This window comes from Lampetra planeri, chromosome 47 (assembly GCF_965212315.1).
Source record: "Lampetra planeri chromosome 47, kcLamPlan1.2.h2, whole genome shotgun sequence".
In the NCBI taxonomy this organism is placed as follows: Eukaryota; Metazoa; Chordata; class Hyperoartia; order Petromyzontiformes; family Petromyzontidae; genus Lampetra; species Lampetra planeri.
In genome coordinates this window covers 9,181,405-9,244,752 of record NC_136153.1, presented here as the reverse complement: position 1 = coordinate 9,244,752, position 63,348 = coordinate 9,181,405, and the positions used below count along the sequence as shown (strand labels likewise).

The 63,348-nt window shown below is 52.2% G+C and overlaps 4 protein-coding genes across 9 annotated transcripts; all 4 read right to left on the bottom strand.

Annotated features, from left to right (window-relative positions):
* Nucleotides 1-5,432: 5,432 nt before the first annotated feature.
* Nucleotides 5,433-7,916, bottom strand: LOC144733426 (BTB/POZ domain-containing protein KCTD21-like). Its single transcript, XM_078615336.1, has one exon. It carries the CDS (start codon nucleotides 7,541-7,543, stop codon nucleotides 6,521-6,523), a length of 1,023 nt encoding a protein of 340 aa, XP_078471462.1. The 5' UTR covers nucleotides 7,544-7,916; the 3' UTR covers nucleotides 5,433-6,520.
* Nucleotides 7,917-10,370: 2,454 nt separating this feature from the next.
* On the bottom strand, nucleotides 10,371-17,142 carry LOC144733427 (trypsin-3-like). Its single transcript, XM_078615337.1, has 5 exons — nucleotides 17,021-17,142; nucleotides 15,509-15,668; nucleotides 13,317-13,458; nucleotides 12,688-12,954; nucleotides 10,371-10,758 (listed from the first exon to the last, which is right to left on the bottom strand). Exons 1-5 carry the CDS (start codon nucleotides 17,061-17,063, stop codon nucleotides 10,609-10,611), a joined length of 762 nt encoding a protein of 253 aa, XP_078471463.1. The 5' UTR covers nucleotides 17,064-17,142; the 3' UTR covers nucleotides 10,371-10,608.
* Nucleotides 17,143-20,802: 3,660 nt separating this feature from the next.
* GPN2 (GPN-loop GTPase 2) lies at nucleotides 20,803-31,369 on the bottom strand. Its single transcript, XM_078615360.1, has 8 exons — nucleotides 31,354-31,369; nucleotides 29,644-30,025; nucleotides 27,932-28,109; nucleotides 26,467-26,535; nucleotides 25,399-25,555; nucleotides 23,938-24,098; nucleotides 23,312-23,442; nucleotides 20,803-21,981 (listed from the first exon to the last, which is right to left on the bottom strand). The coding sequence occupies exons 1-8, from the start codon at nucleotides 31,367-31,369 to the stop codon at nucleotides 21,909-21,911; spliced, it is 1,167 nt and encodes a 388-aa protein (XP_078471486.1). The 3' UTR covers nucleotides 20,803-21,908.
* A 1,126-nt stretch (nucleotides 31,370-32,495) lies between these two features.
* Nucleotides 32,496-62,988, bottom strand: MAP3K7 (mitogen-activated protein kinase kinase kinase 7). Of its 6 annotated transcripts, none has more exons than XM_078615332.1 (18): nucleotides 62,625-62,988; nucleotides 59,263-59,430; nucleotides 57,080-57,190; nucleotides 56,159-56,224; nucleotides 54,518-54,563; nucleotides 53,535-53,673; nucleotides 52,177-52,301; nucleotides 50,880-51,008; nucleotides 50,164-50,294; nucleotides 49,465-49,546; nucleotides 48,106-48,218; nucleotides 46,470-46,632; nucleotides 43,546-43,626; nucleotides 37,581-37,645; nucleotides 35,992-36,091; nucleotides 35,407-35,468; nucleotides 34,487-34,602; nucleotides 32,496-33,951 (listed from the first exon to the last, which is right to left on the bottom strand). In XM_078615332.1, exons 2-18 carry the CDS (start codon nucleotides 59,350-59,352, stop codon nucleotides 33,768-33,770), a joined length of 1,803 nt encoding a protein of 600 aa, XP_078471458.1. In that variant the 5' UTR covers nucleotides 59,353-59,430; nucleotides 62,625-62,988; the 3' UTR covers nucleotides 32,496-33,767. The 6 variants fall into 6 exon arrangements, with proteins under 6 accessions (XP_078471458.1, XP_078471456.1, XP_078471460.1 ...); XM_078615330.1 differs by having other exon boundaries at nucleotides 59,263-59,403; XM_078615334.1 differs by having other exon boundaries at nucleotides 43,546-43,623; nucleotides 59,263-59,403.
* Nucleotides 62,989-63,348: the final 360 nt, after the last annotated feature.

Sequence of the window (63,348 nt, the reverse complement as noted above, 5' to 3'; positions counted from 1 at the left end):
CGGTGACAATATGTTGTCTCCATCGCCTGGTGTGGAGGAACCGTGGGTTCGATCCCGACCCGGATGCCTTTCATGTCTCTCTCCGTGGTGGTGTGGATTTATCTCCGTGGTGGCCTCCAGTTTTTCCCCTCCACATTTAACATCAAAATCACGCGTTTCGAGCATTTCCGCACGTGATAAGCCACTTCGTTGAGCTGTTATTTCTGGGCAGCTCGCTTCTGCAAAGAAAAAGAGCTATTCAGTAGAGCTCAGTTGGCCTACTTACCTGGTAAATCGAAGTTTCGTTTAGTTTTCAAGTCGTTGCCACACGAGGCCGATTCCAACGACTGGGCCGGTCCTCTGGGACGGGTTCCATCTCCTGGCTGCCATTCCGTCATCGCCCTCGACGAACTTGCGGCCATCACCCTCGACCAACCTGCCCAAGCCACGCTCACTCCTTGTTCACGGTTGTGTTGCGGTGGAGCGGTGCCCCGTTGGTCTGCACGCGTCTCTCCAATCCGCCCCTCAACTCTCTCCTCTTTCCGGCGGCTCTCAAGTGCAGCTGTTGATCCACGCGCGCTTCTTTTGCGCACTTTTCAGACAGTGTCCAGTGGTCTCCGATTTCACCCCCCCGCCACCCTCGCACCTCCGATTAGCACGGTTGTCTACGTACGGTGCGAATTAAGTTCAACATACATACGTAGATGCACACAGAAACCTATTGACTCACAGAGACCCATCAACTCACGAAGAGACCCATAGACTCATACAGAGACCCATAGACTCACAGGGGCCCATAGACTCACACGAAGACCCATAGACTCACACAGACCCATAGACTCACACAGAGACCCAAAGACTCACACAGACCCATAGACTCACACAGAGACCCATAGACTCACAGGGACCCATAGACTCACAGGGGCCCATGGACTCACACAAAGACCCATAGACTCACACAGAGACCCATAGACTCACACAGAGACCCATAGACTCACACAGATACCCATAGACTCACACAGACCCATAGACTCACACAGGGGCCCATGGACTCACACAAAGACCCATGGACTCACACAAAGACCCATAGACTCACACAGAGACCCATAGACTCACACAGAGACCCATAGACTCACACAGACCCATAGACTCACACAGAGACCCATAGACTCACACAGGGGCCCATAGACTCACACAGAGACCCATAGACTCAAAGAGACCCATAGACTCACACAGAGACCTACACACTCACACAGAGACCTACACACTCACACAGAGACCCACAGACTCACACAGAGACCCACAGACTCACACAGAGACCCATAGACTCACACAGAGACCCATAGACTCACACGGAGACCCATAGTTTGTTGTATTTCCCCCGCTCCTCCGATTTGCAGGGTTGGCTACGTACGTTGGTAAAGACGTTCAACATACGCGACCCGGCAGTCAATAACTACGCGTTCCATCTGCAAGCTCGCAGCAGCAGCTTTGTGCGACGCTCGCGCGCGCCCACACACAGGAATATCCACATTGCAGGCGATGGCGTTGAGCAAGTGTTTGAGGTGTTTAGAAAAATGTGGTTAGTGAGCACTTGTCGTGGTCGCCATGAACATGAGCAGGTTGGTTAGAGGTCAGAATCACACCCCCCTGTCGTCTTTGTCTCCCCCCCTACCTCCCACAGCGATGTGCATGGTGCTGACGCCGACTAAGCCAACACGCGCATGTATACACAAAGACAAAGACCCCCCGTGTAGCCTTCAACAGACTGTCGGGGTAAGTGCTGTTAGCGAGTGAAGGCCAGCACGACACACGAGGGGTTCAAGTGGCCAGCACAACGCCCGGTCGTTTGTCTCCCTTGTGGGGATGTTTCCCATTTGAGGCTGAGTCGACCTAGGGGAGGGCCCAGGACCGGTTCAGATAATCGTCACTGGTGTGTTGGCCGTGAGCGGAAATCCAACTCGTACGGCCGGGTTCGTAGACAAACGCGCCACCACCCCGTCGATCTGTTCGCCTTGTGGCGTTCTCTGCCCTGACGCAGGCGAGACTCGGCTCTGAAGAAGGCCGTCTCTGGTGTCGACCAACCAGCTTCAAAGACAAAGCACTCATCTCACCCGAGCGGGTTTAGTTTGCAAGTTCACCACAAGAACGTGCGGTTAATGCAGACATGATTCCTTGCGATAGGTTTACATTTGGTGTTTGAACATCTTAACACCTCCTGTTTTATTGCTGTTCTTATTTTTTTATACTTTGGGACTGGCAAAAAAAAGGTCCCATGTCGCTACACTACCACTCCCCAAATACCCGGACCTTACACATTCACAGACACGCGTGCACACGTATTCAAATCCGTACACACCCAACACATACCGAAATACACACTCGCAAATATCAAAGGCGCTCACCAAACACACCCTGCACACCCTAAATATGTAAACACGCACACACACAGAAATAGACATCACCCAAAAAACACTTACACACAAATATGCAAACACACCCAAATACAAGGAGCCACCGCATAGCCTTTGCAGAATGCCGGGCAAGTGATGTTACGAAGCAACTATGAAAGTCAACGTGGCACACGAAGGTGCCGGTGGCTGGCGCTACGCGCGGCCACCCTCGTCTCCCGAGTGGTGGTGGTGTTCGCACTGCGCACCAGACACTCATTCAAGGCGGCCGAGTCGGCCGAAAGGAGGCCAGGAACTGGTTCAGGTAATTCTAGATTTGAAGCTTTCGTGACTGCAAGGATTCATACTCTTAGATTTTTTCGGTAAAGTCACGTAGGTAAAAAATAAAATAAATAATAAATAATAGAAAAACCTAAGAGTCTGGTTCAAGTAATCGCCACCAATGTTGGCCGTGAGCGGGAATCGAACTTGGGTGGCGGGGTTCGTAGCACAGCACGCTAACCACTGCGCCACCGCTCCTCCCCAATATACACACTCTTCCCTCCACACAAAGACACCCCCGTATTGCCTTCACAGACTGTTGGGACAAGTGCTGTTGGCGAGCACCGGTGGAGGCAGGCAGGCCCACGATGGGGGCAGGACCACGCCCGGCTGCCTTCATCTCTGCAGTGGCGAATATATTTTTGTGTTTTACCAGGTAAAGCCGACTGAGCTATAAGAGGTCTTTTTTTAAGAAGCGACCTGGCTACAAATGACAGCTGAGCGAAGTGGCTTATCACGTGGAAATGTATTGCAGCCAAAAACGCTAAACGCATGTTTCTAAATGTGGAGGGGAAAACCGGAGGACCCGGAGGCAAAAATCCACGTAAACACGGAGAGAGAGAGAGACACGCAAACTCCAAATATACAGCAGCAGGCGTCAGGTTCGGAATCGAACCCATGACCACCTGTACACCAGGCGAGGTAGTCAACATCTCCTAGCCACCGTGGCGCCCAGTGCCTGATGCGATGTTTACACATCCCACTAGGCACTGATTTTTGGGCGATTAGATTTATAACCATAATATACGCACAAAAAGACAAAGCTCCCCCGTATAGACTTAACAGGCTGTAGGGGCAAGTGCTGTTAGCGAGCAGCTATGAAGGCCGGAACGGTATACAAAGGGGGTGGGTGGCCAGCACCACGCACGACCGCCTTTGTCTTCCCAGTGGCGATGTTTACACACCGCACCAGGTAATCGTTTGAGGTTGAGTCGACCTAGAGGAGGCCCAGGACCGGTTCAGATAATCGTCACCGGTGTTGGCCGCGAGTGGGAATCGAACCCGCGTCGCCAGGTTCATTAGCGCAGCACGCTAACCGCTACACTACCGCTCCCCACTCGCACACAAAGCCTCTCACCCCCCCACCCACCAACACAGCCACGCGTCTTCACAAGCGACCCAGTGACCCACATCCAGTGAAGAAGGCATCCCCCTTCTACACACACACAACCTCTTAGAACACAAAACATCGACTCGGGGAGCTTAAGGCAGCGGTTCTTAATCTTTACTGCAGCCTGCACACATTTTGTTCTCAATCGTTAAAACATGTGCAATGTTAATAAATACATAGGGTTTGATGAAACAAAGTACGTGTCCCGTGCTGAATTTGTGTTTTCGATTATTGACCTTCTTTAAAAAAAACCTGTCCACGTCTCGCGATCCCCAGAAAGGGCATCTCGCACCACCAGGTGAAGAAGAACCACTGGGCGGCTTGGGGTGCTGCCGTGGCGCCTATCCCCACGCCAGTTCGCGCAGCTGTTGAGCTTTCGGGTACTGCCGAGGGGCCGGCACCGCCGCCTCCAAAATGTTTTTTTTATACGAGAGCCACCACCCTGCCACGGCTCGCTTTGTTTGGTCCACCGAGTTCGCGAACGGCGAGGGGCGCTGCGATCGGGCGATGAAATCGTACAACACAAGATCACTGATCGGAGATTTGCCCACGCGGATTCGTTGATCGAGATTAATTGAATCGAGTCCCACTTCAGTCGATTCAGGGTTAATCTTAATTTACGGGTTAATCAATTTACGGGTTAATCACTGTTGTCAATTCATGGCAATCGATCTATCGACCGAGTAATGATGCGACACGACCTTCATTTGATTGGCTAATATCAGCAAAGATCGATGATTCCGTCGGTCCGATTTCATCGTTAACGCAGCGCCCCCGGGGGCAGGCGGGCGGCCGTTCTTCCCTTCCCACCCTGCCCCTCGCTACGGCACCTACATGCAGTAAGTGACAGCAGCAATGTTGTTTTGCCAACTCGAGTTTTGTAGAGTTTGAAGTTGGTCCCTTGGGCTTCGGAATGACGTGATTTCCCTCTCGAAGGTGTGGCAAGTCCTCCCCCCACACTCAAACTAAAAACCACAAGTCTCTCCCCCCGTTTTTGCTTGAGATGCGGCATCATCCCAGACATGTGTGGAGTAGCCAATGTCACTCCATGTCAGGGTCTTTAGGCCAGGCGAGTCTGGATAAATAAACGACATCACGATGGCGGTGGTTATTGCAGGAACCCGCTTCTGCCGTGGAGTTAGGAATCAGCTTCACCGTTCTTCGCAATCCAGGAGCCGCCGGTTCGATTCCATCCGATCTCCCGGCGCGGCACTGGAGACAATGGGGATTCGCCTCTTGAATCCCTCTCAGCAATTGTCCGTCCGTTGGCAGGTTTCGTTTGTGGGGGCGGGGGGGGGGGTAAAGTGGAGGCAACTCCCACCTCTGCGAAGACGTAACTGGCCAATGTGGAAGAGTAGACCAAATACCAGCTGGAGGAGCTTCCGCGAGTAAGAAGTCCTTCTGCCAGCAGTCGTGAGAGCGAGTAAATTGCAGGGCTGCGCCCTGATCTATCCCATTATATTAAATGCTATGCTAGACCATGGCAACGATTGTCACAACACCCGCTTCGGGTCGTGGTGGTGATGCGCGTAAATGCCCAGCAGATGAGCGTGTGAATTACACCGCGTGTATAATCACAACTTAGCCACAAACACACACACACCCTCCGATTTAAATAGTAAATTATATTTCGTTTCAAAAAGAGCTGAACATAGCAGCCCGCTAATGGGTTTACAGAAGTTCACGCATAAACCTTAACATCCTGTACTACCACGTGTGGTACACATCCTGTAATACCACGTGTGGTACACATCGCGAAAAGAGAGATACATCTCTGTGGTTACAGTTCATCTACGAATCGATTAATAACCCGCGAGTGGACTGCTTGAGCCGAGCATGTGTATGTCGTCAAAGACGGACCTCCCCGTGTAACCTTTGACTGTCGGGGCAAATGCTGTTAACGAGCAGCACCTATGAAGGCCGGCACGGCACACGAGGGTGTGGGTGGGAAGCAGAACCACGCCCGGCCACCTTTGTCTCCCCAGTGGCGATGTTTACACACCGCAGCACAAGGTACTAATTTCTAGCCGAGTCGACCTAGGGGAGGCCCGGGACATGGCTCAAGGCAGTCGCACGCACGCATTCTATTAAACTATTAAAATCTATTTGTATGTTACCAGGTAAGGCCCACCGAGCTGTACAGCTGTTTTTCAGCAGCAACCTGCTCTCACACATTGATAGTTCAACCACGTGGCCTATTGCATGGAAATATGTAGCAGACACTCGAAACGCGTCATGTCGATTCCGAATGTGGCGAGGAAAACCCGGGGGACCCGGAGAAAAATCCACGCGACCACGGGGAGAGAGAGAGACACGCAAACTCCAAATATACAGCAGGCATCGTCAGGGTGGGGATCGAACCCACGACCTCCTGTTCCAGCCAGTAGCGGAACGAGCGTGGGGTGCCTTGGCCCCCTTGACGACCGCCATGAGATGGTTTCAACAACAGTGTAAAAGAACAACAACCTGTGTGATGATAATGTAATTAGGCAAGATAAGCCGCGACATATAATCGCCTAAGGTGCGACCGTGCGAGACAAATTAAATTTTGGAGCTCCACCTGACCGATTTCCGCGACCACGTGGATAGAGAGCGAGGAGCGAGGGAGCGAGGCAGAACACGCAAACTCGAAACGCACAACAACAACAGGCATCGCGCGTCAGGGTCGCGACTGAACTCACGACCACCTGCACACCCATCAGCAGTAGCGCACGAATCTGAGCGTGGTGCTGTTGAGGAGGTCCGCGGGCTCCGGGAAGGCGGCGTCCAGGCAGAAGCCGGCCCGCAGCGCCAGCTGCATCACCTCCTCGGTGAGGGCGCGGACGCTGTCCACGGGGCGCGGGGGGCCGCCGCCCGCCGTGCTGCGCAGCCTGGCGAGGCCCAGGCGCGAGAACTCCCGCGCGGGCAGCCCCCTCGTGTCCCCCGGGGACACCCACTGGAGGCGCATGTGGTAGCGCCGCGGGGGCGCGGAGCCGCGCTCCGACTTGACGGAGGAGGACGACGAGGACGTGGCGGTGGTGGACGACGTGGCGGCGGTGGCGTCGTCACTTCGCGACGCGGCCCCGTCGATCGTCACGCGTCGGCCACCGCCCTCGTCACCGTCGTCCTCGTCGTCCTCCTCCTCCTCGTCGTCGTCAGCACCGTCCTCCTCGTCGTCGTCGTCGCCGCCGGTGCCGACGCGAGCGCACACGCGCAGGTGGGCGCGCAGCACCTTGAAGAAGGTGGGCGCCGTGCAGAAGATGTTGGTGGTGAAGACCTCGAGGCTGCGCGCCACCAGCGTATAGACCTGCGGCGCCTCGCGCACCGTGTAGTGCACGCTGAGCGCGCGGCGCGCCGTGTCCACGTGCAGCAGCGCGTTGCCGCGGCCGGGCCCGAGGCCCCCCCCTCGGCCCCCCCCTCCCTCGGAGGCCCACGGCGACCCGGAGCGTCCGCGCAGCGCGTCCGCGAGAGGCCCGATCTGGTAGAAGTCCGCCTCGCGCCTCAGCAGCTCCGTCTCGCCGAAGCCGGCGGGCAGGTCGAGGCGTGAGGTGCGCAGGAAGTTGAGGACGTGACGGAAGATCTTCCCATCGCGGTCGATGAAGAAGCGGCCGTGCGCGTCCCGCGCCGTGGGCATCTTGCCGCTGAACATGGCGGCGAGCATGCTGTCGGGGAAGCGCGTCAGCGTGTCCAGGCTCGTGGTGTACACCGTGCCGCCCACGTTCAGCGTGACCGGCTCGGCCATGGCGTGGGCACGAGGGTCGCCCCAAGCGCCCTCCTCGTCTCCCGTGTCCGCCTCTTCCTCAGACGCCGCGAGGTACAGCGAAGGAGGCTTCCTCCTCCTCCACCACCAGCTGCTGCTGCTGCCGCCGCCGCCGCTCTCCTCCGCTCGACCTCCTCCGAGCGTCCTCCGCTCTTCTCTCGTCGACGCCGCCGCCGCCACTCGGCGATGTGGCGGCTCCGCATCGTCCCCGAGGCGGCCGGTTGGATCGAAGGCGCGGCCGGGCTGGTTCCCGACCGGCCCAGCGGCGACGGGCCCCAGCACGAGCGATCTCAGCGCGGCCGGACGGGGCCGGCTCCGCTCCGGACTCGCGCGGGGCGACCTCGCGGCGGCGGCGGCGGCGGCGGCGCGGGGTCACCCGAGGCCACGGGGTCACCCGAGGCCACGGGCGGACCTACTCGTGACGGCGCCCGACCCCCTCGGCCCGCCCCGTGTCCCGCCTTGGCGTGAGGCTCTCAGGCGCACCGAGCCTGGCACGAGACCCCCGGCGGTGAAGTCGCCGCCGCTTGGCAAGCGAATGGCGGCGTCTGTTGTTGTTGTTTGGTGACCGGCTGCGACCACCCGTGGTCTCTGTGTGTGTGTCTCGGTGTCTGTGTGTGTCTCGGTGTGTCTCGGTGTCTCTCAGTGTGTCTCTGTGTGCGTGTCGCTGTCTCTTTGTTGGTGTCTCTGAGTAGGGAGCGGGCCCCTTTATAGGCGGCCGGAGCGGCCGGGGCCTTCGGAGTCCCCCAGCCGCGCGATGACGTCCCCTGCAGCCCGGCTTGGGCGGCGCTTGTGGCACGAGACATGACGTCACGGCTCAGGGCGCAGACTGACGTCACCAGCAATCGCAGCCCGGCCTGTGCGGTGCTTGGGATACGAGAGACATGACGTCACGGCTCAGGGCGCAGAATGACGTCACGGCTCAGGGCGCAGAATGACGTCACAATCACCACTCGGAATTATTGTGACGTCGGAATGATCCTGAGCGGCGTGATAAAACATACTGTACATTATATATAATAGACGTTTCGGGTGAGGGGGCCTTATTCAGTAATGCGCTGTGAAGAAGGAGCATTGCCTGAAATGTCGCTTAAACTATCATCATCAGTCCTTGCAAGGCTTCGCGGTGGTGATGTGGTAACTCCCTCACCTGGCATGCATGGAAGTCGTGGGTTCGGTTCCGACCGTGGCGCCTGCTGTATTTTATATTTGTAATTTGCGTGTTCTCTCTCTCTCCATGCCCGCTGTATTTTATATTTGTAATTTGCGTGTTCTCTCTCTCCATGCCCGCTATATTTTATATTTGTAATTTGCGTGTTCTCTCTCTCTCCATGGGAGCGTGGATTTTTTCCGGTTTATCCCTCCACATTTGTGATCGATGCTGATATCACTTTCCACACGATACGCCACTTTGTTGAGCTATCATTTGTGGCCCGGTCACTTCTGAGAAAGAGCTGTATAGCTCAGTGGGTCTTACCTGGTAAAATTACAAAAATATTTCAAAAGTTGATCGTTAGGTTGTACGGTACTTCTATGGTCCCACATCTATTTCTCCACATTCACCAAGCCGCACTGACAGGCGTGGTGAAGTGCAGTCGAACAACCCCATCGCGACTGACGTGGCGAGGCCCTCATCCAGCAGTGGATCCACAGAAGGGCTGTGGTAGTGCGGGGCTCCTTCTAAGACGATTGGCCCAAACATCGCGAGACCCTCCTGACAAGAGGCCTTGAGACTCGGTGAGGCTGCTCGCTCTCTCTCCCGTGACGCCATTCGACCAGAACAGTTGGCCATTCTGAGCTGGGAGCCAGGGTCCACATTTTGCCAGATTTGGTAAACTTGACTCACAAATGATTAAATTTAAAGAACCCCAATTGCACCATCGACCTCCTCTACTCGAATGCTTATGGCCCCCTTGCAGGTCGGCGCCTCGTTCAAAATCTAAATATGTAGACTGGAGGAATCCGATGAGCTCTGCAGCTCTTTTTCGCAGATGTCGAGTCGGGGCACGGGCTCAGTCCGTTACAACAATTAAAGAATGCAGAAACACGATAGGGGTGCGAAGTATAGGACATGTAAACAAATCACAAATATATACAAATAAACACAACCTCTTTTTTTACCACATGAAGCCCACGGATATATATTTTTTTGTCAGAAGCGACCTGGCCACAAATGATAGCTCAGCAAAGTGGCTTATCATCACGTGGACATTTATAGCGAAGGGGGGGGGGGGGGGTCCCTAGGCTCCAACTACACCAGAGCGTCAGGAATGATTGCACTGCGGCGCTGTGGTGATGATGAGTGAGACTCATTGACATGCTAGTGGCTGCAAGTGCTACTCCGCGTGACAATACTCACGTACACAGCTGATGCAACCTTAAATAACAACCGTGAGAATCGCGTATCACGGGTTCTGTTCACTAAAAGCCTTGGGCCGTTGAGGCGTGCAGTGACCGTGTCATGGGGCTCTCACCCCGGGGTGGCTAGGAGATGTTGACTACCTCGCCTGCTATACAGGAGGTCGTGGGTTCGATCTCGACCCTGATGCCTGTAGATTTGGAGTGTTCATGTTCTTCCCGTGGTCGCGTGGATTTTTCTCGGGGTCCGGTTTGTGGCGACGTCACTTCTGAAAAAGAACTATAGAGCTCAGTGGTCCTTACCCGGTGAAATAAAAACACGTTTTTAGTTCTACTGGAGGAATACGAGGAGCTATAAAGCGATTTTTCACAGATATACAATCTTCACCTGTGCGACCAATGGCTCCCTTGCTGCTGCTGCTCACGCAGAAGAAACCAAACGGGCAACGAGGACGCCTCTCGATTTGACTTTATTGTTGAGACCCGCGCATTCTCACGGCGGCCACGCGTTCACAGTCACCGACGCACCTTCGTGTACACACGCGCGCGCTGTGCCTTGAGTCCACGCGTTAGACACGTGTCCAAGTGTCATTCGCGCGTGTGCCCCACGTGTTCAATCTGCTGTATACGCGTGCGTCCAGGTGGCTCCTCACGGAGGGTAGGAGTGGGCAGCGGAGGGAAGGAGATGGCCCTCAGTTGGCCGCCATGGTCTGGTCGATCCACGAGCGGAAGTTGGCGACGCGCGCGTACACGCCGGGCTTGTTGGGCTGCGCGCAGCCGTAGCCCCACGACACCACCCCGTGCAGCAGACCCCCGCACACCATGGGTCCCCCGGAGTCTCCCTGCACCGCGGGGGGGGGGTGGGGGGGGCACAGGCGAGAACGGGGTGAGCTGTTTGGAACACGCGCGTGCGAATAGGTGAGGCACGGGCGAGAATAGGAGAGACAGAAAGAGCATGCAGGTGAGATTGATGGAGCGTGCGGCTGCGCATCAGCGAGACAGGTAAGAATGGGTGAGACGCACAGATGAGAGGAGGTGAGTTGTAAGGAGCACACAGGTGAGAATAGGTGTGATGTCACAGTGAGAGCAGGTGAGGTGTATGGAGCACACAGGTGAGAAGAACAGGTGAGAATAGGTGAGAGCCAGATGACTGAATAATTGCCGTTGCGTTTCATCAGCCGTGGCTATGTCATCACCATCATCGCCATCATCATCATCACGATGAGTCTGCACGGAGGGAATGGGTGCGGCAAATTGCGCGAGGCGCTGCATTATCACGGCCATCAGTCAGGCAGCAGAAGGCTTCAATGACCACTCGGGATGGGCGCAACGACACATTCAGCTGTCGAGAAACCACTCCGGTGACGGTCATTCAGTCACGTAGCGATTCACTCGTTCGCTTAATTATTCACGGAGCAATTCACTCTTTCGCTGAATCTGTCACGTAGCGACTCACTCATTCGTTTAATGAGTCACGTAGCGACTCATTTGTTTAATCAGTCACGCAGCTACTTTCTGCTGCTGACGAGATTGTCGAAAGCGGTCCATGTGGTTTGCTTGTCTTAAATCAATGCTACTGAACTTACGCACGCCCAGAACACCGTGGCAAGCTGATGGGATGAGTGAAACATACTCATGGAGAGAAACGGTGACGTGAGGGAGACATGGCCTGCTTATAGAGTGCATCGTGTGTGGTCTCAGGCTTGTGGCCCACGTCACGAGAGGTAGCGGGGAGCGGTGGGTGTAGTGGTTAGCGCTACGCTGCGCTACGAACCCGGCGACCCGAGTTCGATTCGCGCTCACGGCCAACACCGGTGGCGATTATATAAAATCGGTTCTGGGCCTCCCCTAGGTCTCCTCAGCCCCAATCGAGTACCTGGTGTGGTGGATAAACATCGCCACTGGGGGGGGGGGGGAACAAAGGCATGCGGGCGTGCTGCTGGCCACATCACCTCCTCGTGCGCCGTGGCGCCCTTCATCGGTGCTACTCGCTCACAGCACTCGCCCGAACAGTCTGTCCAGGCTACACGGAGGGAGGGCGACTTCGTGTTCGTGTGTTGTGACGCAGGTGGAGAGGAGCGCGATGTGCGCCCCCTGGCGGACAGAGCGCGGCGATTCAATCAGAACCCGCGTGGACGTCGAGACCGCGGGCTCGGCAGGGCTCGGAGGAGGCGCACGCGGCTCTTGGCGTCTCGAGTTTCGAAAGCGATGTCTCTTGTTATTGTTATTTAGAGCCCAGGACTAGAATAACAGACACCTCATTCCAGACGTCAGGATCGCACCTCTTCCTGGGCTTCGATATGTCTCCTCCTCGAAGACGCTGGGTGGTGGAACCACAAACCGCGTCAGAACGTCACGCCTAGGCCCAAGATGCTCCACATCTTCGTCACGAATGGAACATTTAAAACACAAGGCCACACGAGTGCGATTGTGGCCATGCAACTCAGACTATGGGCCGCGCAGTTGGGGTGCCATCGTGGCGAGATGTTAACGATCTCTCTTGGCGTACAGAAGGGTTCGTGGGTTCGAAGCCAACCCTGACGCGTGTATATTTGGAGTCTGCATGTTCTCGCTCTCCATGGTCGCATGGATTTTTCTCCGGGTCCTGCGGTTTTTCCCTCCACATTTAGAATTGACGTCACGCGTTTAGAGTCTTCGGCTGCTATCAATGTTCCACGCGATGATTATAAGCCACCTCGCTGAGCTGGTGTCTGTGTGAGTGTGCGGTGATGACGGCATCTCCGAGCGTCGCTCCGACTGCGACTCCTCACCTGGCAAGAGTCCTTGCCGCCCGCCATGAATCCGGCGCACACCATGTTGGCGGTGATCTCACCGCCGTACGCCGAGCCGGCGTTGCACGTCGTGGTGGAGATGACGGGCACGTCCACGGCCATGAGCTTGTCCGGGTAGGAGCTCCCGGAGGCGCGAGTGTTGCCCCAGCCGGAGACGCGGCACGTGGTGCCGCTGCTCAACGATGCCCCCTGCGAGGGCAGCCCCACGGTGCCCACGTAGCTGTTGAGGCTGGCGGCGGTCTGGAGCTGCGGGTTCCAGAATGAGGAATGTTGATTTAGACTCGTGGAGGTGGAGGGAGGAGGAGGAAGGAATCCGATGAGCTGTGAAGCTCGTTTTTTCTCACAGACGTCCAGTTATGGGGCACGGGCGTCATTAAGTTACAATCAGCAAACAACACACAATGGAGAACATGGTAAGCAAGTCACTAAATATAAAAATTAACAATAAATAAATTATCCAAGTCCGGTTTATCAAGCTTGGGCAAGGCGGAAACACAACAACAACAACACTGTCCCAAATAAGAGCGAGTTAACCCCACACAGCGGTAGATCCCTGGATATCTGCATTGCACGGAGCCCTCACGTGACCCCCACGCGGGGCAGGTTACCTTGATGAGCAAGACGTCGTTGTTCATGGTGTTGGCGTTGTAGCTGGGGTGCGAGATGACCTTGCTGACCTTCAGCACCTGCTCGGTGCCCTGGTTGAGGGACAGGGAGTGCTCACCCAGCACCACGGTCATGGCAGAGGCCCTAGGGGGGGAATGAGCGAGTGAGATAGGGAGGGAGGGGGAGTGGGGGGGAGTGAGGGGGAGGGGGGGTGAGAGGGGGAGAGAGAGAGAGGGGGGGGGTGAGCGAGTGAGAGAGGGGGAGGGGGGGTGAGAGGGGGAGAGAGGGGGGGGAGTGAGGGGGAGGGGGGGGTGAGAGGGGGAGAGAGAGAGGGGGGGGAGTGAGGGAGGGGGGGGGTGAGAGGGGGGGAGAGAGAGAGGGGGGGGGTGAGCGAGTGAGAGAGGGGGAGGGGGGGTGAGAGGGGGAGAGAGGGGGGGGGAGTGAGGGGGAGGGGGGTGAGAGGGGGAGAGAGGGGGGGGGGGAGTGAGGGGGTGGGGAAGAGAGAGGGGGGGGGAGAGAAAGAGGGGGGAGAGAGTTGGAGAGGGGGGGTAAGAAAGAGAGGGGGGGAGTGAGCGGGGGGGGGGGGGGAAGAGGGAGGGGGAGAGGTAGAGGGGGAGGATGAAGAGAGGGGGGAGGGGGGGTGAGAGGTAAGGAGAGCAAAGCATGAAATATTTCATTTAAAAAAGGGGGGGGGGGGGCGGTTTACATAAAGCAAAGCATAAAAAACCCGAAATGATGAACGAAGCAAAGTGCAGACTGATCGTAAAAAAAAGAGAGAGTGAGAGGGGGGGATGGGTGGGGGAGTTTCTGGGTGAGACTCTCACGCTATATGTGGGGGAGGGGCTTTGTAAATGAATCAAATATGTCATAAATAAACATATTTGCAAATTATATTATTGGCTCGTTCGGTAAAGTCACGTAGATAGGTTCAAAGAAAATAAAAAACTACGACGTTTCGATCGCAACACAAGCGGCCGTTTTCAGGGTCACCGGGTTCATAGCGCAGCGCGCTAACCACTACGCTACCGCTCCCCACTAACAAAAAAGTAGTCAACAAATTAATAAAATGGCACCAAAATCAGAAAAAAAAATTATCACAACAAAGAAATGATTCCATAAGGTCTACGACACATCCTAGACCACAATCACAACTTCCCACAAGCCAGGAAAACTTCACAGGAGGGGTGGTGCGTATGAGTGCGGGCCACTCAGCGTATCTGTGTGTGTATGTATGTGTATGTCTGTGTGTATGTCTGTGTGTGTCTGTGTGTATGTCTGTGTGTGTCTGTGTGTATGTCTGTGTGTGTCTGTGTGTATGTCTGTGTGTGTTGTGTGTGTGTCTGTGTGTATATGTCTGTGTGTGTGTCTGTGTGTATGTCTGTGTGTGTGTGTCTGCGTGCGTGTCTGTGTGTGTCTGTGTGTGTATGTCTGTGTGTATGTCTGTGTGTGTCTTTGTGTCTGTGTGTGTGTCTGTGTATGTCTGTGTGTGTGTGTCTGTGTGTGTGTCTGTGTGTGTGTGTCTGTGTCTTTGTGTGTGTGTCTGTGTGTCTGTGTGTATCTGTGTGTGTATGTCTGTGTGTGTCTGTGTGTGTATGTCTGTGTGTGTCTGTGTGTGTGTCTGTGTATGTCTGCGTGTGTGTGTCTGTGTGTCTGTGTCTTTGTGTCTGTGTCTTTGTGTGTGTGTCTGTGTGTGTGTCTGTGTATGTCTGTGTGTGTGTGTCTGTGTGTGTGTGTCTGTGTGTGTCTGTGTGTGTGTGTGTCTGTGTCTTTGTGTGTGTCTGTGTGTGTCTGTGTATCTGTGTGTGTGTATCTGTGTGTGTGGTGTAGCGGTTCACGCGCTGCGCTACAAACCCGGCAACCCGAGTTCGAGTCCCGCTCACGATCAACATGACCAGTGACGATTATTTGAAGCGGTCCTGGGCCTCCCCTGGGTCGACTCAGCCTCAAATTAGTACCTGGTGCAGTGTGTAAACATCGCTACTGGGGAGACAAATGCGGCCGGACGTGGTGCTGGCCACCCACCCCCTCGTATGCCGTGCCGGCCTTCATAGGTGCTCGCTAATAGCACTTGTCCCTACAGTCTGTTAAGTCTACACGGGGAGACATTTGTGGAGTGGAGTGGGGAGCACTCAACGTGTGTGGAGTGGAGTGGGGGGGGGGCATTCAGAGTGTGTGTGGAGTGGGGGGCACTCACGCGATCTTGCAGTGCGCGGCAGACAGCACCCAGAGGCTGCTGAGGAGGGAGCCTCCACAGAAGTGGGAGCCGTACTGCTGAAGCGACACCTGGTACTTGATGGAGTTGGGACTCACCTCGAAGCCCCCCACGATGTGATCATCGCTCCTCGGCGCGGCGACTACAAGGAGGGTGGGGGGGAGGGGGCATGGTGGTTAATTAATCCACTGCTGGATGAGTCCCCACTCCCCTTTGCCGGAGACATTGCGTCTCTTTGGGAATTGGGAATGTGCCGCTATTGACTGGAATAGGAGGTCGTGGGTTCGATCCCCACCCTGACGATGCCTGCTGCTGCTGTATATTTGGAGTTTGCGTGTCTCTCTCTCTCCCCGTCGTCGCATGGATTTTCTCCGAGTCCTCCAGTTTTTCCCTCCACATTTAGAATCAACAACATCACGCGTTTTAGAGAATGTGGCTCCTGCTATGCATGTCCACGTGACCATAAGGCCACTTCGTCGAGCTATCGCTTGTGGCGGGCAGGTCGCTTCTGAAAAAAGAGCCACATAGCTCAGTGGGGCCTTACCTGGTTGAATATAAAAAAGAATGAACGGGTACATCTAGTGGGTTACCAGATGTGGTGAGATTTGACCCCGCGCATCACGTCGGCCAGTGTGCGACCACACGTGGGAGCATAGTGCAGTACAGGACTACACGATTGATTCTGCTGCACTGCCCACGGTTTCACAACGTAGCACCCACCCCAAGCTGCCTATAGCACCTGTGTGATTCACAATCAGAATATTGACTGCAGGAGGAATCCCATGGGCTATAAAGGTATTTTTTCACAGCTGTCCAGTAGGGGCACGGGATCAGAACGTGACAACAACAACAACAACAAATAATAATAATACACAAACACGATAGGAGCACAAATTATAGGCAAGGTAAAACATAATCGCTTGAAAATATATGCATAGAAACCAAGTTTGTATCTTACTAAGTCAGGCCCACTGAGACATTAGCTACTTTCTCAGAAGCGACCTGGCCACAATTCGTGGTGGCCACCCATCCCAAGCACATTGTCCAGGCTCGCGGCTGCTTAGCTTGCAAGATGTGGCGCGATCTGGCGCATTGTGGGGTGATTTAGTCAGAGGTGAATAGACTTCTCGAGCCTTGCTGTAAATTAATGAGTTAAAAACAAGTGGGCGAGTTTGAGTACCATTTGAATGAGTCCAAGAATGAATGAGCGAATGAGTTAGCTACATGATACGGCCCCTAAACGGATACATTCATGAGTCGATAGCTAAATAAATGAGTACCTGAATGGATGAGCGAATGAGTCGATAACTAAATGAATGAGTACCTGAATGGATGAGCGAATCAGTCGATAACTTAATGAATGAAGAAGACGCTTGAGCGAATTCATGACCACATGAGTGTGGACAAAGTTGAATAAATGAACGAACGAGTGCACGAATGAGCGAGTGAACGAATGGGCGAGTCGACCAGTCGCGGGTGGAACTCGGTACTCACGGGCGAGGGCGAGCAGGGAGGAGAGGACCAAGACCAGCTGCATGGCTGCGATGAGGGTGGCGCTCAGAGAGTGGAGACCACCTCGGACTAGCGGCGCTTATAACCATCCCGGAGACACCACGTGACCCACCAGAGTGACAGGCGAAGTGGGGTGATTTTGGGGGGGGGCGGGTGGGTGGTGGAGGGTTGGTGGTGGTGGGAGGGGGGTTGGTGGTGTCCACAGGTGATGGTGTTTCCACGCGGGGGGAGGGGGGGGTATCTGCGGGCGCGAGGTCGATGGTGACGTGATGGACGAGGTGAGTTGCCGCGTGGCCGTGAAGACATCGGTAAAAAAAGAGCTTTATCGCTCATCGGATTCCTCTGATTCGGACATCACCGCCATCATCATCATCATCATTGCCGCCACCATCATCATTACCGTGGGGCGCCACGGTGGTGAGATGTTAACTACCTCGCCTGGCATACATGAGGTTCGTGGGTTCAATCCCAACCCTGACGCCTGCTGTATATTTGGAGTTTGCATGTCTCTATCGCCGTGGTCGCGTGGATTTTTTTCCCGGGTCCTCCGGTTATTCCACACGACAAGTCACTTGGTTGAGCTCTCCTTCGTGGCCAGGTCGCTTCTGGAAAAGAGCTGCATAGCCCAGTGGGCCTTGCCTGGTCAAATGAAAAAAAAATAGTTTTCAAGCGACCGAGCGATACCTGAATAGGTCTCGTGCTGGTCTCCACCCTTCACCATTGACCAGCCGTGGTGAAGTTTGGTCAAATACTTCACGATTCGCACGGTGAGGCGAGGCCCTCATCCAGCAGTGGATTGCCACAATGGGGGTTACGTGGAGGTGTTTGCAGTCCTGGGCCTCCCCGAGGTCGACTCAGCCTCAAGTGAATACCGAATGTGGTGTGTAAAACATTGCTACTGGGGAGACAAAGGCGGCCGGGCGTGGTGCTGGCCACCCACCCCCCTCGTGAGCCGTTCGGGCCTTCACAGGTGCTTGCTAACAGCACTTGCCCCAACAGTCTGTTGAAGGCTATACGAGAGACCTTTGTCTTTTTTTGCGAGTAGCACACGTTCACAACCACGTGGAAGAGGAGGCCAAGTACCACGCTGAAGAGAGGTCTATCCGGAGCTCCCTCTCGTGGAAGCCTCATTCCGCCAGCAGTGGCGTGAGCGAGCAGTTACAACTATAAACATTTTTTTAAATTTCCCCACATAAGATCCCACTGAGCTCGAGTACATTGCTCTTTTCCCCAGAAGTAGCCTGGCCACGAATGATAGCTGAGCGAAGTGGCTTCTCGCGTGGAAGTTGATAGCGGTCAGATACTCGGGAGGACCCGGAGGAAAAAAACCGGAGAAACCGGAGAAAAATAATCCACGTGACCACGGGGAGAGAAAGAGACACGCAAACTCCAAAAGACAACAGGCGTCAGGGTCGGGATCGAACCCAGGTCCTCGTTCGTACCAGACGAGGTAGTTAATATATCGCGATCGTGGCAGTTGCAGGGCCGCGCCTGGACAAGGGCGTGGGTGTAGACGTGCGTGACCTCGTATTGATTGTCATCGGGGGCCCCGAATTGTGAACTGTCATGGATCGCCCCCCTCCACCTCTCCCCTCGCCCCCCCTCGCCACCTTCCCCCAACCGTGAGCGCGGACAGGTGCGGGCAGGTCCGCGGGGTATCGCGCACCTGCATCTCGCCACAAACAACCCCGGGGGGCGCGCGGGGAACTCTCTCACGGCCTCACGGAGCTCGCGCGCGGGCCACGCATCGATCTCCGGCCACCGTGGCCCCGCCGAGGGTGCCCTGCTGTATACCAGGCGAGGTGGTTAACATCTCGCAGCCACTGCGGTGTACGTGCGCGTTCGCGACCAATATCATGATTCATCATCGTGAGTTGATGTTGGCCGACACCGTGCGGTGTTTTCAACTAGGAACCCTCCACCACCCCACGGAGCCAAACGCTCAGCCCTCACGTGAGAGCCGAGCTGTTGTTAACAGCTGATGATGCTGGGTGTAATCTCAAGCGAAACGTCGGACGAAGCAAATCGGCACCGTCGTCCACGTTGTCTTCACACGTGAAAAATAGCTTTATAGCTCATCAGAATCATCAGATTCCTCCAGTATAAATATTCAGGTTGTAGTTGAAACTGTACGTGGTACCTACGCAGCTATCGAACCCATTTGATCTTCGTATCGACTTCTGCCGCAGTGCACGGCACTTCGATCAATCGGTCGCTGGATGAAGAACTCCCCATGCCGTGTAGATCGTGGGGGTTGTTTGACCATACTTCACCACCCTGGTCAATGCTGCTTGGTGAATGTGGAGAAAACAGATGTGGGACCATAGAAGTATCGTACAACCTAACCATCAACTTAAAAAAAAAGTTTTTTTTATTTTACCAGGTAAGACCCACTGAGCGAAATAGCTCTTTTTTCATAAGCGACCTGGCCACAAATGATAGCTCAACAAAGTGGCTAATCACGTGGAGAGTGATAGGGGTGATCGGGATGATCGGAGTGGTGGGGGTGGTGGCCCGGCCCGCCCTAAACCGCTTCGGACGTCGCTCGCCGTGGCTGGGAATCGAACTCGGCCAGCCCCACAGCTTGTGGTGGCACTCAGAGCCGCTGCGTCACAGCTACCCCCCACCCACACCTATATATCTTGTAACTTGATTTGTTTTTGCCAGGTCAGGCCCACTGAGCGATGTAGCTGTTTTACGACCTGGCCCACAGAACGAAGTGCCGAATCGCGTCGACATTTGTAGTCGCAGCCAAACACTCGAGACGCGTGGCGACGTCGATTCTAAATGTGGAGGGAACCACCGGAGGACCCGGAGAAAAATCCACAAGACCACGGGGAGAGAGACACACAAACTCCAAATATACAGGCATCAGGGTCGGGATCGAACCCGCTGTATACCACTATAATCATGACGACCACCATCATCTCTATCGTTACAACCACCATCATCACTCACACACACCTGATTCTGAAAGACCCAACGCAGAAGATTCCCTCGGGTTTGATCTTCCACGAAGCTCACGGTCCACCTTAAAACGCATCCACTGCACAAACCGTGGCAGCAGATGCGCATAGCTGATGCACAAATGGAAAATTCAAAACTCTCGAGTAGCGGTGTGCGACTGTGGTCATCCAGAACAGAAGGCACAACGTGGAACGACGTGAGTCCTAACTAAAACAGAATAGACAACACAGCGATACACTCCGCTGCTCCTGACGCGGTTGTCTGGCTTGACCAGCTGAATGTGGAATTGCAGTCGTTGCTCTGCATCTACATCAGCAGCCATACAACAGAAGACGACCATCGCTACCATCATTATCATTGTTGCCACCGCCATCATCACTATCATAGTTACCATCATCATGATCACCATTAGCAGTGTTCATTATCATCACGTGACGGCTAATAACGAGGCCACCGCAGTCGGTAGTGAGCGCACTCCCCACGTGTTTAAATGGGGGCATCCCCCCCACCACCCCCTATCCCCCCCACATCCCCCCTATCCCCCCCCACATCCACTATCCCCCCCCCCACATCCCCTATCCCCCCCCACCACCCCCTATCCCCCCCCCCACCACCCCCTATCCCCCCCCCACCACCCCCCTATCCCCCCCCCACCACCCCCTATCCCCCCCCACCACCCCCTATCCCCTCCCGCCACCCCACCTCCGACGCTACGGGGCTGATTTTCAAAACGCGAGAATCAGCATCTGCACAGAGCATCGAGTTCCACAGCCATCCCACACAAACACGGACGGGAGTTGCAGTCTGACAAGGCACGGATTTATTATCTCGAATGGCTGTGTGTGTGGCTGATGATTGGATGATAGGGCAAGTGGATGAGTGGGTGAGTGAATCAATGGGTGGGTGAGTGGGCGAGGAGGGTTCATCTACCTGCCCTGAGGTTCCCAGGGTCGTCCTCTTGTTGAGGAAGCAGCTGCCGTGCTGAGAATTCTCGCAGTCTTCCCAGGACTGACTGCGTGGGTGAGTCAGTGGATATGTGTGTGGGTGACTGGGTAATTGGCCAAGTGGTTGAGTGGGAGAGTGAGCGGGAGGGTTTCTCCACCTGTCCTGGGGTTTCATAGGATCATCCCCTAGTTAAGTAGGCCGCTGTTCTCCCGGGGAATATCAACGTCTTCCAGGACTTAGTGGGTGAGTGAAAGAGTGGGCTCGTGGGTGAGTGCGGTTGGCTACGTGCGGTGCAAAAGAAGTTCAACATACATACAAAGAGTGGGCTAGTGGGTGAGTGGGTAGGTAGGTCATACGGTTGCCACCCGTCGTGAATTTCCCACGATCATTTTGTTGATGAAGAGGAGGAGACTTGCATCACAACAGCGGAAGTGGTGGCGACGCATCGCTCGGGACAACGCGTTCACCCGTCTCCCTCCCCTCTTCCCCCCATCCCGGGATCCACTCCAACTTTCCTCTTCATCACCTTCCTTTTGCTGTGACACGCCGCGTACCCATCTGCAGCGCATGAGGTGGCGACTCTGGGTAAACATCGGGCAGCGCCGACTCGTCCTTGTGTCCGACGCCGGTCGGCGTGACCCCCACGAACCCCGGGCAGCGGCGGCGGCGGCCACGGCAGGCCGGTCAACAACCTGCCGGCGAGGCGGGCGGGCCCCGGTTCGATTGCCACACGCTGTTCGCCGGCAGGTGCCGCCGCCTGGTGCCGCCGCCTGGTGGGGTCAAGTGTGGGTGACCCCGACCTTTTCCTAAATGTCCGGCCTGATGCCGCGCCGTGGCCTTTCCGGCGGTCCGGGTCAGGGCCCCCCCCCCCCGCAAGCACCTCCACGGTGCAGCACGGGGCAGCACGGGGCAGCAAGTGTGCCGTTGGGGCGGGGGGGGGGGGGCAGCACACGGCCCCTCACAGCTCCTCCAGCTCCTCCTGCAGGGAGAGCCCCACCGGATTCACGTACCGCTCCTGCACCCCCAGGGTCGTGACGTCGTCGGTCAAGGAGAAACACTCAAAAATGGTGGCGTTTTCAACAACAGAGCACGGGCGACCGTGGGTGGCGTTGGCCCCCGGCTGACCTCTCCGCGTTATGTCGGCCCGTCCCGGGCCTCCGTGCGACTACGGCGAGCGCGTCACGACTACGGCGAGCGCGTCACGACTACGGTGCGCGCGTCATGACAACGGCGAGCGCGTCACGACCACGGTGCGTGTGTCGCGACCGCCACTACGAACTCACTGGCAGGGCTAGGACCGGCAGTTTGCATCGCAGTCTCTCGAACCAAATGAAGCATCACCTCTCTCCCTGCTGGCAGTAACGCTGCGTCTATGTGCTGTCTCTTGTGTGTGTCCTGCACCTCCATGTCCCGCATCTCTGCCTCCCGCAACTCCGTGTCCAGTGTCTCCATGTCTCTGCATCTCCGCGTCCCTGTGTACCACGTCTTTGTGTCCTGTGTCTCTGCATGTGTCCCGTGTCTCCGTGTCCCGTGTTTCTGTGTCCCGCATCTGTGTCCCGCATCTCCGTGTCCCGTGTCCCGTGTCTCTGTGTTCCATGCCTCTGTGCTCCACGTCTCCGTGCTCCGTCGTGCGAGGTGTAGCCGAGCGAGCTGTGATGCCGATGACGTCGCACCGCTGCTGTGCATCGCCCCGCACAGCGCCGCGCATATCTCGCGCAACGGGGGAAATCGCGACGCATTTATCACTTAAATTTGTGCATCTCTCCGCGTTTTTGTCGTCATATAAACTACTTGACTAAATAAAACGTACAGCAATAATCCCGCTTTTACCGTAGTTTTGCAAAACGGATAACGCAGCACGGTTACAGCGAGGCTAGCACCCCCACCCGCCCGTCCACTCCTCTCCCCGTGCTCCCCCCATCAACAACAACGGTTCACCAAGGCGCTTGTGCCGTGCTAGGTACCCTTTGAGCCCGAAGGCCCGCTGGCAGACCCAGGTGCAGTGGGTTGGCTGACTGAGATGACTGGCAGATGCACCACCAGTGCTCCCCACTGTACCAACTCTCTGCGCTCCGCTCGTTGTTGTGAGCGTCGCTCCTCCGCCCTCCATTGTTGTTGGAGGGCGACTGCCTCAAACTGCCCAGTAGCGTCCTTCACGAACCTCCTCCACAGAGGCCGATCTTCACACTGCTGGTACCAGTTATCGGTAAGTCCAATCAGCTACACATCCTTCTGTACCACATCAGTCCATCTCTTCTCTAGCCCGTATCACGCTCGTTTAGCCCCCTTCCCTAGCGTGTTGACCCCCCACCATACCATGTTCCCCGCGCCCGCCCCCCCCCCCCTGCAGGGTCAGGATATTGAGGGAAGTGGAAGTCGGAGCCCAGGGCTGTGGACATCATGGCCCCAATGCTCCTCCGCTCCCCCTCTCCGAAGCAGCAGCCGTTGGCTTTGTCCACGGCGCGCACCACGGCCCGCAGGCTCTCTGCGTCCTGCACGCAAACACACAAAGGTCCCCCCCCCCCACCGGTCTGTAGGCCACGCAGACCGTCGAGGGAAGTGCTGTCGGGACTCAATAGAGGCCGAGTTGACCAAGGGGAGGCCCAAGACTGGTTCAAATAATCTTCACCGGTGTTGGTGGGCGTGAGCGGAAATCGGGTCGTCGTCGCGTTCGTAGCGCGGTGCGCTAACCACCTCAAAATACATGTGTATAGCTTTAACAGACACTCGGGGAAAGTGCTGTTGGCGAGCACCTACTTAGGCGGGCACGGGTACAGCTGCCGTTAGGGGGTGCCCTTACAAACCTGTTGACATGCGATGTACATCCATCGCGCTCTGAGTCGCCCCGGTGTAACGGACGGCGACCTCTATCAAAAACCTGTATTATGGATGATATTGGTCGCGAAAGCCTACGTGTTAAACTGACAACCCATCCCCATCGTAGTTATCATCACGACGATGATGATGATCAGGGTGAGAGCTCGAACCTGAACGTTGAGAGGAACGAAGGACACGAGGCTGTAGGACTCCACCATCTCTATCAGCCCCTCGTTGAGTTTCTTGTACTTCCTGAAGAACGGATCGTCAGCGAGATACTGCAGCAGGTAGCTCATGTCCATCACCTCCGTGTAGAAGTCCAGGTTAAAGGCTACATCACCCGCTCGCCACACACACAATGCACACACGTACCACACATACCACACGCACGCCACACATACACCAAACACACCACACCACTCGCACACACCACACACAGACCACACGCCATCGTCACCAGCAGCAGCATGGTAGTACGGCGGTGACACAGCGATAAGCGTCCGGGATAAACACGTGCACACACAGTGCAACTGGTATTGGTCAAAAACATCCCAACACCGAAAAATCCCGTGCATATCACTCAATTGGGATCACACGGCAAACAGCAGCAACATTGCCCCCCTACTGTGAAAACTCAATCAGAATCAGAATCTTTATTTAAACTGGAGGGATCCGATGAGCTATAAAGATCTTTTTCACAGATGTCCAGTAGGGGCAGGTCAGAAAGTTACTTGGCAGAACCCTCCTGAAAAAAGTAAGGCTTTCCTGCAGGGTCAACACACGGAATCATTATGAAAATGAAATAGCCACTGCTAGACGAATCTGTGAGAATTCAATGCATCGGTGTGGCCGTTAAATGACGAGCATTGCTCTCATATGGCAGAGCGGGTGGAAAAGTGCTGCCCTCCGCTGTGAGGACCAGAGGTCAACTAAGGAAGGAGGGATCTCAAAGGTAGCTCAGCGGTATCTGCTTCTGTGGGCCGTACTCTAATAACTTGGACGGGGGTGGCGCCGTTGTGTGAGATTCCCGAATCGATACCTCATCTCGCGACACCGTGATGCCGATACCGCGATCGAGGTAACGTCGGCGCAAAGATTAAAAAAATTATTTTAACTTCACTTGGCCACCCACCTCTCATGTGTCATGTTCGCTACCCAGTGCCCTCGAAGAGTTAGACAGAGAAAGACGGAGCGACTCCGAGGAGTGGGGAAACTGCAAGGCAGCAGCCAGGTGGTAAGCCAGTGCCCAAGCTCTGTGGTCCTCTATAGTAAGAATGTGTTTGGCCAATGACTGTGTATACAGGTGAGGGGAAACTGGAACACCTGGAGAAAACCCACACATGGGAAGGGGGTAACAACTCCCGTTCAGTTGGAACAGATGGATTAGTCCACACTCGCTGTACCCGGCTTCTCCTGGTGAGGCCAGAATACGTGGCACCTCCTCGACACCCACTGGTAGATGAGAGATTCGTCGCAACATTCGTGCGGTGATCCACCAACCCTCGCTGCTGCCTCCATAGCGCCAGACTGCAGGTCGTGGGCGTAGCCACCACTATCACCACCAGGCTGCATGGGGGACATCTGTGTGGTGGATGTGCGGTGGGCGATGGGCGCAGGGCTCTGAATCTTACCCAGAGGGCCCTGCATCTCGATGAGATCCACCTTGGAGAGGACGTTCACGTGCGGCAGCTCCACGTGCAGCATGGCGGCTAGCGCCGTGCACAGCACCGACACGAACTTGCCCGGGTCGCTGCAGTAGTGCGAGTCCACCAGGTGCACGGCACACAGCTACAGAGAGGGACACGCGTGGAGAGGTAGACTCAAAAACAGAGACACACACACAGAGAGACTTAGAGAGAGACACGCAGCTCCATAGACACGTACACTCTCGTGCCTATATGTGTTATGTGTGTATATATGATTGTTTTTTTATGCGAGCAAACAGCACTTGCCCCAAGAGTCTATTAAGGCTATACTGGGGATCTTTGTCTTTTTATCTATGTATATTTATGGGGAGCGGTAGTACAATGGGTAGCGCCCTGCGTTATGAACCCAGTGACCCGAGTTCGATTCCTGCCCACGGCGAACACCAGTGATGGTGATCTGAACCGTTCCTGGGCCTCCCCTAGGTCGACTCAGCTCCTAATGAGTGCCCAGTGCGGTGTGTAAACATCAGCACTAGGGAGACCAAGGCGGTCAGGCATGGTGCTGGCCACCCACCCCCTCACTCTACCGTGCCGGCCTTCATAGGTGCTCGCTAACAGCACTTGCCCGAAAAGTATGTTAAGGTTATATGCGGCACCTTTGTCTTACATGTGTGTGTGTATATATGCGTGCATGTATTTGTCAGTCAACCCATGGTACCTGGGTCTGTCCCGTGACCTCCTGCCGGCGGGCGTTCGACACTTCACGTGGCCTTAACGTACACATAGCCTGGCACAAGCGCCATGGTGACGTCACCGCCACTTAGTGGCAAATGGCGGTTGTTTTTGCATGTATTTTATATATATGAGTGTATACATGTATGTGTGTGTACTTGTATGATGATGCGTTGGCTATGTGTTGGATACTCACCCCAACTGGACATCTGTGAAAAAGAGCTACATAGCTCATCGGATTTCTGATTCTGAGGTGTGTGCCAAGTGACACCCTGGGTGTCGGTGCACAGGCGGTCCCCACCCCCCTGGGGTGAAACTCACGCGCAGATCCCACTTGCCGAGTGTAGCGAGGACGTTGCGCACGGCGCCGTGGTGAGAGTAGAGCTCCACCTGCAAACAGCCACGCAGCACGGCTCACCGGGGGAAAACTCCACGCGCGTGTGTGTGTGTGTGTGCGTGTGTGTGCGTGTGTGTACGTGTAGTGGAACAAGCGGTGATGTACCGGTTGGCGCGCTGCGCAACCAACCCGACGACCCGAGTTCGATTCACGCTCACGGCCAATACCAGTGACGGTTATATGAACCAGTCTTGAGCCTCCCTAGATCGACTCAGCCTCAAATGAGTACCTGGGGCGTTGTGTAAACATTGTCACTCGGGAGACAAAGACGGTTGGGCATGGTGCTGGCCACCCACCCCCTCATGCGCCGTGTTGGCCCTCCTCCAAAACTTGGCAAGACCCTCTAGAAAAATATCATTCCACTCAGTGAGGCTCTCCTTGGTAAACAAGAGTAATATACAGTAAAACCTTGGATTGCGAGTAACTTGGTCTGCGAGTGTTTTTCAAGACGAGAAACATTTTTGCATACATTTTAACTTGATAAACGAGTGAGGTCTTGAAATACGAGTAGTAAGTATACGTTTTGTCTGCCGAGCGTCACATGATCACAACTGAGCCGATGGTTCTTCTCTCTCTCGCTGCGGGATTGTGGGTAATCATCTCCCATGCTCGGTCTCAGTCGGCGTGCCTCACTCGTATAGTAAATATCCATGCGAGCGTACAGTATACTGTTTACGATAGTGTTGTGACCACGTGTGTGTGCGTAAAGCTTTTTTTAATTGTGTGTCCAAGTGTAGTGACTGTTCTTTAGTAACTGTACTGCAACAATGGCCCCCTCCTCCTCTCCTCTCTCTCGTCTCCCTCACACCAGCCACGATTAAATGTAATTAATAAATGTGATTAATTTATATTTAATTTAAATAATACAAATATAAAAAGGTATTTTGTATTATCATTTTTACATGAATATTTTTGGGTTGTGGAATGAATCATCTGAGTTTCCATTATTTCTTATGGGGAAATCCGTTTTGATATACGAGTGCTTTGGATTACAAACACGTTTCCGGAACAAATTATGCTCGCAATCCAAGGTTTTACTGTAATTACATTTCACCCAATTTAAAAAAAATTATAATTTGGCAAATTGGAACTATGACACCGGAAAACATGTCCTACAACTCTTTTTATAATAAAGGCACGGGATATTTAACATCGACTGCGAAGTGGACAGCGCCGTAGTATTCATGGTGGATAAACCCCGCAGTATTAATCAGGGTGGCCGTTTGTCTCTACCGTGAAACCACCACAACAATCGGCAAACGCTTGGCCACATCACCAACCCGGCCAAGACCGGAATCACTGCCTCCAACGTCCGTGTCATGTCGCGTTGCATGGATCACCCCTCCACTCGACCCCTTAACGTGCGCCTCCAAGACCCGTCTGTTGTACCTGACCCGGGCAGTCGAAGAGCAGGTAGTGACCAGACAGAGCCTGTAGCTTGGCGTGGAGCCAGTCGACGTTCGCCTCCAGGTACTCCATGCAGTAGATGAGGCTTCCGTTGGGCCCCAGCTTCAGGGTGTCCATGACATCACTCAGCGTGACCAGCTCCGAGATGTCCACCGCGCAGCTGTGGGATGACACATTCCGCACCTCCGATTATCACGGTTGGCTATGTACAGTGCGAAAGAAGTTTAACATACAGTATGTACATCCATAGAGCTCAAATTACAAATCGCATTGCTTCCAGGTCACCCAAGATGTTGCCCTCTCGTACCCGATTAGTGCGGTTAAGATGCTTGCAGTGGCAGCATTGCCAGCGGTTACGTGTAAACGTGTGGTTGCCCGCCAAAGCTATAATGCGGGTTTACAGAAAGTAAAACGTTGTAGCGGCTCTTTGCCCGACTGTGCATGCGCAACCGTGGGAGGTGAGGAGGCGGGTGGGGGCTGACGGCTGTGGAGAGGCGAGGGTGGGAGGATCCGCCACTGAACGGCACGGAAGAGCATGAGTCTGTCCGTGTTTGTGAGGTTATTTGCTTTCTTTCAGATACAGTAATACCACAACATTGCGCGGCACGCCTGGGACTTTGTGCTGCTGCACACTGCCTGCTGCACACTGCCTGCTGCACACTGCCTGCTGCACACTGCCTGCTGCACACTGCCTGCTGCACACTGCCTGCTGCACACTGCCTGCTGCACACTGCCTGCTGCACACTGCCTGCTGCACACTGCCTGCCAGAGCACTCCGCTGGGGCAGTGTTTCTCAATCGGGGGTAACGCGCACCCCTGGGGGGTACTCGTGGCAATGTGACAGAGGGGTAACGTGAGGTGATTTATAAATGTGTGAAATTATATAATAAGTAAGAGTATTGGTGAATATTCATGTATGACTACGCCAATGTAAAATAACTAGGATGAAATGCAAATCCACATGGTAACCTAGCACGATATAAAATACCTCTCTAAAATGATTGATCGTAAACAATGCGGGTTTCCAAGAGTAATCAGCGAGCAACGACAAATGATGTCACGCGTGCAGAGCGTCCGTTGAATTTTTATCTATTCGCTTGCAATTGCCACAAGCAAGTCAGAATAACCTCACACAAATGGACAATTCGTTAAAATGTTGTTGTTCACTATTCGTACATTTATATTTCTCAGAAACACGTTGAGTCGGGCAAGGGCGGTTACGGGGTTGAAACACAATTCTGGTACAGGTCATCGGCAGGTCCGCTCATCATCCTCACAGCCAGTGTCCAAGTCGACAATTCGCCAAGAAAACGTTGAGAGAACCACTGCCCGACTGGACCCTGCCGCTGCTGCCACTGCTGCTGCAGCCGCTGCGGGTGCCGCTGCTACTGTCACTGCTGCTGTTACTGCTGCTGTGACTGCTGCTGTCGCTGCTACTGCTGCTGTTACTGCTGCTGTCACTGCTACTGTCACTGCTGCTGTTACTGCTACTGCTGTCACTGCTGCTGTTACTGCTACTGCTGTCACTGCTGCTGTTACTGCTACTGTCACTGCTGCTGTCGCTGCTGGTGCCGCTGCTGCTGTCACTGCTGCTGCTGTTACTGCTACTGTCACTGCTGCTGTTACTGCTGCTGTTACTGCTACTGCTGCTGTCACTGCTAATGTCACTGCTGCTGTCGCTGCTGCTGTCTTGCCTGTAGGGGAGGCTGTCGTTGGCCGGGTCCAGGTTGATGACGGCCACGGGGCGGCCTAGCTCCGTGGCCAGGAGCCTCTGCACTGCGCCGCAGTACGTGGTCTTCCCCGAGCCCGGGGGCCCGATCACCGCCTGCCCGAACCCGCCCAGCCTCCCCAGCCCGCCCAGCTCGCCCAGCCTGCCCGCCGCGGGGTGAGGCCCGAGGGGCCCGAGGCGGCCGGGGGCCCCGTGGGGTTCATCCTCCCCGCGTGCCGCCAGCGCGACAAGAGGCGGCAAGTTCGGCGCTATCGCGGCGGGGAAGAGACGCGACAGTTGCACGACAGCAGCAGCCTCGGGAACGCGACCGGAGCAGGAGGGAAGGGGGGGGGAACAAAAACCGCGCGCTTAGCGGTGGCGCTGCGACAGAGTTGTTAATCCCCCTCCACTGGGGGACCGGAGCTCGGCGGACTTGGTCCGTGCGCCGTCGCATAATTTTGGTTCCGGGCATTTTGCGTCCGGGCATCGACAACCACCGTGACGATGTCTCGTTGCCTGTGGAGTTTCGCGGCGAACCAACAACAGCCGCCGCCCTTCGCCACTAAGTGGGGGCCACGTCACCACTTCGCCTGTGCCAGGCTAGGTGCACTTTGCATATCAGTGCCCTCCCTTATTTCAGACCAATTCAGACATTATTGGTCACCTCGTGCCCCTTATACATCTCAACGTTCATCCTACAAAGCCCCATCACAAGGGAGAGACACAAACAGACAAAACATTTATTTTTCATAATCAACGTTTTTGGGTTTCGATCGCGTTATTTATAAATGTGTCGTAACCCTCCACCACCCGACACGGCCAATCAGTAAAAAAAGTGTCACATTGATAAAAGACAAATAGTTCACTGCTTTAGCCCACCGGTGTGTTGTGGCCAGGTAGCTTCTCAAAAAGAGCTATATAACTCAGTGGGGCCTTACCCGGTAAAATATAAATAGTTGATAGTTTTATCGTAAAATAAAAATTGCTTTTTTTGTATCAACCATCTCCAAACTAGAGTGCCTCACCCTTGCCACAATCAAAGATCAAATCATCCCATCTCCCACACTTGTGCCCCCTATGGCCTGCCTACCCCCAGCGCATTCTACTGCACTGCAGGAGTCAACACGATCACTGACATCCTAGCCTTCATCGACTGGCTCCAATCTCGCATGAGTTCGCCTCGACATCTGTCCCTCTTTTTTACATATTAAACCACAAGCTTTTATGATGTTGCCCATCAGTGGCACAGCTCTACAGCAATTCGCATCATACCACTGCGACAGAAGGTCCTCCCGTCAAGGTTGGCAAGTCCTCGATTCCAGTCGCTACATCACCTGTCCATGCGCTCTCACCTTGTCAGGCTGGCACACGAGGAACTTTGTTCTCTGCCTGTGATCGAACAATGCAGCCAATTTGCGAAATGTGCCCGTTAGAAATTGTTTCTCATTACGTATTATTATGCTATGGGCCATTTTTTAAAGGTATAAAGATTATGAAAAAAGGCTGCCCCAACTCGAGATACTGTATTCATGCCATGATATTTGTATAGCCTTCATGCTGTTCGGCTTTTGGCGTTGTTTTCCGGTCTAACACCGGTAGCGAGGCAACGCCACAAACGAGTCTGTCTCTGGTGTAGGTGAATACATTTAAAATAAAATGCAGACATTATCGAAACATGTTTGTTTGCCTGTTTTACCACGGGGGGTGACCATGAACACCCCCCGTATTATTGCCGGAAAGGGGTAAAAGCCTATTGTTTTTTTCATCATTCCTATGCTGTAGTGAGTTGTTGATGAGGATGCTGTACGCGAGTCGCCTGGGTGATGTTGTTGAAGCAAGATGAGGTGAAGAGGCCCAGGCCCACCACTGGAGGTGCGGGGGCCAGTGGGGGAGGCGTGAAGTGAGCGACAGTAACCAGCAAGGTGAAAAAAAAGCGTAACACAAATAAAATGACAAATTAGAGAAAGGATAAAAGGATGCAATGGGGAGCTGAGAGGAAAGACGATGGATAGAGATGTTAACTACCTCGCCTGGTACACAGGAGGTCGTGGGTTTTATCCCGACCCTGATGATGCCCGCTATATATTTAGAGTTTGCGTGTCTCTCTCCCCGTGGTCGCGTGGATTTTTCTCCGGGTCCTCCGGGTCCTCCGGGTTTTCCCTCCACATTTAGAATCAACATCGCGCGTTTAAGAGTATTTGGCTGCTGTACATTTCCACACGATAAGCCACTTTATTGGGCGCTCATTGCGATAGCCAGGTCGTTTCTGCAAAAAGAGCTTTCCAGCTCAATGGGGGTCTTACCTGGTAAAATAAAAAAAATTGTTTAGTCTTAGAATAAACCAATAATAGGCAAGGATCGAGTGACGTCACAGCAGCCAAAAGCGTGCGTACCTGTCAACCCATACAGTCAATCTGGATTCTTGTACAGGGTAATTGAGTTTTCAGGTCCATACAGTGTACAGCCGATTCATTAAGGGCAAACATGTTTCTCTATTTGTGTTGTGTTTCTCCCTCGTGATGGGACTTTGAAGCATTAACGATGAGATTAATAAGGGGCATGGGGTGACCAATCAGGGTGTGTAATAAGGTCGGGGTTTACGTGTATGAGAGTGTGTGGCGCCGTCTCGGCCAGACGCGCGAGCCCTGGTGGTCTTCAGCCGCGAAGGCAAACCTCCCACTCGCGCAGAATTCACACAAAATGTGTTCAGATTTCCGTTTTGACACCACCCCCCGCCCAAAGGGGCTAAACCCGACCTTTCCATTTTGAGTTGGGGCACTCGGCAGGGGAGGGGGGTGCACGGAACCACCCGGCCAATACACAACTATACAAAGCGTGAACCATCTTATTGTTTATTAATCGTGTGACAGCCACGTGACTTTGACCAAATGCGGAGGCTTTCCTAAAATTGCACACATCTGCTAAAATTCTACAAACGTACTGGCCGTTTAAACCGGACAAATCCATCACTAATTGTTTCGGTCACGAACACTCGACTGCATCTCCAGTGAATACATCAGGTGAGCTGACTGGACAACCCACTTTATAGTACCATCTTATAGCCTCGCATTACTGTATGTACATTGCCAATGATTGCCCGAGGCAGCGGAAGCTTTTGTGCCAAGCTGTACAGTATAGTGACACTCTCAACTATTGCCCATTAATAAATGTCAACTACTTCCCTAAGCTGAAACACTGTAAAAGCATGGCTAGAGTGGACCAATATGCCATAAGAAGAATGGAACCAAGATAACTCGTGATTTATTTGTTCCTTTAATGCCACCTGGCACGTTCAGCCTTGTCAACGTCGAGGACGGCCACTGTGTTTATACGTGGACTTTATGGGTCTTCCCAACATGCAGTCGAACCTATTTAATCTCGACACGTGTGTGTAATTTGAAAAGGACCCACGACAAACAAACTGTGTTTGACTTGCTACCGGGGTGCACGCTTTGCAATGTTTTCTAAAGCACGTGAACTACTATTCGAGCTATTAGGTGACTGACATTTATGTAAGCACTGCATTCCAACACTGCAATTTGCTAAGTGACTGCATCTCCAGTTTGTCGTCCTTCCCTTGCGCCTACGATGTTGCAGTTGGCTCCGTATGGAATGCGAAAAAAGTTCAACGTAGGTACAAACAAGTTACAATGTTCTTACAAACTGTGCACTTAAATGCACGTGCTTGTTTCGGCTATAAGTTTGCATCAACGCGTATCTCATTAAAATCATCGTCCTATCCTGAACAAAGTAAAAGTCCATTGGGAATTTAACGTTTTTTGTCCCCCGAGGCATGGGGAACCATAACTAGGGCAAGGACAGTTTGCTATCTACATCTCTTGGGCGTGTTCCACCGTGTGTGTGTGATTGGCGACTTTAAAAAGTCACCCCTTGTGAGCCAGAGATCGTCCCCATCCCCCACCCCCCTCTCAGCTCTTTGTGCTCAACACCAGGTCAACATCCACATGAGCGGCGCCCAGTCATTTGACGAGAGAGCCGAATACGCAGTGGGGGCGGGGGGGACAGGTGGGGTTTCCGCATCAAATTAATGAGCTTCAGCGGGGAAACGTGGCACGCAGCCGTCGAAAAGCGCTGGGGCTGTGCCCGCTTTCAGGAGGAGCCCTGCCTCTTCTGCTGCTGCTGCACGCGGATGCGCTCCAGCTGCGCCTTGCACTTGTGATGGTAGCTGGAGAGGCTCTTGGTCTCCTCCATCAGCTTCTTGTACTCCTGCACGAGCCGTGATGCGTTCTGCTGCTCCTTCTCGTCCTGTTCCAGCTCGGCCACCAGCTCCTGCCTGTAAATGCCGAGCCGCACCACGGCACCACGGCACCACGGCACCACGGCACCACGGACGCCACGACGCGTGAGAAACGCCGACGGCCTGGCCTTCACGGGCACAACAGCGGGCTGGGTACCTTTACGTCAATTACATTCACATTTGTTTGATTTTATTTGGAAATAAATGAAGACGTGACCCAAATAGCCATCGTAAACATGACGCCAGGCTGTTTGTCTCTGGATTTCCAAAGGGAATTTGAAGCTTCAGAAATTATAAACAAAACATGAAAAAAAAAGGAAAGTGCATTACTCTGGCACTCAGTAATGACACTGCATTGTCATAATGAATGAGTGATGTCACTGTATGGTCAAAACTTCCACGTTTTTTTTAAGAATTCCATGAATTAGTTCATAATTCATTATGCACAATCCACTGGGGAAGTGCATGACGAGTTTTGCCCAAATGCGCTCTGGTGGGCCGTGGTAGTGGCAGGTAGAGCGCGCGTGGGGAATCCCGTGTGGACCACGGTGGCATCGGTCACGGCACTCACTTGCGCTGCATCAGCAGGGCGATCTCCGTCTGCACCTTGAGGTACTCCTGGGCCATCTTGCAGTGCTGCTGGAAGACTGCCATCGACTCCTTGGAGGTTGGGCACGGAGCCAGAGGCTGGACACAGACACACACACGTTGCTATTCTATTGGCCTGGAGTCCCACGAGCCAGAACGCGGGTGGCAGCACGCCGACCACAGTGTGTAATGCGTCGCTTAGCTAAGCGAGGAGGACGATGGGTAACGGAGAACAGGGAAGCGCCAATGTGCTTGGCTATTCATTGATGCTGCATTTAGCTCTGGAGCTTGGTACCCATCGGGGTAGTGTGACGTGCATAGTTGTGGGTAACATAGTAACGTATGCTTATGCTCAGCCAAACACAAACGATGGTAATAGGTTTTAGACCAGGCCTTTTGGGCCAATGTTTTTTTTCTGGAAATTGGCTTTATTTCGGCAAGTAGTACGCGTGATAAGCCTGCTGTATCTTTTCATAATAGAGGCTTTTGGGTTAGATGGCATAAATCTAAATGTGTCGTTAAACCCGCCACCACCCAACACAGCCAATTAGTAAGGTTTCTCATGTAAACAAAACATGCCAATTCGTTACTAGAACAGCACACCGGTGTGTTGGAGAGTAAACACACATTTGCAATTCGAGTACTTACGTGACAAACCTTACTAATTGGCTGTGTCGGGTGGTGGGCGGGTTTAACGACACATTCATATTTACGCGACCCAACCCCAAAAAGCTCTATTATGGATAATATTGGTCTGAAAAGCCCTACTACGTGTTAAACCGCTGTATCTTATCACGCTAAAAGCACAACATCCGTCATAATGCCAAAATAACCGTGTTAAATCCGTGCGAGCGCCGGCACCGCCTGCCCTGCCCCGCGGGGCCGGGAACACACCGCCCTCACCTGCAGCTGATGGTCCAGGGTGAGGTAGGCCATGGGGATGGAGTTATCGGAGCCCATGGTGTCTGCAATGGAAATCGCGATGCGTTTAGCCACCCGTCGCATCGGGGAATACATCCCCACGCGGCGCCCTTGCCACAGCACGCCGCTTCAGAGCCTGACTGATGGTCAACTCGGCCCATTGCGCCTTCAAGGTTAATATAAAAAAAAAATAAACGCCACTTTTGCACACTGTTATCAATAATAGGACCGAAACGGGAGGAAGGTTTCTCCACAACTCTGGCTGTCACCTGATGATGCTGGTTGTTGTAATTACCAGCGAAACGTCACGTTACTCGAATGGCAAATGCTGTGGTTTTACTCTCGAACACACTGGTGTGCTGAACTAGTAACGAATTGGCATGTCTTGTTTATATTCACGCGATCTAACCCAAAAACTTCTTATGGATATTGGTCGCCGCGAAAGCCTGCTACTACGTGTTAAACTGGTTATTAATAATTGTAAGAGACAAAAACGATATGAACGACCCCAGTGTCTAGCGGAACCGTCGTTCCGTGGACTGCGTCTCCCCGCGAGTGGGCCCTGACCTGTATAGTCGTCGGGCGTGTTGGGGATGCTGCGTGCCCCCACGCCGCCTGTGATCATGCGCACGCCCGGGCTCGACGATCGGCTGCTGCTGCGGCTCCCCTAGAGTAGACGAGGAGAGCCATGCGGACCAGAATGGGCACGGGGGATGGTCACGTGATGACGGTATCACACACCCGTCAACCCATACGGTTTACCAATATTCTTGCACAGGGAAATTGAGTTTTCAGGTCAATGCGGCGTACAGCCGTTTCAATACTGGCAAACAAAACAAATATTTGTCTATTTGTTTGTGTTTCTCCCTTGTGATGGGACTTTGTAGGATAAACGTTGAGATTTATAAGGGCATAAGGTCTGAACTGGTCTGTAATAAGGTAGGCACTGATAAGGGGTTGACAGGTTTGGTATCACAGGCAGATGCAGACGCCCAGATGAAGACAGCCTCACTGGGTCACACAGTCAGACAGGTGGATAGAGCCTCGTGCAGTCGGACACGTGAAGTACAGCATCACACACAGCCAGGGACATCTGGGAAGATGCAGACAGCGACACTCACAGGCACGGTAGGGTGGAGACATACTAACACACAGCCAGATATTTGAGTGTGGTGACACATTTGACAAAATGTCTCTGAATGTGCCAATTGACCTGAACTCACAAGATATTTACTTGAAGTAATGTAACAGAGGAACATCTGTTTGCTCAGCTTGTTGCCTAAATAAGCATCAGCAACAACACGCTGATGATAATTACAGGCAAATAAAATAAAAGACCACGTAGGTTTCCTCACTATCTGTAGAGTATTAGTCTGAGGAAACACACATGCAACGCATGTTGAATTGAATGTAACAAAAAATTAATTGCAGATGCTCGGAAAAGCAGTGACCATTTGTCGTTACCACCAGACGTGATAAAACGCAGCTGCTAAAATCGTAGACGACCGCGGAAGAGAAAACGGGTGACAACGTGATTACTATCGTTTTCAATATAATGACGATATAAATAATATGTATCACTAAATTCTCGCTGCCCAATGACCCAATCACCCTGATTGCACCTCATGTCGTCACTACACGGAAGCTAAATGCAACCGAGCTTGGATAGTGAATGGATGTGTGTGACCACCGTGCGCAGGCCTTCAGTTGGGACTTCAGAGCCATGTCGTGGGCAGCAGAGGACAGTGCAGAAATATTAATTGTACTTCCGTACAGTATGACATTGCCCCACTCATGGGCAATATCACCAACATCCACCAAACCTCCACACTGGATATTAAGTAGTTCGATAACCTCGATATACACACATATGACGTTCCAAAATTTCATATTTCCTCCTGAAAGAATGAGACCTCCGTACTCACGTGCCTAAGCCCCCGCCCCCTAAGCCACACTGAGCGGTGTGGTGAAGGTAAACTCAAATAACCCTCCCACGACCTGCACGGTGCAGCTCGAGGTTTATTTATTTTTTAATCGCCTTCCGTCGGCTCCGCGTTCTGTTCCGGGCCCACGGACTACCGAGAGGAAAGAAGCCGTCTGGCCGATGCGGCGGCAGCTGCCCTCCTACTACGCGTGACGGCGAGCGAGAGCGGCACCTGGTTGGAATCGGGCCCCAGCGTAGGGAGGTCTTGCACCGAGCGCCGCCACTGATCCGCCGATGCTGAAAGCGGGAAAAGAGAGAGCGGACACGGACACGGCACGCACGCGGGGGGGGGGGACACGTGGCGCACAAGGGGACGCGCACGCAGGACGGCAAGCGGTGCAGGACACGAGAGAGAATTGCGCGTGAAGCACGCAATGCACAGAGGGGCGGTGCAAGCGTGCTCACGGGGGCACGCGTGGCGCATTACGCATGCGAGAGGGATGCACGGAGAAGCATCGTTGAGCGGCAGACGCAGCAAAAAAGGCGCACAGAGGGGGCGCACAGAGGGGGCGCACACGTACAGCACACGAAGCAAGGCGAGCGGCACGCAGCACAGGCAGGACACATGGCCCACAAGGGGCACGTGGGGTCACGGCATGCAACACGCACGTACGCAGGACACACCACGAGCACGCAACGCGCGACACGCAAGGTGGCGGACGGGATGCGGCACACGGAGGACAACAACAACACGCAGCGCAAGGCACACGCGGAATGCAAAAACGTACAGCGCACAACAGTCGGGATACGTGTGGCCGTACGTGCGTCAGACGCAGAGCGCGCACCGTGCATGCAGCATGCAGAGGAGACATGGGGGGAGGAGGCATCACACACAGCACACAGCACACAGCGTCACGGTCAAATACAACGTGATAACAGGGCGCAGCATGACAACACCTCATTGCGCGTTAGTTAACCCACACAGCAGGCCACGCAAAAACAGGCAAAAAATAAATGTTGGTTCTTTATACATTTTTCACAAATGACTGTAATGCCATTAGACGATATAGCCAAGTGCAATGTTGTCAAACAACAGTCAAATCATGGCAGTACTTCAAACAATGCATTCCGTCAAAGATCGATCCTACTCAACCACTCATCCGTACCCTTAGCCTTGCGAACAAGTGGTTTACTCTTTTCCTGTATTACAAAAATTATGCCAAGAACACTGAGCACGGCCAACTGAAATCGAACTGATATCCTTAACAAGGGGGAGGGGACTGCATTGGCAGTGGTGCAAAAGGACAAATCAAACACTGCCTTTGAGGCCGACGTTTTTGGCGATATGAATACGTGTTATACGGCAGTAGTAATAATGATTTGCGATATAAAAAAATATCTAACAATTTTGTTGCTTGTGGTAAGACAGATGCACTGCACCTTTGTTTGTCTGGTGGCTGCCAAATTCTCAGCGGTACTGACCGAGTAATCTGGCATGGGCATTCGCCCCTTGAGCCACACTGCCGTTTCAAGCTTTAAATATTAATGTTGAAAGTTCGAACAAATTAAATTCTTTGCACGTGCAGAATGCACTTGCCGAAGAAGAACGTGGCTAATGTTTCCTGGGATTTCCACCAAAAAGCTCCGCCGATCGCTGGTCGCCAACATGCCAGCACACAGCCGAAAGGCTGGCAATGCCGTTCTTTACCGCATCGATACATTAATTGCTGGCAACGAGCAACATGGATTAGCAGAGTTGTGGGCAACTTGCCGCCCCTGGAGCCTCTCATGGTGGCCTGGTCTCAGTGTGTCTGGGGTGATGCGTGGGGTCGTGATCACCTCCCAATTAGCACGGTTGGCTACGTACAGTGCGAAAGAAGTTCATACATTATATCGATAATTAATAACGCAATTAACTATGCACTCCTCTACCTGTGCCTCGCACACAGCTGCCACATTCATCAGTCTGTGTCAGGTTATGGCGAATTCAAGGACTCATTTTGAGCTTAACACTTCATGCATTGGTAACTTTACATATTATTTAAAAAATATATAAAATGTCAAGAATAAGCATGTAACAATTCACTCGTCAGCGATCCAATATGTTGCCATCTTTTGGGAGTCAAGGTTCCATTCGTAGATGGATTTGTATGTATTTATTGTTTTTATCGTCTGCAGTGTGTATTGTAACAACGGCGCATAATTTGCAGAAATAGCAAGCGACCAATGCTCACAAAAGTGATCCGGCCGCGTGTTTCGTGAGCCTACGAATTTATTTGGATCGATGAATCGATGCATCATTACATGACTATTTAACCCATTTATTTAACATCCAAATAATATAATGTGCACACACACACACAGAGACAAATGCTCCTTATGGCGCTACCCCGGGGTACCAAATAATACAAAATGGCCGAGGCAATTAAATATTTTATTTCTGTGACACTATTTTTTTCCAGGGGTGTAACTTCACTCCGCGACTGGGGTACCAATCAATCCGACATCAGTGCTACTCCACGATGTAAAAACGCAGCGAAAACGATTGCGCTGAAACCCTGAACGCTCGCGTATGCACCGTGGTGGTGCATTGTAGTGCACAGCTCGTCGAGATGAGTCGATTGCCGCGTCGCCGACCATCAACAGACTAGAAATGACTGCATCACGGACATGATGCGAGAGCCGGGGTACGATGGTACCCCGGGGGTACCGCCATAAGATTCACATATATTTGCTCTAAAGTTTAAATGGACACAATTGTCTTGCTTTAGGAGTAAAGCATTAAATTATATAATACGTATGAATGTGGACATTTGACACAACACCACTTCCCCAAAGCAGCACTCAATGCACTGAAAGATGCTTGATTGAAGGCAGAATCAAGAATCAACCTTCCCAGGTGTGAGGCATTGAGGGATTTTGTGAACGTTACAGATCAAACCTTAGGTGAATCCTGCAATCAGAAATAATTAGTAAAAAAGAATCGAACATATTTCATGCACACACACGCACGCATGCGTAGACAAATGTGACACAAATGTTAAACTTCTCAAAGAGTGACTGGAAGTTCTATTAGAAACTATCTATAGAACGGCATCTAACTCTACAAAAGCAAGAGCCCCTTTACGATAAATCAAGTATTTATGAAATCCCACTAAATGTCATAAATCCTGGGCTTGTTATGCCTTGCATCTTTCTTTCGTGTCGGTTACAAAGCCCACGACTTTTCACTTTAAACTGGGGAGGCGGAGTGGGCGCGGGGCAGAGTGGGGAGGCGGAGTGGGCGGGGGGGGGGAGTGGGGGAGTGGGGGGGGCGGAGTGGGTGGGGGGGGGGCGGAGTGGGCGGGGGGGGCGGAGTGGGCGGGGGGCAGAGTGGGGAGGCGGAGTGGGCGGGGGGGGGGGAGTGGGGGAGTGGGGGGGGCGGAGTGGGTGGGGGGGGGGCGGAGTGGGTGGGGGGGGGGCGGAGTGGGCGGGGGGGGGGGCGGAGTGGGCGGGGGGGGCGGAGTGGGCGGGGGGGCGGAGTGGGTGGGGGGCAGAGTGGGGAGGCGGAGTGGGCAGGGGGGGGAGTGGGCGGGGGGGCGGAGTGGGCGGGGGGGGGCGGAGTGGGTGGGGGGGGCGGAGTGGGCGGGGGGCAGAGTGGGCGGGGGGGGCGGAGTGGGCGGGGGGGCGGAGTGGGCGGGGGGGCGGAGTGGGTGGGGGGGGGGCGGAGTGGGCGGGGGGGCGGAGTGGGCGGGGGGGGCGGAGTGGGCGGGGGGGGCAGAGTGGGCGGGGGGCAGAGTGGGCGGGGGGGGCGGAGTGGGCGGGGGGGCGGAGTGGGCGGGGGGGGCGGAGTGGGTGGGGGGGCGGAGTGGGTGGGGGGGGGTTTCAGATTTCACTTGCCACTGATGAGAGTCGTGGTCAGGAAGGGAAGCCCAGGTATTTGGGTTCACAGCGCAGTGTGGCTCCACTTACGAGTGAATCAATATTCAAGAGGCCACACTGCGAGACATTTCAGGCTGCTTGGACAGATTGGGCTGCGATAGTAATTATTCAGATGATTTTATAATTAGGCAGCTGATCGTTTTCAAGTTCGACGTTTGGTATGGCGTGTGATGATTTATTGTAATCTCTTAACATCGAGTTTAGAGCTGAGGAAAGTAATTCCTCAAAATTCCATTTACAGGGCAACTGTCGCAGGTATCAAGCTGTGCTCTCGGTGAAAATACTCGTGCGTACGAGTTGATCGGTGGCCCTGCACCCCCAGATAATAGGAATTAATTTCAAGCCTCCCCTAATATAAGAAGATGTGTTTATGAAACCAGACAGTACACATGTAAGGACAGCACACAACGCATTGAGGAGAATCATAATTAGCACACAGGACCAGATCAATCGTCCGCAAAAGCACCACCGTACGTCACCTTTCTGGGGGTTTCGTTTTTAACTTAAAGCGGTCAAAAAAATTTGTTCGCTTAAGTTACGCGTGCCCATTGAAGATTCTCCCACAAAGCGGTGATTCTGACTGCAGTGCGTGGACTCTGTCCACTTATGATTGTTCACCGAAATTCCTCACCACAACCACTGTGCGCTCAGCTCCAGTAACACCCGCACCTCGCCACAGAGCCGCCCATTCCCAACGCACACGCTTTCACACCGCTTCATGCAAATGTGCCGCATTTTGCTGTGCACTGGCAGTGTTGGGGAGTAACACATGGCCTCGTGACTCACAGTTGGGTTTATTTTACATTCAATTCAGTTACTTAAATAGATGACGTTGGGTGGAACTGATTTTTTAAAGGTAGGGTTAGCGATTCATCCAGTCCCGCTATCAACTATCACATTTAAACGTGCAATATATTTGTGAAATTACATAACCGTCAAGCCTACATAATGTGCATTTGTTGAAACATATTCTAACAAATCATATCTTCGAGCTGAATTAAATGTTGCTTAACAAGTAGGGAGCTTACGTTTGTTATTTATGTTTGTGCAAAAAAATTTGGGTAGTAACATTTGTTATGATAAAGTTTTTTTATTTAATTAATGTTGAAGATAATTTCAATATTATAGTGGACTGTGACAGCACCAGACAATAGGCTATTTTTAAGAATGACATTGTAACAGGGTTTTAAATGTTCACTTTACAGCAGGAACCACACTTCAGGTAATAAGTCTGTGCTGCTGTAAGGTAAACATTTGAAGGGTGAAGGCCATATTATTATCATCATCATCATCATCGGCTATCCCTCGCAATCGAGGATGATTGTCTTCCAGAGAAAAGTAAGATTATCTGCGGGTCCAAAGATGGCTGAAGAGGCCGATGTGGGATTGACAAATTCTGCCGCAGCTCGGGCACGTGTGTGTATCCAGAGAGTGGGTGGTTGGAACTGGATTAGATTGTCACCCTTATTCTGACACACATAATAAGGGTAGTGACGCCAAGACTGCGAGTCACTGAGGAATGGGAGGCTAGAAGAACGTGGCTTCTTATTTAAAAACAAAACAAAGGTGGCAGCAGAGGTTGCAGTGAACTGGGAGAACAAACTGAGCGGACAGACCAACCTCGGGCATAAAGACGCAACAATGCCATGTGTGCCTTGTGGGTGGGGGGCGTTCCAACAACATCAAGAACAAATCTGGACTCCACACTTCTCTGTGAAGCCAACATTTAACAAAATGCCCCAAGAGCAGAAATGTGCACTGGCATGACATGACATTGCTGTTGAATCAAAGGACACAGCTCAATGTTTTGGCTGCTTCATGCCAATTTGACACCAATGCTGCTGCTGGCTTGTGGCTCCAGAAAGCGACAACGACAAAAAACACCCTCAAAGTGTCACAGCCTGACGTGACACACGCGCAGGCAGTCCGGACACTTTAAAAGACGGCGGCAGAGGCTTCATCAGTGCTACCTCCTTTGAACAGTTGCAATGGACTTTCCCAAGTCGAACTCGTCTTAGCCGAGAGCCCAGCACCGGAGAATGATTACATGCCGACTTCAAATTACAATTCCCAAATCGCATACACGTGTCACCTGCCGCTGGGAGAGGTGAAGCATCGTACATTGCCTCCTCAAACTGGAGCCACAAGAAATTACTGCCCAACAGACACCACCGATGAGTAAGCGTGAGGCAAGGAGACCGAGGAGATTAGACGCGGTGCAGGCGAACCACCACCTCACCCCCACCACCGCACGGCAGGCCAGGCAGAGGCAGTACCTGGGAGTGCCATGCTAGAGGCCTCCAGGATGGTACCAAATGAGGCAGTCTTTCGGTGGCCCCGTTTGTGCCTCGATGCTGCTGTGGAGACGTCACACATAACCGTGGCATGCAGCGGCAGCAGAACACAGCGGTGTGCAACCCACCAGCCTTCCCGCCAGCGCTCTACCCACCCACGAATGGACCCGCCCAATATATTCTCCGTCATATTCATCGGAGAAGGATGTGCTTCACATTGCCCGTGTACGCACGTACGCACGGCGCCCCTTCAGTTGGAGGGATCATTTGACGATGCAATGACTGGACGTGGTTTTGGTGTCACCAACGCGCTTCTTGTGGCACGGCTCCTCCGTCACCTTCATGCACAATGCTCCTAGGCGCCGAGCTCAGCTACCGCAGCCGCCACCAGGTCAAGTCTCTAATCGAGGTTTTGTTGGATTAGGTCGCGTAAATATAAATGCGTCGTTAAACCCGCCACAGCCAATTAGTAAGGTTTGTCACGTAAGCAAAACACACAAATTCGTTGTTTATGTGACAAACCTTACTAATTGGCTGTGTCGGGTGTTGGCGGGTTTAACGACACGTTTATATTCACGCGATCTAAACCCAAAAAAACTGTCTATTATGGACACTGCTCACTCAAGCCTACGTGTTAAAAACTGAGGTCGGTCTCTATGGCCTACACCTGGTGACTAACCACCGTTAATTGGGGTTGTAGGTTTTTTTGACCGACACGTCCTTTCAAGTGACTGGTGCCAGTGGTTTGGGAGGAATCGAGAGGAATTGTTGTGTTCTACACAGACACCCAAAGTGAACTCAACGTGGAAGAGCTGAGGCACGGGAAGGAAGATCCCACCGAGGTGTAAAGCAACGATGGTTGGTTTCCCATGCAGGGGCCTCTCGTGGTGTGCTCCTCGTGACCGCTATCGCACGCAGAGATCAACAGTGTGCAGCCAGTGGATCTTTAGGTTGTAACCTGTAAGCTCGAGGGTTGTGTGCGAGTGCTATCCAGACAAAACCACGGCGTTAAATACTTGTTGTGCCCTTTAAATCCAGAACATGAAAAAAATAAGAATTTTAATTGGCTCAAGTTTTTGGCAGTTACCTTCACTTTGCATTAAATAACAGATAATCGACTCCTATATTTGGTGTAAAAAATGCAACGGTAATGCCGTTTGTATCCGCCAACGTAGTACAAATGGAATGTCACCAAAAACATAATGCGGTTATTAAAACGATAAGATGTTGACAAATGTAGATGGTGGCGATGCACACTGCTGTCGTCTTTATGGTTATTAGCAAGCAAACCACACAGACCTGCAGAGTTTAGTATGTTAGTGGGACAATGGATATTAGTAATTTCCTACATGTGTTTTGACTCTTACATTTTTATTATTTTAGCCGCCAAAGTCAAAAACGGAAAATTATTTTCATCTACCTCACCTATTGTTGACACCTTAGAGGCAGTTTAGCAAATATGCTTCAGGGTGTCGCAATTCCGTTTGGTGGCTCAAACTTCTAAATGTTAAGCATCGTCACGTTGCTCTGACGCGGTTAAGGAAGTTCCACGTTTCTATGTCCGAGACCTGTCTTTGTATAGGACGAGCATAGTGGTTGTCATTTGCATTGCGCAAAAATGGATGTAACAATGGGTGCCACGGTGGCTAGGAGATATTAACTCCCTCGCCTGGTATACAGGAGGTTGTGGGTTCGATCCCGACCCTGTATATTTCGGGTTTGCATGTCTCTCTCCCCATGGCCGCATGGATTTTTCTCCAGGTGTTTCTGTTTTCTGGTCCACATTTAGAATCGTGCGTTTAGAGTATTTGGCTGCTATACATTTCCACGTGATGATGATGATGAGCCACTTCATTGAGAGAAAATCTGCGGTAGCCAGGTCGCTTCTGACAAAGAGCTACCTAGCTCAGTGGGCATTGCCTGGTAAAATACAAAATAGTTTTAGTTTAGTTTAGAGGTAGTTGTTGGGGTAGAACCCCTTGACGCTTCTTCACCTCACACTTCCTCCGTATTATCCGGTGCTGGGCTGCAGGCGTCGATCGACGTTTGAACACAAACTGAAGGGCTTTACCAGCCCAAGGTTAAGTCAAATAAAATTAAATAAATAATTTTTTTTAGAGAAACTGATTCTTTGTCCACACAACAATGCCATTTAACAAGAGACCTTATTTTGGAGGAGTAATAGGTTGCAAATGTGCGGGACTTCGTGTCTTCGGTATGCGTGGCCTACGGGGTCATGAAGACCACTGCATCCTGAAGACACATGACCCAGATTAGTAGTAATCTTCCTGCAGGAAATGCTATTTCCAAACAGGGTAAAAACGACGACACTACCAGCTGTTGAGCTTGAGTGTTGAGATCAGCCTGCTGCACACATATACACTCACTCCCTCTGTTGGCCTTGCAGGGTATTAGGGATTTGCCAAGAGTGTGGATGATGAATGTTATTTTCACCATGATTTGTAACTCATGTTTTGATGCATTAATTATGGCAATCCTAATGCAACCCAATATTCAATCATTTTTTTGAATGCCATTTGGGCAAACTATTATCGGGGGGGGGGGGGGGGGGAAGCAAGCTAATCTGCACGAAGCCAGAAAAATAAACGTAATCTCATTCACCGGCCATTGGGCCTTTCGATTGCATTCATTTGAATTAAGACTCCAAACTCTCTTCGGTGACGACACAAACCCCATGCCCCGCAGCAACAGAATGCCCCGCAGCGACGGGTATCCGCGTGGTGCCACGCAAATCCCCTCTCTGCCCGCGAGTGAACGACGTAAAAAACTCGGCCTCGTAAGCAGGGCCGCCCCTCCCCCCGTCCCGTCGAGGCTGTGCCCCACGCAGACATGGGCAGCGGCCGCCCTCGCCATCCACCCCGCCGCCACCCCCCCGAGGTACGTACATGTGGCGCCCGTCAGGATCTTGCCCTCGAGCTCGGTGAGGGTGCTAAAGTCGGCGCTCAGGCGGTGGCCCTCGAAGGCCGGCGTTCCAGCGCGGGAGTGCGCCAGGGACTCGACGCTGGAGCCACGCGACAGAGACAGCCCCGGCTTCGCTCCGCCCTCGCCCTGCGGCAACACAGACGCACGGCAGCACTCGCTGCTGCTGCTGCTGCTGCTGCAGTGCCCATCACAATACCCCCCCCCCCCCCTAAGCTGCAGCAGCCAACCGGAAACGAACCGTACGTCGAATACAAACTACACTCGTTAACCTGACGCTAGCTCCACCTAAAACTCTAACCACATTTACAAATTGTATCGCAATCCTACAGATGACACTTTATACTATACGAGCTCAGAAGAGGTGCCTGAGATCTTTGGATCATCGTTCTTCCAAGTACTCCGAGGTCAAGGCTCGTGGTGGATTGACAACACATTTCTTTCAAACTGATTTTTCTGTTTGCTTTATTGTCCTTTCCCCGCATCTCCGATTAACATGGTTGGCTACGTACGGTGCAACAGAAGTTGAACATACGTACATACAAGGCTCTGTCCTCCTGGGGTGATCGGGATTTTGCCAGTGCAGCTCCGAGAATATGGAACGCTTTTGTAATAAGACAATTCGTTGTCCGAGCTGTTGAAGTCTGTCTTGAAAACTCGCCTCTTTAAATTGACCTTTACCCACCGCCTGGCTCTGGCCATTTACTCTGGTTCTCTGTTTATTTCCTGCTTTCCATACACGGCACATTTGTATCTGTGGATGAAATTCGCCTTACAAAATGTAATTTATTATTAGCGAATCAGAACCTAGCCCTACCTATTACCCGAACCACACCAGCTACCCAGAGCCCAGCTCTGCCTCAAAAAACTTTACTACAATGACCAACGAGACCATAATATAGCCCTCCCCGTACTCACACCAACCAATCAAACCCTAGCAATAGCCCTAACCACTAACCCCACTGACCACCAACCAGACCACAACACTGTCTACCCTGGATGCTACGTCTAGTCCTGTCTCTAGTCCTGTCTCTAGTCCTGTCTCCATTACTGGAGCCTCTGGATTGTCGTCGTTGTCACCCTTTGCGCTTCCCAGCTCTGTCTTTCCACGCAGCAGTGTCTGATATGGGGGAGGCCATCGTCCAGCAGTGTACAGATCAATGCTGATTATGATGGTACAGCGTGTTTAGATAGAACTGCATTTAGATGCAATATAAATTGACATTGTATTGTATGATGATGATGCTGAAAAACCATCCAAAAATGGATATTCGACCACACTTGCCAACCATCAACCTCCTTTTTCCAGCAGTGGATAGATCAAGGCTGATGATGATATTCCTTCCCCAAAACAGTTTACCACAGTGAGCTTACCAATTACCAACCTTCATTCAGCAGTGGATCAATCATGGCTGAGATGACGATGACTAAGCTTGAACATGACATTTGAGGCTTCCACAGACCCATGTGAGCGTAAATCAATCTGCTGTCGCCCCCACCACCCCCACCCCCCCTGGCCGCCGTTTGCCACCAGCCCCGGTGAGAGCCAGGGGAGTCACTGCCCCCCCCCCCCCCCCCCATCGGCACACTCGACGGGCTCACCTTGATCTGCTTGAGCTTCGACTCGAGGCGCCGCACGGTGTCGCTCAGAGTGAACGGGAGGCTCTCCTGGTCCTGGACGTCGCTCTTGTTGCTGGTGTTCGTCGACATCACCTCTGGAGAGGGGAGAGGGGAGAGGGAGGGGCGGGAGGGAGGGGTGGGGGGAGTAGTCGGCAATGACGCCGGCGGCAGCACTGGTCGCCTCGCCCGACACGACGGCGACCGCCAACCACGTAAAGCTGACGGGCTAAAGCCTCAACCACAACAATAATAATGATGATGACATTCATGTATTTATCCAGGAGAGCCGCACCGTGTCTCAATACACTTTCAGGAGGGAGTATTTGGCCAATTCTTTAAGAGGTATTTTGCGTGTGGTAGCAGAGCAGTAGTGGTAAAACACAGTACCAGGAAAAAAAAGACAAAACTTAAGCACCATGAAAAGAAACCCAGGGGCAGACTTAGTCTGCCATCGCACAGAAGAGATAACATCGGTATTACTATAAGATTTACACTATGAGATCTCTTTTACCAGTGGCAAAATATAATGGTAGGTTTTTACCCTTTTAATTGGTACAAAACTGACACCTTTATTCAAGGCATCATGTTTGCAAACATGATGCCTTGAATAAAGGTGTCAGTTTTGTACCAGTTAAAAGGGTAAAAACCTACCATTACTATAAGAATGCAACACTGGGTATCCATTTTTTTTGGGTATCCAATGCAGAGACCGAGTCCTGCCATGAGAATGTGACTTTGCCATCGCTGGCTCGGGGCCACCAACGGAGGTGAGTGTCACCACATTCCTCGATTTAAATAAAAACTACCCAAATAATCAGATGGAAATTGAGGCTTATCGTCTGAATGGTGCCTCACCACGGTGGCGAGATGTTAACTACCTCGCCTGGTATACAGTTCGTAGATCCCGACCCTGACGCCTATATACGTGGACTTTGCATTTCTCTCTCCCCATAGATCTTTCACCGAGTCCTCCGGTTTTTCCCTCCATATTTAGAAACATGCGTTTAAGAGTATTTGGCTGCTATAAATTCCCACATGATGATAAGCCACTTCGTTGAGCATTCATTTGTGATAGCGAGGTCACTTATGAAAAAGAGCTATACAGCTCAGTGGGCCCTACCTGGTAAAACTAAAATAGTTTATTTTATTTTAATTTAAAACATATAACATCAAAGCATCCATAAACCGCCTCCACAGCTTTGTCGAGTTTATGTGAACTCGCTACTGGGAACCATGAATCCCAAATGCCCACGAGGCAAAGCAAAGGATTCAAAGTGACCTTTCACGAAGACGTTTAAATTGACCGCAAAAGGAACACGCGTTGATGTTCTGTGCGAGCACCTGTGCTCGTAGCCGAGTTGCTCTGGCTGAGGTCGGAGCTGTAGCTCGGATACTGCAGGGGCTCCTCCGCTCCAGGGAAGTACTGAGCACACGGCACAAGAGTGGGCGGCATTCGCCACATGAGGCCCTGTCTGAGCGCAGCAAGTGTTCAGTGGATATCCACGGAGCGCCCCGGGGTGAGTGGTGCATGCGAGTGGTCGCGGTTCGCGCGCTGCGCTTCAACCCCAGCGACCCCGAGTTTGAGTCCTGCTCACGGCCAACACCAGTTACGATTGTCTGCAGCGAGCCCTGGGCCTCCCCTAGGTCGATTCAGCCTCAAATGAGTACCTAGTGTGATGTGTAAAGCATCGCCACTTGGGGGTCCTGGCCACACCACCCCCTTGTTCACTTGTCCCAATAATCTGTTAAGGCTATATGGAGGTCCTTTATCTGTGTTTGAGTGCCCGGGTGAGTGATTAACTTAATACCAAAATGAATAATAAATTATAGGCGAGTGGTGAATATATATATGAACGATGTGCATGTATGAGCGCATGAGTGTTTTGCTTAGAGTGTGTGGGTGTGAATACGGTTGTATATGAATATCTAGACGGTTGATGTGCGTGCGTGTGTATGAATATTAGTGCCCTGGGTGAGTTACGTTCACAGGTGGACTGATGCGCGGATGAGCGGTGTGCATGGGGGCAGGCAAAATCGCACCTTCATGAGGTGTATCATAATGCGCACGATCTCCTCCATGGACGGCCGGAGTGCCGGCTCCTTGTCCCAGCATCGCGTCATGAGGCCCTCGATCGGCTTGGGCAGGTTCTTAATGAGCGGGGGCCGGGTTCCTGAAGTGATGCACACAGCCCTCACTGTTAAAAGTCTAACCGTAGCGCGGTGAACGCATCCTCGTTGTCGGTGTGCAGTTGCAAACCTTCACGAGACCGACTGTTTTACACGCATTTGTTTATTATCTCCCATTGGCAGACGCGAGTGCTCAGGGTCATGTTGATATGCAGTAAATCTGTGCCAAAGACCCACACGTTGAGCATCTCCACCGCTAATGGCACGGCAGTTATTAATACCCAGTTATGCTTCATGGAAAATCGAATTGCTTCTGCGAATTTTTTTTTTAAATAGCATTTAAAAGGATTTATATAACGCATTCGGGGTGGAATGGAAAATCGTGTAAAGTATTAAACGCAAAGGGCAGTTCCCCCACCCCGTGTACCCTCCACAAACTCTGCCAACAACGAAGACCCAACACATTCATGACACAATTTTTTTTAATTAAACCTCATCCAAATAAAAATGCGTCTAAAGATGCCGTACAAAGATCGTGTGACACGCTAATTGTGTGGACAGTAAGATACACAGTGCGTGCGAATTCAGTAGGAGCAGAGAAGGAACAGCAGCCTCGACAAAACACTTACCGTTGTGCACGGCCCACATGATGCGGAACGCGGGGCCTCCAATCTCGTCAAACGGCTTGCGGCGAGTGATGACTTCCCACAGGATGATGCCCCAGCTGAACACGTCGCACTTCTCGCTGTAGTTGCTGCCTGTACAAAGATCCCCCACGGAGCCGTTTACAGACTGCCGGGCCTCAGTGCTGTTAAACGAGCACCAATGAATCATCATCATCATCATTTCGTGCCGATCAATCAACAAATTCAGACCAATGATGCACCATTTGAGGGCACTGGTACTCCTCCTGCAGCAAGACAGCTTAACACAGCACAAAGACACACACACACAAAGACCCCCTGTATAGCCTTCATAGATTGTTGGGGAAAGTGCTATTAGTGAGCACCTATGAAGGTCGGCACGGTACATGGGGGGTATGTGGCCAGCACCACGCCCGGCCGCCTTTGTCTCCCTAGTGGCGATGTTTGACACACTGCACCAGGTACTCATTTGAGGCTGAGTCAACCTAGGGGAAGCCCAGGACCGGTTCAGATAATCGTTAATGGTGTTGATCATGAGAGAAAATCGAACACAGTTCCCCGGGTTTGCAGCATGCGCACACACACGCATACACCCACGCGGGACGCATGGCTCATCGTCATCCCGCTGTCTGCAGGGCAACAACGAATCTGGTGAGATTCATAATCAATGCAATATCGATACAATGATGATGTCAATTTGTTCGGGAATAAAAAAAGCCTCGCTGAATTCGCAAGACTTTCATTTGGGCTGAAAGGCCAAATCCAACTGTGAGATGAAACCACAATATCCGGCGATAACACCACTTTTTTTTACACAGATGGTCCACTTTGCAGTTCAGCCGGTTAAGGAGTTTCATAAATCTATATGATCTACCGATGGTTATTTACAAAGTGCTGGTTACAGGTGAACCTAACAATCAATGGGGTCAACATTTCCTCTAATTAACACTGGGCTTCTGAATTCACATTCATGAGACCCCATACAGTCAACATTATCATCCACATTTGAAATGCAAATTGAGACACTGTTAAACGCTGTTCAGATTTGACGATCCATAAAAAATGTACATTTGCAACAGGCGTGATCAATGCTGGTTTAAGAAGAATTCCGCCGCTTAATATGCATCTTCAAAAGACAACGAACGTGGTGCTACCCTTGACAGGTGTTTACCGACAGCACTTGCCACCAACAGACTGTTTCTTGTGTGCGTATCTCTACGTGTTTCTGCGAGCCTGTGCGCGTGTGTGCGCGTGTGTGTGCGCGTGTGTGTGCGAGCATCACCTTCAAACACCTCTGGGGCCATCCACGCAGCGCTGCCCTTGTTGTTTGTCATGTGGGTCTGGATGTCGCAGGCCGTGCCGAAGTCGCAGATTTTTAAGATCGTCCCTCCAGATATGAGCAGCAAACTGCAAAGGCAAATCCAGTTGAGCAAATGAGAGCGCCTTGCACATTTTGCCCCCCCAGTGACTCCCTAGTTCACTCCCAGAGGTCCTGTGAGGCTCCTCACTTTAATCTGTAAGAAGCAATCGCATCAGAAATATGTTGCAAACCTCTTCACTGGGCATTGGACAGCATGCCCAGCTCCGAAAGCTTATTTGGTGCACAGATACAGAAGGATCCGTTTATTCCTCTACACGGTTAAGGAGTGCGATTTAAAGTTGATGGGAGGATAGGCTCTTTTAAGAATGTCAGGTGAAGGCATTTTATTTAACTTCTGGGTGAGTGCCCAAAGTGGCGTGCGTCTCTCTCCCATCTTTAGAAAATAAACCTTCGCTCGACGTTTTCGATGCCGTCACACTATTTGACGACAATCATGCTACAGCCACGACGTTCACATGGGTACACCCAATGGCGGAGCCAGGATTTTCAGGTATGAGGAGCAACCTCTCCAGCAATGACAAATGATAGGAGTTGTTAGTAAGTAAAGTTGTGTACTGTATACGCAACTGCGCACAATTCTGCGAGTCACTTATAACTGCTTGGCCGTTACTTATTGACAATTATGGACTCATTGTCCGATCATCTCATAGAGTCCCTGGCACGTAATAATATGCTACACAGTGGGGATCACAAAATGCCGATTTATTACGAATAAACCCCAATGATCCGATCGAAATCCCTAATTTTGATCGGATCATTGGGGGGGCACGTGCCACCACCCCCCCCCCCCCAATGGCTCCGCTAGTAAGTAAACCTGTTCTCCAGCCAACCTCATGAAAAAACTTTATAGCCCTTTAGACACGGTACCACAGTTCACGAAATCGCTGAAGACTGCACCCACAGAATTAGAGTACTCACCAGATGAATACAATGATCTAGAACAGTGTTTCTTAACCTGGGGTACACGCACCCCTGGGAGTGCGAGATGCCCTTTCTGGGGGTGCGATAGATGCCAGATTTATTTAGAAGGTAAATCACCAAACACAAACTACGCACAACTACTTTGTTTCATCAAACCCTATGTATTTATTAACATAACACACTTTTTTACCATTTCAATAAAGGTTTTTTTCTTTTTAAACCCGTTTAACGACAAAAAAACCTAGATTATGGATGATTATTGGCCGCAAAAGCCTACGTGTTAAACTGGAGTTAATTTTTTTCACAAAGAGGAGAGATGGGCAAGGCCCCCGACTCACTTGGGCGGTTTGAGGTCACGGTGGATGAGGGCCTTGGGCTTCATGCAGTGCAGGTAGGCCACGCCCTGCGCACACTGCAGGCACCAGCGCATGGCGTGCGCCGCCGTGTAGTAAGGCAGCGGCTCCGCTCCGTGCAGCACTGGGCAAACGGGGAGCACGCCGATGGAACCCCAGAGACCGCTCCGTCTCTTGCCTATTGTCTAGAAACCCTCTCCGAGGCTTGTCAGTACACCGATTGGCTACGGACCCACCACACCAGACTCCAGAACTGTCAGTCTGTTGTTTAAACAGCTTATCAACATCTCAGTGGCAGGATGTTAACTATCTCGCCTGGTATACGGGAGGTTGTGGGTTCGATCCTGACCCTGACGCCTGTGTGTTGGAGTTTGCATGTCTCTGTCCTCGTGGTCACGTGGATTTTTCTCCGGGTCCTCTGGTTTATCCCTCCACATTTAGAAACATGTGTATAAGAGTATTTGGCTGCTATAAATTTCCACGTGATAAGCAACATCATTGGGCTATCATTTGTGGTCAGGTCGCTTCTGAAAAAGAGCTACATAGCTCAGTGAGGCTTACCTGGTAAAATAAAACATCGTTGAGTTTCATGGTGTTAGTTGAATCTACCGTCTAGAGACACCATAAGAATATTAACCTCAATGGACCTGAATGGACCTCTACACTCCATTCAGACTAAAGGCCTCTAGGGATTCGCCCCATCGCAATTCAATGAGTGAATCAAATGTTTGTTTGGTCATGAATGTCATGGCATCCAGTGGCATCAGAGGGTCATGGTTACGAGGAGTGTGAATCAAAACATAACCGACTCTTACGTGCATGCTTGAATGCATGCATGTATATTGAGCATAATGATACATTCTAACCAATGCTAGATCTGAGCTATCTCCAATGGCACAGTGACTGTGATCAGTGTTGGTATGTATGTATGTAGAACTTCTTTCACATCGTCACAAAGCTTCCCTCACCGTTATAGAGGGAGCCTCCTTCAGCATACTCCATCACCAGACAGACCTGCTCGCCAAGAAAGCAAACATCCCGTCAGTATCCGCATGTGCACATAAACACGTGGGAAATCACACATTCGTCACCATAAGGCGCAGCAACTTGCACAACATCGACTTCACTCATGTAAAGTAGTGGTTTCTACAAACCGCACTAAATCCGATTGTGTGCGGAGTTAGCTGGTGATAAATGTTTGATAAAGTTTTCAAAAGCTACCAGCTAGAGACTAAATCTGGAGGGCCTCCCAACCTCCCGTCCAGACTACAATCACAGAAAAAACACAAACTACAGAGTCGAATGCAGATTAATTTAAAGTAAATGTGTCATGGGCATTTATTTTTGGAACTCTTGCACAAAGCAGTGCACCATTCCGTGTTCGAGCACGGCATCAGGAAGGGGGCATCACAGAACTGTGCAGGTCCTTCAACTGTTCCGTATGTGTCCTCGCTTGCTCTGCTCTCGAGGAGTTTATCGCTTGGCGATCATATCGAATTATTTCATAGTCCACATTGCAAGAAAGATATACAAATTAAGAACTAAAAGTCAATAGGATAGACGGTTTCTGTGCAGTCATTGATTTCACCATCAGAACACTAAACTAAAGCCACAGAGTTTAATCCTGGGCAGTTGACTGAATTTAAACCCCCAGGGTCTCAGTGGCGAGGGCTCAGCGCCCCGACATGGCATCGCATCCCGAGTCACTCGGCGACCCATATGGATATGATTACAACTTCACGTTAAGGGGCACCACGGTGGCGAGATGATAACTACCTCGCCTGGTATGCAGGAAGTCAGGGATTTGATCCCGTCCCTGACACCTGCATATTTGGAGTTTGCATGTTCTCCCTGTAGTCACGTGGACTTTTTCTCCGGGTCCTCCGGTTATTCCCTCCATATTTAGAAACATTCGTTTAGGTTATTTAAATTATTTTGTCTGCTATAAAATTCCACGAAATAAACACAAATTATATCACTAAGTAGATAGCAGAGCCACGCCAATGAAATTCAATCAAACTGCACCCACTGTTGTAAAGATATGCAACTACTATTTTATTTCTATTATTTTTATTATTTATTTTTACCTATGTGACTTTACCAAAAAAACCGAAGAGTATGAATCCTTGCAGTCACGAAAGCTTCAAATCTAGAATATATGCAACTACTGTACTGTAGAGGCGATCACGTGGATTTCAGATTAACCAAAGCCCATATTTGTCCGCCTTAAGCACGTGACTTGTAATAAACACTTCCAAGAATCACAAAGTATAACTAGATTATTCATTTGGGCTTAAGGGAAAATCCATGACTTATTAATTTCTGTCAAAATCTCAGGTGCGCTGTTAATCCAGAAATTGTACAAACCGCACGTGGATAATCGAGAGTCTACAGTATGTGATTTGGGCCCACCCACGTGCATACTGCCACACAATCGTTAACACCCACACACCACATGCCACACGATGTGTAAACTTAACCTTCTGATGGTATACACACTTCAGAAATATAAAACTAAGTGCAAGGAAGACACACGCGCATATACGGTGGCGGCATGAGCGTCATTTTCTCTCGAATGCATTCACAGAGATTGTGGAAACGGCACTCACGGGATTCAGGCAGGCTCCGTACAGCCTCACTATGTTGGGATGGTTGACCCTCGACAGCTGCCGCAGCTGCAGATAACGAGGATATCAAAACACACGCACACGGATACAACAATTGAGCACGTACAATTGAAGTCCACCGTGAAGCAAACATTGCTTTTAAACAATGCAGGAGAATGCGAGTAATATCTAGGCAGACACTGGGCAGAGCACAGTCTGAAAGGAACTCACAAAAGCCATCGGAGCATTACGCTGGCACTGCTGTGATCGAGAGTTTGAATTAGGGCAGACAAAACTGTGATTAACACCGGGTCCTACATTTTTAGTAAGTTGATGCCTTAGCCCAGTCACAAATTACTGTATATGGAACCATAAGTTTAAAAAAACGTGGTGTTGAATTGATTTGATCCAGTGGAGCTACGAGGCCGACATTGTGTTCACGAGGAGGGAATGAAAATGCAGCAAAAACCAGTCGCACAGAGAAGTGCCACGTGGCATTAGGTACCCGACCAACGAAATCAGTGGTATTTGAGTAGTACTGTGCCATATGATTCCTTGTTGCGAGACTGCTGTTCATTGTTGTACCAGATAAGTCATGATTCTCATGCCTCGACTGGAGAAGTTAATTGTGGGATAGCAAATGTGATTAAGACGAAACACCTAAAAAGCTTAAAATGTGGGCTTTGTTTTCTGCCAGCTCAGTGTACTGAACCTTGAGTCATACGGTTCGCAAGTTATAGTGATCTGAGATTCGAGATAATTATATTCTATTTCTTAAATATACAGCTGCAATAATCATACTGCAGCATTTAGTTTTGTTTAGAACTTGTATTTTTTTAACACGAGAGGTTTGGCGAACTATTGTAATGATCCGGTCGGAAGATAACTTCCGCTCGGGGTGCGTGGACAATGTTGCGATCTCACCTCCACGATGAAGGCCTTCCTTTCTGACTCGCTTTCTATCTGCTTGATGGCCACGTCCATGCCCCGCCACTTGGCTTTGCACACCACTCCAAACGCTCCTCTTCCCACCACCTGGGCGACAATCCACATCATCAACTACAACTTCCACATCCACCAAAATGAGTCCCCCGAGTTCAAACCATGGTACACAAGTACGCTATCATTTGCACTCATGGACCTTGATAGTATGGGGTGAAGGTGAATATGGACTTTTTCCATTCAGTCCAGCTCACATTCTCTCTGGTAAATTAACTGGAAACAAATCATTAGTACATTGCAGCCTTTCCTCATATACACGGGGGGATGAAAGCGAGAGCAGAATGCATGATAGACAAAAGCAGATCACATCTTTACTCATTCCGTTTAGTTATTTATGCCCCCCTTTTAAACAAGGTTATGCTGCAGCGCTGCTCGGGGTGGAACAACTAAAAATCACCACCAGTGCCCACTGCCCCTTCGTGTCTTCCCCCGCCCCTCCTGATAGATGTCGCAGTCACGTCGCGACTGGACCATTCCAACGATGTCGTCGGATCGAGCGAGTTTCGCGGTGTACTGTAACGGTATTGTGCTATGTTCAATAAAATAAAAATCACCACCAGCGATCCAAAGAATTTCGAGGGTTCTATTCAAGAACTGCCACAGGGCTAGTATGAACCCATTACTTTTAGCATATGTGAATTTTAAAAAAAGTTGAGTTGTTACAAACGAGAAATGTCAGTATGTCTGACGAATGAAGCAATTATGTTGACAAATCAAAACAGTAGGTTATTCAACTTGTTCTAAGTAAAAACAGGGCAGCTTGGGATTGAATAAGTCGAGTTATGTTTCTGCGTCTTAACAGAAATCCAGTGAAAAGGCAGTTTATTTTGTAACTGGCATAACCACCGTCTGTGCTAGGCAGCGTGATCACCATCGTCTGTGCTAGGCAGTGTGATCACCATTGTCTGTGCTAGGCAGTGTGATCACCATCGTCTGTGCTAGGCAGTGTGATCACCATTGTCTGTGCTAGGCAGTGTGATCACCATTGTCTGTTCTAGGCAGCGTGATCACCATTGTCTGTGCTAGGCAGTGTGATCACCATTGTCTGTGCTAGGCAGTGTGATCACCATTGTCTGTGCTAGGCAGCGTGATCACCATTGTCTGTGCTAGGCAGCGTGATCACCATCGTCTGTGCTAGGCAGCGTGATCACCATTGTCTGTGCTAGGCAGCGTGATCACCATTGTCTGTGCTAGGCAGTGTGATCACCATCGTCTGTGCTAGGCAGCGTGATCACCATTGTCTGTGCTAGGCAGTGTGATCACCATCGTCTGTGCTAGGCAGCGTGATCACCATCGTCTGTGCTAGGCAGTGTGATCACCATTGTCTGTGCTAGGCAGCGTGATCACCATTGTCTGTGCTAGGCAGTGTGATCACCATCGTCTGTGCTAGGCAGTGTGATCACCATCGTCTGTGCTAGGCAGTGTGATCACCATCGTCTGTGCTAGGCAGCGTGATCACCATCGTCTGTGCTAGGCAGCGTGATCACCATTGTCTGTGCTAGGCAGCGTGATCACCATCGTCTGTGCTAGGCAGCGTGATCACCATTGTCTGTGCTAGGCAGTGTGATCACCATTGTCTGTGCTAGGCAGCGTGATCACCATCGTCTGTGCTAGGCAGTGTGATCACCATCGTCTGTGCTAGGCAGCGTGATCACCATCGTCTGTGCTAGGCAGTGTGATCACCATTGTCTGTGCTAGGCAGCGTGATCACCATCGTCTGTGCTAGGCAGTGTGATCACCATTGTCTGTGCTAGGCAGCGTGATCACCATCGTCTGTGCTAGGCAGCGTGATCACCATCGTCTGTGCTAGGCAGCGTGATCACCATCGTCTGTGCTAGGCAGTGTGATCACCATCGTCTGTGCTAGGCAGCGTGATCACCATCGTCTGTGCTAGGCAGCGTGATCACCATCGTCTGTGCTAGGCAGCGTGATCACCATCGTCTGTGCTAGGCAGCGTGATCACCATCGTCTGTGCTAGGCAGCGTGATCACCATTGGGGTGCTATCCACGCTCAGCCCACGCTTCGATTGTGGGATCTGATGAGTTACATGGGGTGCGTTCTGGGTGAGGGTGGAGGCGCGATGGTTCGGGGTGGGCGCCCTCACCTCCTCCACGATGATCTCTTCGGAGTCGATCTCCTCCACGAACCCAGGCGGCGTCGCCTCCATGTCGCCACTCATCGGCCCTGTCGCCATCCCTCAGCCGGCGCCAGCCAGATCGAGGGCAGCAGAGCCACGGCGCTCCTCCTGTAGCAGCAGCAGCAGCGGCAGCAGCTGCAGCATCATCAGTGTCGTCGTTTCGTGTCAATCAACCAAAACATTCAGATCAGTGACGACCATTTGAGGGCACTGACGCTCCTCGTGCGGCAGGAAAGCTTTACTCAGCACAAACACACACACACACAAACACACACACACACACAAACACACACAAACACACACACAAACACACACACAAACACACACACAAACACACACACACACAAACACACACACACACAAACACACACACAAACACACACACACACAAACAAACACACACACAAACAAACACACACACACACAAACAAACACACACACACACAAACACACACACAAACACACACACACACAAACAAACACACACACAAACAAACACACACACACACAAACACACACAAACACACACAAACACACACACACACAAACAAACACACACACACACACACAAACACACACAAACAAACACACACACACACACAAACAAACACACACACAAACAAACAAACACACACACACACAAACACACACACACACAAACACACACACACACACACAAACACATACACACACAAACAAACACACACACACACAAACACACACACACACAAACACACACAAACAAACACACACACACAAACAAACACACACACACACACAAACAAACACACACACACAAACACACACAAACACACACGCAAATACACACACAAACACACACAAACACACACACACAAACACACACAAACAAACACACACACACACAAACAAACACACACACAAACACACACGCAAATACACACACAAACACACACGCAAATACACACACAAACACACACAAACACACACACACAAACACACAAAGACCCCCGTATAGCCTGAACAGGCTGTTGGGGCAAGTGCTATTAGTGAGCACCTATGGAGGTCGGCACAGTGTCTAGAGACCTCATCAGAGACCAGTCAGTCTATTGTCTAGAGACCCCAACACAGACCGGTCTGATGGGGGTCTCAACAGTGCAACATTCATACATAACGGGTACCCCATCGGAGAACGGTCTGTAAGTTTTTTGTTCGCCATAACGATTAACAATCCAGTAGCTTAGACCAGGCTTCTGTGTACAAACGTGTAAGACAGTGGTTTGTCTCATGATGCCTGGAATGTCAGTGTGTGGGTGTGCGTGCAAGCTCGGTAAACTTGCAGTTGCAATGTAAGTTTCGTCAACATGCACACACGTACAATAACTCTTTTTCCTTCTTTTGTATGATAAATGTCACAAGGCATCCTCATTATTGAGTGGAGCGTTGGCGCAGTGCTTAGCCCACACCTCAGTTTTTGTTTCAAGTTACCCGCCATGGCTAACACCAGTGGCTATCCCCAGCACCCTGTTCACCAATCCGAACTGGACCAGAGTAGTGAAGTATGGTCAATTATCATTATCAGAGTTTCTTCTTTTTGTTTGCTTTTTTGACTACTTGTGTTGTGGATATTGCAAACATGATGCCTTGAATAAAGGTGTCAGTTTTGTACCAGTTTAAAAGGGTAAAAACCTACTACTATGGTCAATCTTTCAAACCGACACGGCGTTTGGGGAGGGCCCTCTTTCTCGTATCCAGGAAAAGCAGTGGATTGGCCAAAGGGCAGGAGTGGAAGGGTAGGAGGAGTGGAAGGGCAGGGTGAGTGGAAGGGCAGGAGGGGTGGAAGGGCAGGAGTAGTGCAAGGGCAGGAGTGGAAGGGCAGGAGGGGTGGGAAGGGCAGGGTGAGTGGAAGGGCAGGAGGAGTGCAAGGGCAGGGTGAGTGGAAGGGCAGGAGGGGTGGAAGGGCAGGAGGGGTGGAAGAGCAGGAGGGGTGGAAGGGCAGGAGGGGTGGAAGGGCAGGAGGAGTGCAAGGGCAGGGTGAGTGGAAGGGCAGGAGGGGTGGAAGGGCAGGAGGGGTGGAAGAGCAGGAGGGGTGGAAGGGCAGGAGGGGTGGAAGGGCAGGAGGAGTGCAAGGGCAGGGTGAGTGGAAGGGCAGGGTGGGTGGAAGGGCAGGAGGAGTGGAAGGGCAGGAGGAGTGGAAAGGCAGGAGGGGTGGAAGGGCAGGGTGAGTGGAAGGGCAGGAGGGGTGGAAGGGCAGGGTGAGTGGAAAGGCAGGAGGGGTGGAAGGGCAGGGTGAGTGGAAGGGCAGGAAGAGTGGAAGGGCAGGAGAAGTGGAAGGGCAGGAGGGGTGGAAGGGCAGGGTGAGTGGAAGGGCAGGAGGGGTGGAAGGGCAGGAGGAGTGCAAGGGCAGGAGGGGTGGAAGGGCAGGGTGAGTGGAAGGGCAGGAGGAGTGGAAGGGCAGGAAGGGTGGAAGGGCAGGGTGAGTGGAAGGGCAGGAGGAGTGGAAGGGCAGGAAGGGTGGAAGGGCAGGGTGAGTGGAAGGGCAGGAGGGGTGGAAGGGCAGGAGTAGTGCAAGGGCAGGAGTGGAAGGGCAGGAGGGGTGGAAGGGCAGGAGGGGTGCAAGGGCAGGAGGGGTGGAAGGGCAGGGTGAGTGGAAGGCCAGGAGGGGTGGAAGGGCAGGAGTAGTGAAATGGCAGGAGGGGTGGAAGGGCAGGGTGAGTACAAGGGCAGGAGGGGTGGAAGGGCAGGGTGAGTGGAAGGGCAGGAGGAGTGGAAGGGCAGGGTGAGTGGAAGGGCAGGAGGAGTGAAAGGGCAGGAGGGGTGGAAGGGCAGGGTGAGTACAAGGGCAGGAGGGGTGGAAGGGCAGGAGGGGTGGAAGGGCAGGGTGAGTGGAAGGGCAGGAGTGGTGGAAGGGCAGGGTGAGTGGAAGAGGCATAGCAGCTTAGAGTTCTGGTGACTGCAGGAATTCATATTCTTGGGTCGATGGGGTCAAAGAAAATAACAAGACACTGCGACGTTTCGACCGCAACACAAGCGGTCGTCTCCAGGAAAAGGGGAAAAGGGGGAGAGGAGGAAGACGACCGCTTGTGTTGCGATCGAAACGTCGCATTTTTTTGTTATTTTCTTCGACCCCATCGACGTGGCTTTACCTAAACACCCAAGAATGTGAAGAGGTATCGGCAGCTGTCACATGAACCAGTGACCAGTGAGTGACCCTCGGGGCTCGGGGTCACGTCGGCAAGGAGCTCGGGGCTCGGGACGCGCCCCCCACCCGCCTCCTCCGCTCCTTCCCACGCGAGCCCCCCACGGCCCCCCAGAGCCCCCCTTTCCCCGTGCACGCGAGAGACACTGACGGGTGGCGACGGGCTGATTGCTGTGATCGTTGTCGTCCCGAGCCGCCGCAACCACCGCCACTGCCGCCGTCACCACCGCCACCAACCACCACCACCACCACTGCCGTCACCACCACCACTGCCGTCACCACCACCACTGCCGTCACCACCACCACTGCCGTCACCACCACCACTGCCGTCACCACCACCACTGCCGTCACCACCACCACTGCCGTCACCACCACCACTGCCGTCACCACCACCACTGCCGTCACCACCACCACTGCCAACCACCACCACCGCCGTCACCACCACCACCACCGTCGCTGTTCCGCGCCGCTCCCCATGCACACGGTGGTGATGCTGGTGGTGGAGGAAGGGGCCGGGGGTTGGGTGGGGGGCCGCTTCCGCTTCCGGTTTGCGTGACGTCATCCACCCCCCGTGCTCCCCTGTCGGCCATCTTGCTAGGGGCCTCGTGCACGCGAAGGCGCCGCGCGGCATCGAAGGGAGCGTGGCAGGTGCTGGTGGTGGTCGTGGTGCTGGTGGTGGTCGTGGTGCTGGTGGTGGTGGTCGTGGTGCTGGTGGTGCTGGTGGTGGTGGTGCTGGTGGTGGTCGTGGTGCTGGTGGTGGTGGTCGTGGCGCTGGTGGTGGTGGTCGTGGTGCTGGTGGTGCTGGTGGTGGTGGTGGTGGTCGTGGCGCTGGTGCTGGTCGTGGTGCTGGTGGTGGTGGTCGTGGCGCTGGGGCT

What these genes read in the sequence shown, in the direction of transcription:
- LOC144733427 (XM_078615337.1), bottom strand. Translation starts at nt 17,063, where the DNA reads ATGCAGCTGGTCTTGGTCCTCTCCTCCCTGCTCGCCCTCGCCC. An exon ending in CTCCCTGCTCGCCCTCGCCC is followed by an intron (nt 15,669 to 17,020) that starts GTGAGTACCGAG and finishes CCCTCCTTGTAG; the next exon opens with TCGCCGCGCCGAGGAGCGAT. An exon ending in GCCGCGCACTGCAAGATCGC is followed by an intron (nt 13,459 to 15,508) that starts GTGAGTGCCCCC and finishes TTCCCCCCCTAG; the next exon opens with GGCCTCTGCCATGACCGTGG.
- MAP3K7 (XM_078615332.1), bottom strand. Translation starts at nt 59,352, where the DNA reads ATGGCGACAGGGCCGATGAGTGGCGACATGGAGGCGACGCCGCCTGGG. An exon ending in AGGAGGCTCCCTCTATAACG is followed by an intron (nt 53,674 to 54,517) that starts GTGAGGGAAGCT and finishes CCGTTTGCCCAG; the next exon opens with TGCTGCACGGAGCGGAGCCG. An exon ending in CGTGACCTCAAACCGCCCAA is followed by an intron (nt 52,302 to 53,534) that starts GTGAGTCGGGGG and finishes TTGCCTTTGCAG; the next exon opens with TTTGCTGCTCATATCTGGAG.
- LOC144733426 (XM_078615336.1), bottom strand. Translation starts at nt 7,543, where the DNA reads ATGGCCGAGCCGGTCACGCTGAACGTGGGCGGCACGGTGTACACCACG.
- GPN2 (XM_078615360.1), bottom strand. An exon ending in TCTTCGACTGCCCGGGTCAG is followed by an intron (nt 26,536 to 27,931) that starts GTACAACAGACG and finishes GGCTGTTTGCAG; the next exon opens with GTGGAGCTCTACTCTCACCA. An exon ending in TCGTTCCTCTCAACGTTCAG is followed by an intron (nt 23,443 to 23,937) that starts GTTCGAGCTCTC and finishes GTTTGCGTGCAG; the next exon opens with GACGCAGAGAGCCTGCGGGC.